General features: G+C 37.7%; 6 protein-coding genes and 2 long non-coding RNA genes across 9 annotated transcripts; 1 reads left to right on the top strand and 7 right to left on the bottom strand.

Moving 5' to 3' along the window:
* Window positions 1–3,821: 3,821 nt before the first annotated feature.
* LOC127177507 (olfactory receptor 52K2-like) lies at window positions 3,822–4,772 on the bottom strand. The gene has a single exon (XM_051129809.1). It carries the CDS (start codon window positions 4,767–4,769, stop codon window positions 3,822–3,824), a length of 948 nt encoding a protein of 315 aa, XP_050985766.1. The 5' UTR covers window positions 4,770–4,772.
* A 9,252-nt stretch (window positions 4,773–14,024) lies between these two features.
* or55d1 (odorant receptor, family 55, subfamily D, member 1) lies at window positions 14,025–15,458 on the bottom strand. Its single transcript, XM_051129864.1, has 2 exons — window positions 15,271–15,458; window positions 14,025–15,189 (listed from the first exon to the last, which is right to left on the bottom strand). The coding sequence occupies exon 2, from the start codon at window positions 15,169–15,171 to the stop codon at window positions 14,227–14,229; it is 945 nt and encodes a 314-aa protein (XP_050985821.1). The 5' UTR covers window positions 15,172–15,189; window positions 15,271–15,458; the 3' UTR covers window positions 14,025–14,226.
* A 7,113-nt stretch (window positions 15,459–22,571) lies between these two features.
* LOC127177527 (olfactory receptor 52A5-like) lies at window positions 22,572–25,812 on the bottom strand. 2 transcript variants are annotated; one of them, XM_051129839.1, is made up of 4 exons: window positions 25,671–25,812; window positions 23,924–25,586; window positions 22,884–23,775; window positions 22,572–22,744 (listed from the first exon to the last, which is right to left on the bottom strand). In XM_051129839.1, the coding sequence occupies exon 2, from the start codon at window positions 25,564–25,566 to the stop codon at window positions 24,637–24,639; it is 930 nt and encodes a 309-aa protein (XP_050985796.1). In that variant the 5' UTR covers window positions 25,567–25,586; window positions 25,671–25,812; the 3' UTR covers window positions 22,572–22,744; window positions 22,884–23,775; window positions 23,924–24,636. The 2 variants fall into 2 exon arrangements, with proteins under 2 accessions (XP_050985796.1, XP_050985794.1); XM_051129837.1 differs by lacking the exon at window positions 22,572–22,744 and having other exon boundaries at window positions 22,792–23,775.
* Window positions 25,813–40,967: 15,155 nt separating this feature from the next.
* On the bottom strand, window positions 40,968–41,906 carry LOC127177544 (olfactory receptor 52K1-like; the record flags this gene model as incomplete). The annotated part of the gene is made up of 1 exon (XM_051129871.1): window positions 40,968–41,906. A coding segment is annotated over exon 1 (933 nt), but the record flags the coding sequence as incomplete, so codon positions are not given.
* A 3,530-nt stretch (window positions 41,907–45,436) lies between these two features.
* Window positions 45,437–46,399, bottom strand: LOC127177540 (olfactory receptor 52K1-like). Its single transcript, XM_051129866.1, has one exon. The coding sequence runs from the start codon at window positions 46,379–46,381 to the stop codon at window positions 45,437–45,439; it is 945 nt and encodes a 314-aa protein (XP_050985823.1). The 5' UTR covers window positions 46,382–46,399.
* A 3,270-nt stretch (window positions 46,400–49,669) lies between these two features.
* LOC127177505 (olfactory receptor 52K1-like) lies at window positions 49,670–57,232 on the bottom strand. The gene is made up of 5 exons (XM_051129807.1): window positions 57,175–57,232; window positions 56,959–57,061; window positions 55,078–55,453; window positions 51,260–51,432; window positions 49,670–49,679 (listed from the first exon to the last, which is right to left on the bottom strand). The coding sequence occupies exons 1-5, from the start codon at window positions 57,230–57,232 to the stop codon at window positions 49,670–49,672; spliced, it is 720 nt and encodes a 239-aa protein (XP_050985764.1).
* Window positions 57,233–58,780: 1,548 nt separating this feature from the next.
* LOC127176766 (uncharacterized) lies at window positions 58,781–61,986 on the top strand. The gene is made up of 2 exons (XR_007829147.1): window positions 58,781–59,066; window positions 60,659–61,986. It is a non-coding gene; the product is annotated as an uncharacterized LOC127176766 (long non-coding RNA).
* Window positions 61,987–62,574: 588 nt separating this feature from the next.
* LOC127176767 (uncharacterized) lies at window positions 62,575–65,120 on the bottom strand. The gene is made up of 4 exons (XR_007829148.1): window positions 64,979–65,120; window positions 63,263–63,334; window positions 62,787–62,917; window positions 62,575–62,681 (listed from the first exon to the last, which is right to left on the bottom strand). It is a non-coding gene; the product is annotated as an uncharacterized LOC127176767 (long non-coding RNA).
* Window positions 65,121–72,089: the final 6,969 nt, after the last annotated feature.

Here is a 72,089-nt window from a genome sequence, read left to right as displayed (position 1 = left end):
AAAATAAATAAAATAAAAAAATAAATCATCTTTGAGAGCAAGGGGGCCCCCTGGTGTTTCGAGGACCCTACGCAGCTTGTGTATTTTGCATATACGGAGGATCAGCTCAGCATTTTAGGCCCCACAAGGAAAACAGCTCATAAACCATAGTTAATTCAATAAAGCTTATTTTTGTTAAATAAAAATGTTTAAAAATTAGACAAATTTTGTAATCACAGGATCCCCCCCACCCCACCATCCCCCTTGATATATATATATATATATATTTTTTTTTTTTTTACATATCGGCCACTGGGTATATTTATATAACAATAATGCATTTTTTAAAAGTTTTGGTACAGATGACTATATTGTCAAAATGATCCTCGTTCACAAGGATCCACAAAAATGTGGTTAGTAGTATGTGCACATATATGCACATATGCCTATAGACTGAACATAATGTGTACTGAATATGTGCATGACATTTTTTTTTTGTTGTTCACACAGAGACAATAAAGTGCTGTTACACTTTGAAACCTTTTTTTAAGTTTGCGTTTTCCAGCCCCCAAACTGCTGTTGCTGTGTAAATGAACACCCAAAGCACAAAAAAAAATATTCCATTTCGGTTAAAAACAGTCTAAAAAAAAAGCTTAATAAACTATGCTCCTGGAGCTGAATCAGGTGTTTGATTAAGGACACTTGCAAAATGTGTAGCATTGGGGGTGGGATCTTCGGGAACAGGGTTGGAAAACACTGCTTTAATTAATTCCTAATTGCTGGACTTTTATTTGGCTAGGCCCGTCTCAAGAGCCCACTTAGTTTTTGTTACTATAACAAAGGTCAAAGATACTACCTTACCAGTAAACACTCTAAGTAGCACACAACGGCCACAGGTTTAAGATTAGATTGGACCATGAGCCACAGTTGATATCATTAGGTGCTCAGTTATCTTATATATATTGGAAATAATTAGACTTTGACCAATCAAAGTAATATCATACCTGTGTTTTGGGTCAGCTGCTGATTGTGTGTTTACAAACAAGGTTTATAATGGCAAACCTTTTGGACTTATTTTAGATTCACCACAATTAAATATTTGCAACTTAATGGACCAAATTAAATAGTGCATAAAAAGACTTATGAAGTTTTGATTTCGTGAAAGGCACTTTTTAAAAATTACATAAATTAAATTAATTTAATAATATAATATAAATAATAAATATTATGAATAAAACGTATGAAGAACTCTGGTCTTGACAACAGTTCATGACATTTGTGCTATAGCATCTATATGTAAGATGAATTCAGGAACCAACTAGACTAGGACACTTAATAACCCTTCACCATCCTACTGTCCTACTGGACTGAAGCTAAAAGTATACCACCTTGGCCTCTGGATACAGATTAAAAAAAAAAAAAAAAAAAAAAAAAAAAAAAAAAAAAACCCTGAAAAATCAGTTTCTACCAAACATAAATCTTGATTCATTTTATTAATAACCAGAATAGATTACACAGATTTAAGAAGACTATAGGCATGTCCCAGTACTCATATTTGACCACTTGTCTATAACATGCTGTATTTACGGTATTTGGCCAAAGTGTTCTACTGGGTATGAAGATTACAAGTATGTATAGAACTTTTGATTACATACTTACTGTATAATGTTAATCTCATCCCGCACCAATAAAATGTGCAACATTCTATGTAATATTTAATTCATTTAAATTACACTGCCAAGTTCTCCTCAATCTCACAGCAGACCCTTTGGGTTCCCAAGTGATTCCATTTTATTAGCTGTGTGTCCTTTCACACCTTTAACATAAGATCAGGTAAAGTACTGAGAAAGGAACATCTGTGGCATGTGTAATTAAATGTAACGTACTGATAGTCTGTTATAGTATGCCGGTCTGTTATAATAGCATCATTTACCTGCTGTCAGAAAAGGCTGTGATTGTTCACTTTACATGTCAGTCAAACAAACTCGGTTCAGCCTTTGTGACCCAAAGCTGCAGTTACATTTACCATTGCTCTGTGAAATTTTGCAGCAGAAGTCACTGAGTCATTACAATAGGAAAGTAGGAAACTGTGTGATTGGGAGTTTCATGTGAGACTGAAAAATTTTCTCCACACAGATTTTTCTCACTTAAATTCACCACAATGGTCAACAGAAAGATCCTTGGTTTGAAAGTAAGCTCTGTGTGAGTGTTGCTTTGTACATCACAATACTGCTGACAAGAGACAGTGGATTTACTATCCATGTCAAATTTTGCTGAAATATCGCTAATGTGGCCACATCTTAAGTGGATGGTCCTTAGCCAATTGCAATGGCTATAGAGCCCAAAAATTATTTTGGTAGCTATGCAGTTCATTCAATTCAGGATCCAGGAACCAGTGATAGCCGCTTTGGCTTTTCAGGTTTCAGGTCTCGCAAAATGGAAGTATATTCATTGCATCAGTGGAAAATATTGCCAGCATGTAGGGTGGAGATTATAGCACTGCCCAAACTTCCAGGGGGAGAATGCTGGCTTTGTTTACTGGTTGGAAACTACTGTCAGCTCTACAGATGGACATGTCTCATCTAAACAAAGTTAGTTATACAATCTACAAAGACCGTAGCTGCTCACAGTTTCACCAGCACTCTAGAACATATGTTTAAATTGATCTTATAATGAGGAGATCTGCTATATATGAGCAGCTACTGAACCAATATTTGCTCGTTGGGAGGGTGATTGGTGGGATTAAAATATGAGAGTTTGATTCTCACAGTGCAAGATTGAAAGTGATAGATCTAAGATTTTTTTTTTATGTGCATTAGAAACATAAGGTCTACAATCTGTTGTGGAATATAGGTTAATCATCTGTAAGTATGAAAACGTCTGCGGTTACATATGTAATCTTGGTCCCCTGAAAAGGAGAATGAGACGCTGGTCAGTATGAATGGTGTCTGAAGCACATGTGCTACATGCCATATTGGATTGACTATGGCAGTCAGAGGGAAGCACAGATCTCATAGGGCAGGGGTTTTCAACTTTAGCCCACAAGATTCATTTTCACGCAGAGTTCAGCCCCAACCCTAATCAAACACACCTGAAAAAACTAATAAAGGTCTTTTGGATCACACACATATAATTTAGACACACATACGTTAAGAATCAATGTGAGAATCACAACAATGGTGACCATCAAAATTGCATTTTGCTAATATTATATTGCACATTGTTATTATCATTATCATCATTTTTTTTCATGTGTATGTATATTAAATGTTCATTAAAAGTTAATATTATTTATTGTAGAGATCTGGTAATGGGCTGATGGAGAGAATTACACTACTGAAATTTGAATTTCATGTATCATATATTTAAACCTCCAGCCAGTCTCTCTCTCTTTTTTTTTTTTTTTAACTATAAATGGGACTGAAAAGGCTTTTACTGCGGAGGTCAAATGGTTCTGTGGATTTCTTTAGTAAGATCTATCTATGCTCTGTGCTCAAATATACTGTTGATTTTAAAAGTTAAGATCCCATCTTCTAAATGTTGTTTTCCTTATAGCTATTTTGCACCTAGCCATGTAATCTGTGCCTCTTTTGGCAGTCCAGACCCCTGATGCATATATCAGCGGTTCTAAGCCATGTTGCTGGATTCCCCCAATACTGCATATTTTGCTTGGCTACTTAATCAAGCAGACCTGATTGAGGTCAGCAGCACTTTAGTAGAGACTCTTAAGACCTGAAATGGCCATATCAGACAAATAATAAGGATAAATAATACCCCTCCCCCATCTATTATATATTAATGAGGCAGAGTTAGTTTATTAAGATCCATTTTTATTTGATTCATTACAAAGCAAAGACTCTTACATTTTTTAGGAACTTTAGAAATGTTTGCCTTATTTCTTTTGTTCTCACTCCATAAATAACAGGGTTAAAACAACTCGGAAAAAGTAAGTACATTGTGCTCACAAATACACGACTACTTGGAGAAAAATTGTTTCTTATTCTGTATGACAAAAATGCAATTAAGGCAAAGGTCAAAGTAACTGACATAACAATGAAGTGAGTAATGCAGGTGTTTAAGGCCTTCATCTTAGTTTTGCCAGACTTGAACACAGAGGTGAAAATCACAATGTAAGAAATACTGATAAGAATAAAATCTGCAGTTGGGATAAAGAAAACAGTTAAAAGTCCTACAATGTTATTAATAGATATATCTCCACATGCTAACTGAACCAATACCATGTGTTCACAAAAACAATGATCAATGATATTTGTTACACAAAATGACAGTTTTCCTGCCAGAGAGACAGTGGCGACTATCAGAAGAACATTTCTGATTACTGGCACAACAACAAACTTTAAAAAGTTAGGGATTTCCATGTATTTGTGATAATAAAGAGGTTTGCAAATTGCAAAGTAGCGATCCAGTGCCATCCACAGAAGCAAAGTAGACTGAAATGTTCCAACAAAATGAAGGCTAAACATTTGTATCAAGCAACCAGTTAAAGAAATCCCACTCCAGTTAAATAAAAAGTTTAGAAGCATGTTGGGTACAAAAAATATTGGCAACATTAGGTCTACAACAGCCATAAGGCCAATTAGTACATACATAGGAGAATGTAGAGATTTTTGAGAGATGATTAAATATATAAGAATAGAATTTGCTGTGATCGCCAATAAAAACATCAAAAAGAAAGGAACAAATAATAAAGGCCTCCATTCTCCCAGACTGTAGAAACCAGTCAGTTTAAAGTCTGTGAATGAAATATTTACTGCAGTAAGATCATTCATGCTGAAAACCCCCTCTGCAAATGCAGTATTCTGTTAAAAAATTGTTGATGAAACTAGAAAAAAAAAAAAAAAAAAAAAAAAGATGATCAGGTTTCCCTATAAACAACACAACCACTATGCATACATTTTGTTTACATTGTTGAACATTCTGTGTCTGTTGTTAAGTACAATTACTGCTAATTAAATAGTTTCAGATACCATTCATTATTCTATCTTCCAGAAGAATTATGATGCACTTAATTAGAACAATAGTAATGCTCATTAGATTTTTAATTTGACCATATTCTTTGTCAGTATACAATGTTTCATTTTACTTTGATTCTGATCCTTTGTTTTACTGTGATGTAGAGAAAAAGGGTCCAAACTAGACACTTGCATAACTTTGATCATCATTTGACAGGCAAAATGAAAATGGAGAAATAAACAATATACACACACACATAAATCATAGTACCCCCTTTCTGGTTATGATAGAAATAGAAACCTTTTTCCTCAAATTAATTTTTCAGTCACAGACTTGTCTTCTTCACATCTCAGGATGGAATGAAAGGTAGACACATATCATAGTCTCTAAATACACCATGTTTTGTTCCCAAGAGTCTGTGTGCTGCTCCCATAGAGCTCACCCTCATAATCTTTCAAAGGATATGCACTGTATTTTACTCAGTCTAAGAGATTTCAAGGGATAAGAAAGTGTTTCGCTTATTTAATTGTTTATTGATCAGACTTTGATCAGAAAATGTGTGTACCTTTTTATAAATTCATACATGGGGATTATACAGAATAATAAGAATGCAAAAGCAGTGCAAGCAATACCACAATTTATTTTATAAATGCTTTTGTGTGTTCTATTTCCCTGTCTTGATCTAATTGTTTCGGATGCAAATGCATTCTTGTTTGTAATGTAGTTTTGCATTTCCTCAATGAAACACAAGTCTGACAAATATGTATTTCTTAAAACTATATGCATGGTTTCATCCAGTCTCATTAATCAAATCTATTTTTATTTGTTTTGTCGTCGATTGAAAACTATGATGGGACAGTTACATGTTTACTGTTATACATTAAAACTTAATATTATTCTACCCTGTGATTGCTGTCATAAATTAAATAAACAGGAAATGTATCCCGTTATTGACAATGTGTTTGGCAGATTTAGATTTTTGCATTTGCTAGCTTTTGACCAGCAGATGTCCTCATCATACTTTTTTTCCACTGCATTAAGTCATTTTGTAAAGCAGATAGTTTAACTGATTGTTTCTTTAGGCAAGTGTCAGGGTCAAATAAGTAGTGAGATCACTCTCTAAATGCTTGATTGTTGTTGCCTGTCTATCCCCTCAATGCCAATCAGAACATCAAAGTTCTCAGTGTGAGCAGCTGTGCTAATTTACAGTATGGAGAGAGGTTGAAATGTAACACTTTACAATATGTGTGCACAAATATGCATTAATTCATACTTAATTAATGCACAGATAATCAGGAGTTAATTTAAATTCATGAAGAACTAAACCATTTATTAATGATTACTACATCAGCAACTAATGAACATTCTATATGATTAATAGATTAAGTAATCAATAAATTGTTATTAGTTAAATGTGTCATAATGTATTAATTCCCTTATAACTTATTTTATGAACTAATGATGAAAATTCATATGTTAATTACCACAGTGGTCACAGCTATGTACTTCAACTTCCAGTTGTCTGCTTTAAATACTCATTAGTTAATGATTTGCAAATTTATCATTATGTTGTGACTTTACTTGTTGAGGCACAAAACTATTAACTATTTGTTAAGTAATATGTCATTGTAACTGTGGTAACTGATAACTGAATCCATATTTTTGAACAAATCGAATGAGCCAATGATTCAGTGACCCTTTGATAAAGACATCCCCTGTGTCCCAGTACTCATATTGTCCATCCTAAATAGTATGTGAGGTTACAATAAGTCAGAGGTGGCCCTGACCAATTCGGTGCCCTAGGCAAGATTTTAGCTTGTGCCTCTTGTATAACAGCCAGTTTCACCACCAATCATTCACATAGAAGCTGCACAGCTTATGGCCCCGATCAGACAGAGCGTGTTTTTGCAGTGAGAGGCACCTTTTTTGAATTGTTTTCTATTGGCAGTGAGCGTTATGCGCACTGTTTATGTGGCCTGGGCGCCTCACGTTTTAATAGCCTGCTGCGCCTGTGTTTTTGCAGGAGCGCTCTGAGCGCCTGAAGTTGAAAAAAAAAAAAAAAAAAAAAAAAAAGCAACTCTGAGCAAAAAAGCGCCCGGCGTCATCGCGGTTCATTAAATAAGATAATCTCATGATAATCTCTGCATTAGTTAAGCATGGATTAATGCATATTTGTGCACCTGTATTGTAAAGTGTTACCGGTTGAAATGTCCTGTATTGGAGCAAAAAAGGTTCTTACTGTAGTTCTTAGGGTTCACACAGCTGGCTTTGACTTGACATGAAAGTTACTACCAAGCATTCTTTTTCCATTGTCCAATCAAATTAATGGCGAGGCGGGCCTTCCATTGTGGTGACAAAAGTTTACCGTTGCTTAGAAAGTCCAGGGACTGCAGTGAAAGGAGGAGGAATTTTTGGTGTCTATCTCAGGTTACCCGGAGCTGTATTTTTTAAGGTTTTTGCTAATATGACAGTTTACTTAACAGCAAAACTCAAAGATTTTAGAGCGCTCGTGCTTTAATCATTTGATTAGACTAACGGGACTGCTGATTTGGTGGTTGGTTCACTTTTTCATGTTTTTTGAACATTAATGTGTGTTGGCAGTGTATGTACAAATCTACCCTATAATGATAAAAATCATTATAGGGTCGGTGTGCCATCACACCGACAGAGGCCGCTCCCACAATAGTTGATTGACATGAGCTCTTACCTTAGACCAGCTGTCACAGTCCAGTAACTTTCCATGTTTTGATGCCAGAGCAGGGATGTAAGTTAGACAAGAATATCTCCAATTGAGCGAACGAGGTGTTGTGTTGCTGGATGTAATAATGAACATAGTGGTCGTCATTTACTCCCGACATCTGAGCCCCTGAAGATGCAGTAGATTACGTTTGTTTGTGAAGGGAATGCGCCTCCCAATCTACATATATCCGGCTATGTTCGTGCGAATCATTCATGATCCAGCTTCACTTACAGCAGGAGTGAGTAAAAGCATTTTTTATGAATCTTTGCGATCACCTTTCCTTATAACATGGTAGTTAGGAAGTTTAGCGGCTAAATGCTGCTAAATGCGGCTAATGTAAACAAGACTGTCCTTCCACAGAGAGAAGTGAGGGGCGGGGTGAGCAGAGCTCATTTGCATTTAAAGGAACAGCCCCTTAGAATGAGATGATTTTTGCAGAGCTGATTTTGGCAAGGTAAAAAGGGTGTTGTTTTACAAAACCATTGAGAATTTTTAATCAAAGTATATTAGAGACTTTTCATTAAGACCCTAAAAATCATATCAACTTGTCGAAAATAGGCATCCAATGACCCCTTTAAAATAAGAGGCATTTTAAGCATGATCCAATCAACAATGCTACATTCATATAGCATGAGCTACACAGAATAGTCTGACTTTAGCTTTGTGAAATTATGTTACATAAAACATCTGCATGAAATGAGAGCGAGAGAGAGAAAAAAGAAGACTTGCTTAGTGAGAATGCAAATTCACTCTCTGACAGCAGGTGGTGCTTATGGAAGAGCAGCAATATTGTTAAGGAGTGAATGCATTATGATTATGATTTTTCAAAGATATTTAATCTATCATAATATTATTAAATAATAATATTTAATTGTGCCCACATTCATCTGTCTTTGCTGGGGTCCCTGTAATAAGAGCATTGTAGGTCACTTTGCATGAAAGCATCTGCCAAATGCATAAATGTAAGTGTTTTTTTGGTAAATTCTTGGGCACAAATGCACAATAAAGCTGCTCATTTCTTAAAGTTTATTTATTTAAGGTACTACTATAATATAAATGCTTACATACATTTCATACAATTTCTATTTGGGCTTGAAAGGGTTAGTTCATCCAAACATATAAATTCAGTCATTATTTACTCGCCTCCACACTGTCCAAAACTTTTTTTTTTTTTAAACACATAAGGTCATATTGATCAAGTTTGTCCTGCTGGTTTTTGTTCAGACAACATCAATTAATGGAGCCCGAGTTTTAGAAGCTTCTGAAATTCAGGCTTTATTGAATTCCCCCGTTTTCCTGCTGTATAGTTGTTACGAATCTGGTCGGTGAGCTGCGGACCGCTCACCACCAGATGTCGCTCTCCCTCTGTTTACACACTCTGACTGTTGCACTACACCCCGGACTCCATTCCCCATCAGCCATTGCACTACACCCCCGTCCAATCAGAGACGGTATAAAAGCCCCGATCTTTCTGTCACTCACCGCCGAGTATTGTACTGTGTTTATCTGGTCATACGAAGCGTTTCTCTGTGTTCATCCCGTGTCGTGTCTTTCTGTTATTCTGGCTCCTCGTCTGGTTTGTCTCGACCCCCCGCCTGTTTATCGACTACTCTCTGCCTAGCCCTTATACACCTGTCTGCTCCTGTCTGACCACGCCTGCCTTGACCATGTCTCTGTCCAAATCCTTCAATAAAAGCGTGCAAATGGATCCGCTTGTCTCTCGTCTCACTCCCAACGTTACAGAATACTCGGCCACAACAGGATCCAGCAGCTTTTCCCTCGGACATTCAGGTATGGACTTTGGACTATTGTGTGTGGGCGCGTCGCTTACTGTGGGGGTCGCGAAGGAGGAACGCGACAACTCGGTAATGGCGGCCGCGCACCCCGCTCATATAATGACGGCCGCGCCGGAGCGCGACGCCACAGATCCGCTGGCCGCTTGGCTCACTCGGGGAAATGCGGCCACGCTGGAGCGCGCCCGAGCCATGACGACGGCAATGGATCGCATTGCTCAAATGGCGGCGAACGTAATGGATAGCATCGCTCTAATGGCGGCGACAGCTGTGCCCGTTCACAAAATGGCGGCCGCGTCGGAGCGCGTCCACACAATGGCGGCAACGGCGGAGCCCGTTCACAAGATGGCGGCGATCACAGAGCTCCGTCACGTCACAGCTGCCATACAAGAGCCGTTTAAAGGTACAGTTACATTCCCTGAGTCAAGTCAAGTTGCAACTGTGTTTCCTGAGTCAAGCCATGTTGTTCCTGAGTCAAGCCATGTTGTTTCTGAGTCAAGCCATGTTGTTTCTGAGTCAAGCCATGTTGTTTCTGAGTCAAGCCATGTTGTTTCTGAGTCAAGCCATGTTGTTTCTGAGTCAAGCCATGTTGTTTCTGAGTCAAGCCATGTTGTTTCTGAGTCAAGCCATGTTGTTTCTGAGTCAAGCCAAGCTGGAGCTGTGTCAAACCAAGCTGGAGCTGTGTCAAACCAAGCTGGAGCTGTGTCAAACCAAGCTGGAGCTGTGTCAAACCAAGCTGGAGCTGTGTCAAACCAAGCTGGAGCTGTGTCAAACCAAGCTGGAGCTGTGTCAAACCAAGCTGGAGCTGTGTTTCCTGTCTCAAGCCAAGTTACAGAGCCACCGCACAAGATGGCCGCCACGCCAGAGCCACCGCACAAGATGGCCGCCACGCCAGAGCCACCGCACAAGATGGCCGCCACGCCAGAGCCACCGCACAAGATGGCCGCCTCGCCAGAGCCACCGCACAAGATGGCCGCCACGTCAGAGCCGGCTAAAGCCCCGTCAGCCAAGCCACAGCCTGCTCAGGCCATCTCAGTCAAGCCACAGCCTGGTCACGTCATGTTTTCTGCTCCTGAGTCGGCACCCATCATGGCCGGTCTTCCCGAAGCGGTTTCAGAGTCAAGTCACGCCCCGCCTGACGGCCCAAACTCAAGTCACGCCCCGCCTGACGGCCCAGACTCAAGTCACGCCCCGTCTGGTCCCAAGTCTGCTCCAGAGGTCCCGTCTGGTCCCAAGTCTGCTCCAGAGCTCCCGTCAGTTGGAGAAGCCGCGCCAATGCCTCCTGAGGTGTCAGCCGTGGCTGTGGATCCTCCCTTGGAGGTGGCGCCCCCCTACAAACTCTCTGCTTCTTCCCTCATTCTGTCTGCCTCCTCTGTCACTGTTCTCCTCAGGTCCCAGTCTATTATGCGGGTTCCTGCTCAGCCCTGGTGGGCCCTGGCGCCTCCTGTTCCGCCCTGGAGGGCCTCGGCGCCTCCTGTTCCGCCCTGGAGGGCCTCGGCGCCTCCTGTTCCGCCCTGGAGGGCCTCGGCGCCTCCTGTTCCGCCCTGGAGGGCCTCGGCGCCTCCTGTTCCGCCCTGGAGGGCCTCGGCGCCTCCTGTTCCGCCCTGGAGGGCCTCGGCGCCTCCTGCTCTGCCTCCGGTTCCGTCCTGGAAGGTCCCGGTGTCTCCTGCTCTGCCTCCGGCTCCGCCCTGGAGGGCTCCTGCGCCTCCTGCTCTGCCTCCGGCTCCGCCCTGGAGGGCTCCTGCGCCTCCTGCTCTGCCCTGGAGGGCTCCGGTGCCTCCTGTTCCGCCTCCGGCGGCGCCCTGGAGGGCCCCTGTGTCTCCTGCACCGCCTCCGGCTCCACCCTGGTGGGCTCCTGCTCTGTCGGTCCTGCCCCAGTCACCTGGTCCTCTGCACGGACCTGGCCCTCCAGCCCTTGCCCTGTCTCACCCCCGCCCCACCGCTCCGCTGGAATATGGTTCGTTTGTAGCGTCTGGAAGCCGCTCTTTGGGAGGGGGCTATGTTACGAATCTGGTCGGTGAGCTGCGGACCGCTCACCACCAGATGTCGCTCTCCCTCTGTTTACACACTCTGACTGTTGCACTACACCCCGGACTCCATTCCCCATCAGCCATTGCACTACACCCCCGTCCAATCAGAGACGGTATAAAAGCCCCGATCTTTCTGTCACTCACCGCCGAGTATTGTACTGTGTTTATCTGGTCATACGAAGCGTTTCTCTGTGTTCATCCCGTGTCGTGTCTTTCTGTTATTCTGGCTCCTCGTCTGGTTTGTCTCGACCCCCCGCCTGTTTATCGACTACTCTCTGCCTAGCCCTTATACACCTGTCTGCTCCTGTCTGACCACGCCTGCCTTGACCATGTCTCTGTCCAAATCCTTCAATAAAAGCGTGCAAATGGATCCGCTTGTCTCTCGTCTCACTCCCAACGTTACAATAGTAGGTAAGTAGGCTTATTAGAATGCAAATTAGGTATACATATGTCCGATTCTTGTGAGAATTAGTGCAGTTTTCACCTACTCCTTTATGAATACTGGTTTTGGCTAGAAGGGATACAGCTCAGACCGGAAACTAACAATGAAATGAATTGTTCTACCTATTAGATTTTTTTAACGTCTACACCTACCCCAACCCTAAACTTAGCCCTTACTATAATACAAAAACAGTTTTATTGTTGTACAGTGTGACATAAATAATGTTAGATTGATGTGCGCATACCCAGTAGCTAGAGCTGTATCCCTTCTAGCCTTAACCCTGAAGACTTATTCGCTCACCTACTGCTTTTTGCCCACTATATAGTAGGGAGGTATGCCATTTTGGACGCAGTCCATGGCTTATAAAGTGTACACACTTTATAAGTGTGTACCTTTTAAATAAATGAATGAATTAATTAATAAATGAATTAATTAATTAAACATTTGTACACTGATCTTTATTTAAGCTACTAAAGCTAGTCAAGATCATTGAATGATTTTCTTTTCTTCTTTTGTTGTTGATTAGCATTGTGGATGGAGACAACATCAGGAATATTACTCTGCTGCACTTTAAGAGCTGCACATATCCAATATATTAATAGACGTGCACTTTTCTTTCACAGTTGTTTGTGTTCTCTTCAGTCATAAGCCAAGGTGGGCATTTTAACATAATTGTGTATGTATTTGACTGTTTAAGCACAATACCTTATGCAAGACGCTTTTGTATGTCTTTCAGGAGATATTAATTCTCCTGCCAGACTGTTATTGAAAATAATGTTCTTAATTAACTTGCCTGGTTAAATAAAGGTTGAAAGAGATCAGGGGCTGTATTCACAATTTTTTTTAAGGCCAAAAGTAGCTTATAACTCGCAGATTTAAGTGAAACTCTTAAAAATAATAGGCTTGTCAGTCTGAATTTTAGAACTCCTAAATTCAAATGCAAGGAGTATTTCACAAAGCATTTTGGTGCTACTATCAGCTCCTAAATATGTGAAATGTTAGGGATAGTCAAGAGGACTCCTGAGTCATTAAGACCAAATCACAAACTAGCCTAATTTCCCTTGAATAGAATTATGTGCTCCTTTAGTGTACAAGCTGGGCAAGAAATAAAGCATAATGAAGCTTTATAGCCTATTACACACTTGAATGTATGCATAAAGCTTACTGCAAAGCACTGGGAAAAGTAATGACTATTAATGTGTCAGAGAAAATAGAAAGGAGATATTTTAGCATCTAGCTACGCTGCCCCTTATTTGTGAAACCTGCTTCCACAGGGCATTCACGGTAGTGACAGTCTTCCCATTTTTTAAAATCTCATCTCAAGACACACTTTTTAGGCACACTTCTTCTGGTGACTGTGTATATTTGGTTTTATTGGTTTTAATGTATTTTAACACTGTCGGTCCTGTGTTTTTAAGTCAAATTGTTTTTTTGTGATTTTGTTTTGTGTGTTTTAATTGCTTCTAAGGTCTCATTTAATTAAGATGCATTAGTAGCAGTAACAGTTGTAGTAGTAGTTGTTTATAGGGTTGTGAGGAGTCAATATCCTGAACAGGTGGATAGGTTAACAAACCCAGACATACACACATTCCGATATACAGGCAACTGTGGTGCCTCTAATTCACCAGTCCTTGAATTGTTGTGAGCACGGGATCTTCAACCCAGCTCCTGGAGAGCTACCGTCCTGCGGACTTCAGTTACAACCCCGCTCCAACACACCTACCTGTAATTACTGGGTAACCTTGAACACCTTGATAAGCTGGTTAAGGTGTATTTGATTTATACAAACTCTGTTACAGACAAATATAAGATACAAAACAGGTTCAGAGTAGGGGAAAGCTCTTCACAAAAAGACAAACAAAACATTGAAAAACACCCTGACCTTTTTAAGATTACATTTTATTTATTGAAACCCAATTTTTGTCAAGCTGTAGAAGTAAATGAATTTCATTCAACATGACACTTTACAATGAAACATGCATTTACATAGTATTTAAAATGGTTATTACAGCAAATGTTTTCATATATAGCTGCAAAAAAAAACAAAAAAAAAAAAAACTTCTGACATCTGTCATTGGAAAAGATTATTGTCATTTTCAATGTCCACATAACATTTTAAAATATTCTGCATGCCTGTTCAACAATTTAAGATTTAAAACCAACAAACACAATTCCATAGGTACATGTTTTACGCATATTAATAACAAACATTTTCCTTCATGTACAATGAATTGGAATTAAGGAAAAAGGGCAACAAAGTAAAATGAGTTAATATGAATCAACCCTTTTAGAGGATAAATATTTAACAACTTGAACTCTGATTTCCTTTGTTCGTATTCCATAGATTACTGGGTTAAAGCAGTTTGGAAGAAGAAGATATGACAAGGTACATAACACACGGAAATCTTTAGGTATGGTAGTAACCCTGTAGCCAACAAATGCTATTACAACAGAGAGAAATGCCACCGATAAGACCATTAAATGCGTGCAACATGTGTAGATGGCTTTTTGGCATGACTCACCCGCAGGAGAGCGAGCTATAATCACAAAAATGACAATGTAAGAGCAGACTATAAATACACAGTCACTTGATGATAAGCCAAAACCGATTATCCCAGCCATGTAGTTCTTACTCAGATTACCACAGGCTATATTAACAACGGATGTATGCTCACAAACACAATGATAAATCACATTTGTTTTACAAAAATAGAGTGGCCCAACCAAACCAACCATTGCAACAACGTAAAGCAAGTTACGGAAACAAAGGGACAAACAGAATATTAATGAAGATTTGAAGTTTACATAGTCATGGTACTGTAAGGGAAAAATAATGGCAAATAATCTGTCGACTGCCATCCCAACCAAAACAGTCGACTGGAAACAACCTGCCATATGCAGACAAAACATTTGAACAAGACATTCATCCTTGTAAATCATATTTTTGCCGAACAGAAAACTGATTAACATTCTCGGAAGTAGAAAAATTGGCTGTATAAACCCAAGAGCTGCGGCAAACCCGATCAGAATGAACATGGGTTCATGTAACTTGCTTTCTTTGACAATCACCAGCATTATAATTGAGTTTGCAGACAATGTGAAAGCAAAGATGACCAAAAAAGGAATGAACAGATATTGACGATACTCTTGCATATCTGTGAATCCAATCAAGTAGAGTTCTTTATAAGAAAAGTTGAATGTCCTGTCATCCATTCCTTTAATCCAAGTTCGCTATAAAGACAAAACATGTTAATGCAGAGAAAACATGTTAACAATATGATCTGGAGATTAGAAGTATAGAAATATGCTTACATTTAAACAACAATAGTGTCCTTTAATGCTCAGACCTGCATCAACTATACCTAAGAGATTTGATCAGTTAATTATTATTACTTTGGCAAATCTATGTCTCTTTTTGTTTTTCATGTCTGTAAAATGAAGCTCTATAACAGCCTGTGCAAAAGTGTTCAAATCTTTTTCTTATATCTGGCTCTATTTCGACTCTGCTCCCCTTTCTTCTGGTTTAGGACATGCTACCTCTCTTAAATATTCTTTGCTCCCCTCCCCTGATACACTGCTAGGACAATGACTTGACATCATTATTACTGGGGTTTGTTGTTGTTGTTTTCCTAAATGGGTATGGCTTGAGGCAGTGTTCACTTTTGGAAAGACAAAATGGGTCTATAAATCTTGAGGCCTTATTGTTTCAGGTAAAATGAGGTTCCATCTACATGAGGCCTGCAACTTCTTGTAAAACATTCTCATTTTTTTATACAAAAATATATATATATATATATATATATATATATATATATATATATGTCTCAACATAACTAATTTATTGGCAACTTCAGCTGATGCACACCATGTAATTGTTCTAAATATACTTTTTGTATTTTTGATTGTATTGCACAGCTAAATAAATAAATCACCTGAAACAAAATGAACCATTTGTATCATTATATATATCTATATATCTATCTGTCTATATATGTGTCTATCAGACTATCTGTCTAGTTGCAACATAAACTAATAAAACAACTAATAAAACATAAAAATAAGATTCAAAATATTAACAAAAACTTACATTTAGTGATACTAAAATAACACTGCTGACTAGTTAAACTTGAGGAATCTTTAGAATGTTTTATGAGTCTACTTTAATAATCAAAATTGAAAGAATATCAATAGTTTCTTAAATGTCCATGATTTAAATATCCCATTGAAAATTTGAAGATAACTGAAGCAGATAATTACACATTCAAGACAACCCATCAATATGTGATCTTGTACAACAAAAATTACAAACATATAAAAAAAACAGTGATGAATTAAATAGTGTTTAAATGGAGAGAAAAAAAAAAGTTTATTGGTGTTTATCATACTGATATTATAAATTTGTATTTACTTGATTATTACTTTAAATGGTCAAATGGATGGCTGTTTTTTTTTGTTGTTTGTTTTTTTTGTTGTTGCTTGGGACCAGAGCAAGGACAGTACATTCTCATCACATTAAAATGCTAATGATCAAAACAACGAGAGTACTTACTGTTCTGTGTGTCTCGTACTGTTTTGATCATTCCTATTAATTATTAAACATCAACTTCTCATTAAACAGGAAGACATGAAAACACATGGGGCTGCCCCATGCTTCCCATGTAGAAATTATTTACTGGAATCAGTCAGACCAATTAATTTCTTTTCATTATCACTTTGTGTCTCAGCAACTCTTGTCATAAGTGACTAATTATGACCAGATGTGTCTAGAAGCTGGTGATTTAATTAGCTTTAGACAGATTAAAAGTGGCCTTCTCTTTGGATACCTTTCTAACTTAAGGGATCCCTGTTATTCCCTGGACTCATTTACTGTTTTCACTGCTTGAACAGCCCCCAGGGAAACTTCTGCTTTATCACAACTGTGTTGAAGCAGAATTATGAATTCAATGACTCCGGTTCCTGTATCACCCAAATTTGGGGCTGCATCAGCAGCTTGCAAGGAAAACTGTACAAATCACAAATTACAAATGTAAAAATATTGTAGATGTTTTTATTTTATCACTTACCATGTTTTTCAGAGGGCATTAAATATATTTTCCCATTTTCTTCTGCTTTTATGAAAAAAAAAATCAAGGAGTTCAGGGTTATGTGATATATCAGGCGGCCAGATGTGTTAGAGCAAGCTTGGAACTGAAGTCTGCAGGTCGGTACTCTCTCCGGAAGCAAGGTTTGAGATCCCTGCCCTAATCATTTTAATTAATTAATTAAACATGGCAAACTTTGAAATTTTAATTTATTTATTTTTGACAGTTTGCTACTGGAGATGAGAATTGTTAAATAAACATTTTAATTTGGTTCTATTTCTCATGCAATTCAATTATATGGATGCTTTTTGAAGGAAATATGGTGCTATGTCATGGTGCTGACACTATGAGAACACTATTTTTTGTGTCTGTAAAGTTATAAATATGTAAAGGATTAATCTTTATGTTACAGAGCAAGGGAGATGGGAAGCAGGCGGATCCATACGCAAAGCTGTATTAAACAAAGACAGCCAGGGTCAAACATCAGCAAACAGGTATATTCGGGCAAGACACGAGCAATCCGTAAGGCAGGCGAGGGTCCATCAACAGCGAGCGTACTCCAAGGGACGAGGCAAACGGATAATCCAAATAGACATGCGAGACATCCAGGGCAGGCAGCGAAACCAGACAAAACAAAGGAAACTAGGAAATGGCTCCGTAATAATTGCTAACACTTGGAGAGTGCTAAATGCAACGTACAATACTCAGCACTAGGAAGAGGAAGTACAAGGCTTATATAGTGTGCTTGATTGGTTACAGCAGTGTGTGTCATCAGCGCAATAAATGATGGGAAAGGTGGTCCGGGGTGTGGTGCAGAAGTCTGTGTAATGTGAAATGGCAAGGCGACCTCTGGTGGCGAGCGGACTGAAAGCCACGGACCGGATTCGTGACACTTTAAGATGGTTTCAATATATCAGTATTGTACGTTTTGGTGTGTATACAAATGCAGATGAATGTAGGGTACATGTGGTAGAAACACACATGGAAAATGCATACGGATATTTATGAGATAGTATGGTGTTATGCTGTGCTTCATGCTATTCCAATTTTTACTCTGGAGAGTTTGACATTTCAAGGTAATGCTGCCATTTTCAAGTGCCCACATGAGTGCAAGACACTCTTTCTCAGTAGCAGAGTAATTGGTTTCAGCTTTGTTTAGGATTTGACTTACATAGGCAATAACTTTCTCCCTCATCTTTCCTATAGACCATTTCGCTAGATGTAAACATACTGGTCCCGATACACTTCCTGTTTCTTTTTTTTTTTTTACTTTACACAAACATCACAAAAAAATACAACCAACATAACATTTGACTGGATGAAAATGTTACATTAGCACCTTTAAGATGTATTTGTATATGTGAAATAAAAAAAAAAAAAAAAAAAAAAAAAAACAGGAAGCGCTTCTGGACCAGTGTTGTTTACATCTAGCGAAATGGTCTATATGTTATTAAAGGAAAACTCCACTTCCAGAACAACAATTTACAAATAATTTACTCACCCCCTTGTCATCCACGATGTTCATGTCTTTCTTTCGTAAAGAAATTATGTTTTTTGAGGAAAACATTTCAGCATTTTTCCCCATATAATGGACTGATATTGTGCCCCGATTTTGAACTTCCAAAATGCAGTTTAAATGCGGCTTCAAACAATCACAAATGCGGTTGTAAACGATTCCAGCCAAGAAAGAAGATCTGTTATTTTAATAAAAATAATACAATTTATATACTTTTTTATGCCAAACGCTCGTCTTGTCTTACTCTGCCTGGACTGTTTTTGTTCCTGTTCATGACAGTTAGGGTATGTCGAAAAACTCCCATCTCATGTTCTCCCTCAACTTCAAAATCGTCCTATATCACTGTTTCACCTTTTTTGTTAAGGGTGTTTGATCTTCTTTGCATGTTCACTTTGCAAATACTTGCTCGGAACTTCTGCAATGATGTAGGATGATTTTGAAATGATTTTTGAAGTTGAAGGAGAAAATACGGTCAGAGTTTTTCAACATACCTTAACTGTCTTGAGCCAGAATACATAGAGTTCAAGGACTGCAAGGCAAGACGAGCGTTTGAGAATAAAAATTATTTAAATTGTATTTTTTTTTTTTTACATAAATAACCGACACATTTGGGATCATTTGAAGCCGCATTTAAACTGCCTTTAGAAGTTCAAAATCGGGGCACCATACCAGTCCATTATATGAAGAAAAATGGAGAAATGTTTTTCTCAAACACATAATTTCTTTACGACTGAAGAAAGAAAGAAGTGAACACCTTGGATGACAAGGGGGTGAGTACATTATATGTGAATCTTTGTTTTGGAAGTGGACTTCTCCTTTAATGCAGCAATGTGTTGCTGGAACCTGTATACATGGTGAACAGTTTAAGATTTGGGTGTTCAAGAATGGGAGGTGTGCCTTCAACTGCTCAAAACCTTCTTGGCATTGAGGTCTCCATCGAAAAAAGAGGCCCTTTCTTTTTTAGTGCATTAATGGATTCAGTGATCTTTGGGACAAAATAAGGACAAATCAGTGGTACCACATGGCTAATCCAAGAAAGCGCTGGACCACGTTGATGTTTTGTGGTACAGGGTAAGATCTAATAGCCTCAACTTCACTTAAGTCTGCAGTGATGCCAGTGATGCTAACATGTCTCACTAATGTATTTTTATTTATGTCAGAATTTCCCACCCATCTTCCTGTAGTCTGTGGAGAACTGTTTGAAGGTCTTTGAAGTGCTGAGCTACAGATCGTGAATAGATGATAATGTCATCAATACAGATAAAGCAAATGCTTCCTCATAACTTTCCCAGCACCATTAGCCTTTGGAATATTGAAGGAACATTTTTTTAACCCAAAAGGCATGACATTGAAGTGGTAGAGCCCAAATGGACTGATGAATGCTGCATGTTTTTGTTTTGTTCTGAGGGTCCATAGCAACCGACCTGTAACTACTGTTGAGTTCAATAGTAGGAAAAAATGGCTGCTCCAGAGAGTGAATCTAAGGATCTCTGATGGTTCTAACCTTACAATAGTCTACACAATTTTCTCATCTGTGAAAGGCCCTGTTGGCAAGGCAAGTTTCCGACCCTGTGTATGTTACAAGAAGAGAAAGCAAGTCTTCAATTTCAGCACGGCTCTTCGAACGGGTTTGGGAATTCTTTAAATTCTTTTTAAAACCAGCGGCTTTCAGGTTATCCTAAAAATTCTCCTGTTATTGCTTTTGTTTGATAGTTTATTTACTTTGAGTGTCAAGTGATATTGCATACATTTGGGTTTGTTTGCTTTGCTGAAAATGTGAAATTTTCCTGTCTTCTTTGAGGATACTGTGTGCTTGTAAAGACGTATTTTGTTGATTGCAAGCTTAAACTTACTTGAAATAATAACTTCTCATTTCACTTTGTGAGCACTTTGTGAGTTTCTTTGATTATTTCGCTGAGTGAGTCATGCTACAGAATTGCGACTTAAGTAACTGTCTGGTGTACCAACTAAAACTTTGATTTTAATTTTTAAATTGTAATGTTCTGAAATTCTACTAATAACTGTAAAAGGTACAGCTGTCATATGATCAAAGAGAAAGGCTACATGGCTAGAAACTGCTGATTGACTGAATGCTCAAATAGCAACCAAGTTAAAATGTTTTCATATATCTTAAAACAATGTAATTCAATCTTGAGTATAATCCATTAAAAACAGTCAGTTGTATCCTATATATTTGATGATGATTTATTATTTAAGTAGAATTTTCTGAATTACTTTTTATTTTGGACTGATAGCGGTTAATAAATATAGATAATGGTCTGTGAGTCACTAGTAATATCATTGAGTTCTTATTGCTCAGTGTTAGAGGAACTCAGTTTAGCTTGACAGTTAACCTGCCTCGGACCAAGTATAGCCCTGTTCACACAGGATTCGTATTAACTGGAGTAGGGCTGTCACAATATTAGATTTTTCACACCACAGTTATTGTGGCCAAAAAAGTTCACAATATCGATATATCGCAATATCTACAGAAACCCTGGGGGGAAAAGTTATCAGCCAAATTAATTTTTACTTTGTTTATTTAGTTTTTCTTTTTTACCCAATGAACATTGGGATATACTGATAAACATAGTGTCCTGTTTATGACTTGGTCTTCTTTGAAACTCCCCAAGAAATAACAAGAAAGAAAATACTGTAAAGTTCAACAGTATGATGCATAAATACTAACATCAAAACCTGTCACGTTGTCAGAGGGATGAGACCAGAGGCAGGGGTTATAGTATATGTAATAGTAAAGTGCACGGATGATTAGAGCAATGATAATGCTTACCTGAATGTCCGTTGATGAATTGAGATGGAATAATTGTCCAAGTACAAAACACAGTTCTTCCGGTCCATACCCCTCCCAGTCAACCAGGTATTCAGGGGGTTCAGCTCCAGCTCTGGCGGTGTCTGTGGCAGAGGGAGAAAAAGGTTTAATTGATATGTTTATGATAATAAAGCGTGAATCTGAATCTGCCGCTACAAATCTCAAACGCTGTTTTTCTCCTGCAATTGACAAGTTTCGCGCACTCGACTTTTGCACCACATATCTGTTTGAAATATGGAGTAAAAGTGATTTGTGCATCTGTAGAGGCAATGGCGGGCGCTTTTCAGAGATCAGGGAAGTTTGGCCAATCAGAAAAGCTAGTTTGGATGCCTATCAGCAGGGAGGAATAAAGCAGACAGCGGCAACCAATAAAGGTACATTTCCTTTATTTTTCTAAAATCACCGTTATACTGTACATTTGTTTATAGTTTAAATATTAAACAAGTTTAGCTCCAAACCTGATAAAACTCATCTACCTGTAGCCTTCTAGTAATCCTAATTAAAGTTTAAACTAGCTGGTTGAGGTGTGTTTGATTATGGTTAAAGCTAAACACTGCAGGTCAGTGGCCCGCCAGTTCCAAGTTTGCCCATGCTTTAACTCTCAAAGAGGCTTTATAAAAGATTGATTAATACGTTAATAATAATAAATTACTATAAGAGTGTCATATACAAGATGATTAAATATATCTGTTAATATATCTAAATAATTAACAGATGTACAGTATAACAGTGAGTGGTTTCAGAAAAAGAAAGAAAATGTACTTTTATTGGTATTTGCTGCTGTTAGCTCCAGAAGATGCTTGCAGCTCGCAAACATTAGTGTTATTGCTTTATTTCTCCCCTGATTCATTTGGGTGCCAACTGACAGGCACCTAAACTACACTCTTAAGAGACTGCTGTAAGTTTTACTTGATGTATTTGCTGTATTTTAATTTAAAGTATTATTACTGCATTGTCAGAATTAGGACTGTTTAGTTTATTTTCATTTTTTATAAAACAATCCAACAATTTTTTTTTTTTTTTTTTACAACCCCAACCCCATAAAAATCACAATAACTCATTAGCATTTGTCTTTATAATATTCTTTTTAATTGTTGAACATTTTCTTTTTAAAAATACAAATCTTCATCTCTAGCGTGCAATAGCTAAATCTGTAGCATAGCAAAACAGGCTTTACAGAAATAAAATACAGTAAAAATTAGTTTGTGTTGTGTGGCAAAGTTGACAAGCTCTCTGATGAGAAACACCATGAGGGGATTCAGGCTGATGTTTTTTTTCTTTGCACCCTCTTGCTGTAATTCCATCTGATCTGTGAATTTCAATGGCATTTGGTGCCACCAGTTGATTCTTGGAATGAACCTGCAAAGCACAAGAAAAAAATATATTGTTCACAATGTCTGTTTAAATAGTGTTTACAGAATTTGCCCCAACTGCCAGACTTTGTGCTGTATGCGCTTTGAGATTAATAAAACACTATAGACTATCTGAATGCACCTACAAGGAAGGTGCATAATTAGTTGATAATCCATCACAAATCATTTAAGCTCCATTCCTTATAATGCATTCTTGCATTCATCTGGTTTCTGTGGTCTTATGCTGATGGCTGTCTGTGTGAGGAGGTCTTCACAGGGGATCTGTCTCTGGGGCTCAGTTGAAGTGGTCTCCGCTGACATTCAGGGCTGTAGAGGTCATCTCTAGGTGCTGATCCATCATCTGTTCTGGATACAGACTGGATCTGGGTGGCTACGGTGATCTCGGAATAAGAAAGAAACAGACTAATATTAGCATAGATGCCATTCTTCTTACGATGCAACAAGTACATCAGGTGTTATGGAAAGTGTTTTTGGTTCCGATTGATCTAATTAGTGCAGCCTAACAATTCTTTAAGAGATTTGAAATATAGAAATGTGTTAATTTACAGTTGCAAACTGTAGCTGTTTTACAGCCAAATACTATAAAAAAAGTCAGTATACTACTGTAATTCATTCATTTTAATGATTTCAGTAGGTTTTTTATATTGAATTCATTTAAATGTATTTTATTTTTACTCTACATAGGTACTACTGGCATTCAATTTAAACCGACACAATAATCACAAAATATCAAATACTTTATTTAAAACAATCCATGTATAACATTTAAAAATACAGTCTTCCACTGCTGGAACAGTGCATCTTCACCATTTCTCCTGTCTTAGGACGTTTTGCAGTGCATTATGTTGTACCCTCTGGATTTATCCTCACAAAGAATCTAGAGGCAACAGAAACATAATGGAGAAAAAAACATTCAGCTAAAGAATACACAGCCATCTGCACAACCCAGGTGCTGCTCCAAAATGTGGCCACCACCTTTGCTCACCATCCACTTTGTTGGTGACAGAAATGTCTTCTCTGAAAAACAAGAAGTAGAAATGGCACACTTTTAAAAGGAAAACCCCACATAGAATACACAAACATCTCAAAACCATAGTTGTTCTTTGCATCTGACCTCTTCATATATATATATATATATATATATATATTTTTTTTTTTTTTTTACCTTACTTGCTGGTCTTACTCTCTCGTAAGTTGCATTGACACACAGTGTAGATGTTCCCCTGGAACTCTTCCATTCTCGCGGGTTCATCCCCGGGCAAACGCCGCGGTGCTGCCTGCTGCAGCGTCTTCCTTGGACACGAGTGGTGCGGTGCAGCGTGACTCGACAAAACACAATAGAGAACCCATTATATATACTATATACAGTGGATGCTTACAGTAAAGTAATGCCCCGGTATATTTCTGACTTACAGATGTACTTCAAGCACTCGCGCTGTGTCTGACATGAAGGACAAACGGATTTTCCAGTCATTACAAGCGATGCAACACATTCAATGTAGTCCGTCCATGTTGTTGACATTGTAGACACGGTGTAGGGCAAATCGTTTCAATCCAAATATGATAAATGAGGAAAATAAAACGGCCTGAATAGAATGCCGCCAATGAGGCCGTTAAAGCAAATACAGTAGTATACAGCAATTTTTAAAAATACAGTAACTCTCTGTATATGGGGTCTGATGTCACAAATAATTCCCATAATGCAATGATTATTACAGTTATTTACTGCAAAGGGAATTTGCAGTATTATACTGGGTGATATACAGTTAATAACTGTAGAAATTACAGAAATGTCTAACAGTGCATGTACATTGAATTGGAATTAAAGATAAAGGGCAACAAAGTAAAATGAAAGAGACAGTTTTAATATGAATCAACCTAATTAAAGGATAAATATTTAAGAACTTGAACTCTGATTTCCTTCGTTCGTATTCCATAGATTACTGGGTTAAAACAGTTTGGAAGAAGAAGATATGACAAGGTACCTAACACACGGAAATCTTTAGGTATGGTAGTAACCCTGTAGCCAACAAATGCTACCACAGCACAGAGAAATGCCACCGTTAAGACCATTAAATGCGTGCAACATGTGTAGATGGCTTTTTGGCGCGACTCACCAGAAGGAGAGCGAGCTATAATCACAAAAATGACAATGTAAGAGCAGACTATAAATATACAGTCACTTGATAATAAGCCAAAACCGATTGTCCCAGCAATGTAGTTCTTACTCAGATCACCACAGGCTATATTAACAACGGATGTATGCTCACAAACACAATGATAAATCACATTTGTTTTACAGAAATAGAGCGGCCCGATCAAGCCAACCATTGCAACAACGTAAAGCAAGTTACGGAAACAAAGGGACAAACAGAATATTAATGAAGATTTGAAGTTTACATAGTCATGGTACTGTAAGGGAAAAATAATGGCAAATAATCTGTCGACTGCCATGCCAACCAAAATAGTCGACTGGAAACAACCTGCCATATGCAGACAAAACATTTGAACAAGACATTCATCTTTGTAAATCATATTTTTGCCAAACAGAAAACTGATTAACATTCTTGGAAGTAGAAAAATTGGCTGTATAAACCCAATAGCTGCGGTAAACCCGATCAGAATGTACATGGGTGCATGTAACTTGCGTTCTTTGACAATCACCAGCATTATACTTGAGTTTGCAGACAATGTGAAAGCAAAGATGACCAAAAAAGGAATGAACAGATATTGACGATACTCTTGCAGATCCGTGAATCCAATCAAGTAGAGTTCTTTATGAGAAAAGTTAAATGTCCTGTCATCCATTCCTTTAATCCAAGTTTGCTCTAAAGACAAAACATGTTAAGTTAATGCAGAGAAAACGTGTTAACAATATGATCTGGAGATTAGAAGTATAGAAATATGCTTACTTTTAAACAACAATAGTGTCCTTTAATGCTCAGACCTGCATCAACTATACCTAAGAGATTCGATCAGTTAATTATTATTACTTTGGCAAATCTATGTCTCTTTTTGTTTTTCATGTCTGTAAAATGAAGCTCTATAACAGCCTGTGCAAAAATGTTCACATCTTTTTCTTCTGGTTTAGGACATGCTACCTCTCTTAAATATTCTTTGCTCCCCTCCCCTGATACAGTGCTAGGACAATGACTTGACATCATTATTACTGGGGTTTGTTGTTGTAATTTTCCTAAATGGGTATGGCTTGAGGCAGTGTTCACTTTTGGAAAAACAAAATTGGATCTATAAATCTTGAGGCCTTATTGTTTCAGGTAAAATGAGGTTGTTAATACGTAAGTTCAAATTAAAAAGTTCCATCTACATGAGGCCTGTAACGTCTTGTAAAACTTTCTCATTTTATATATATATGTCTCAAAATAGCTAATTTATAATTTATTGGCAACTTCAGCTGATGCACACCATTTAATTGTTCTAAATATACTTTTTGTATTTTTGATTGCACAGCTAAATAAATAAATCACCTGAAACAAAATGAACCGTTTGTATCATTACATATATATATATTTCAGCTAGTTGCAAATAAACATAGTATATAGTTGCAACATAAACTATGGAACAACTAATAAAATATAAAAATAAGATTCAAAATATTAACAAAAACTTTATAAAACACTGTATAAAAAATTAACACAATAACACTGCTGACTAGTTAAACTTGAGGAATCTTTAGAATGTTTAAAGTCTACTTTAATAATCAAAATTGAAAGAATATCAGTAGTTTCTTAAATGTCCATGGTTTAAATATCCCATTGGAAATTTGAAGATAGCTAAAGCAGATAATTACACATTCAAGACAACCCATCAATATGTGATCTTGTACAACAAAAACAAACATATAAAAAAACATAGTGATGAATTAAATAGTGTTTAAATGAAAAAAAAAAAAAAAGTTTATTGGTGTTTATCATACTGATATTATAAATTTGTATATTGTTTTTCATAAAATTTACTTGATTATTATTTTAAATAGTCAAATGGATGGCTGCTTTTTTTGTTGTTTGTTTTTTTTTTTTGTCGCTTGGGACCAGAGCAAGGACAGTACATTCTCATCACATTAAAATGCTAATGATCAAAACAACGAGAGTACTTACTGTTCTGTGTGTCTTGTACTGTTTTGATCATTCCTTTTAATTATTAAACATAAACTTCTCATTAAACAGGAAGACATGAACACACATGGGGCTGCCCCATGCTTCCCATGTAGAAATTATTTACTGGAATCAGTTAGACCAATTAATTTCTTTTCATTATCACTTTGTGTCTCAGCAACTCTTGTCATAAGTGACTAATTATGACCAGATGTGTCTAAAAGCTGGTGATTTAATTAGCTTTAGACAGATTAAAAGTGGCCTTCTCTTTGGATACCTTTCTAACTTAAGGGATCCCTGATATTCCCTGGACTCATTTACTGTTTTCACTGCTTGAACAGCCCTCTGGGAAACTTCTGATCGGTTCCTGGATCACCCAAATTTGGGGCTGCATCAGCAACTTGCAAGGAATACTGTATAAATGACAAATTACAAATGTAAAAATACTGTTGTTTATAGATGTTTTTATTTTATCACTTACCATGTTTTTCAGAAGGCATTAAATATATTTTTTCCATTTTATTTTGCTTTTATTAAAAAAAAAAAAAAAAAAATCAAGGAGCTCAGGATTATTTGATATTACAGGCAGCCAGATGTGTTAGAGCAAGGTTGGAACTGAAGTCTGCAGGTCTGTACTGTCTCCAGAAGCAAGGTTTGAGATCCCTGCCCTAATCATTTTAATTAATTAATTAAACATGGCAAACTTTGGCAAATTATGGCAATTTTTTTATTTATTTTTTTTACTGACACTTTTTGACAGATGCTTTATGAAGGAAATACGGTGCTATGTCATGGTGCTGACACTATGAGAACACTATTTTTTGTGTCTGTAAAGTTCTAAATATGTAAAGGATTAATCTTTATGTTAAGGTGCGAGGGAGATGGGAAGCAGGCAGATCCATACGCAAAGCTTTATTGAACAAAGACAGGCAGGGTCGAACACTGGCAAACAGGTATATTCGGGCAAGACACAAGAGCAATCCGTAAGACAGGCGAGGGTCGATCAGCGGCGAATGTAATCCAAGGGAAGAGGCAAACGGATAATCCAAACAGACATGTGAGAGATCCAGGGCAGGCAGCGAAACAGACTAGACGAGATAACTAGGCGAGAATACAAAACTCAGAAAACCAGACAAAACAATGGAAACTAGGAAATGGCTCAGTAATAATTGCTAACACTTGAAGAGTGCTAAATGCAACGTACAATACTCGGCACTAGGAAGAGGAAGTACAAGGCTTATATAGTGTGCTTGATTGGTTACAGCAGTGTGTGTCATCAGCGCAATGAATGATGGGAAAGGTAGTCCGGGGTGTGGTGCAAAAGTCTGTGTAATGTGAAATGGCAAAGCGACCTCTGGTGGCGAGCGGACTGAAAGCCACGGACCGGATTCGTGACACTTTAAGATGGTTTCAATATATCAGTATTGTACATTTTGGTGTGTATGCAAATGTAGATGAACGTAGGGTACATGTGGTAGAAACACACTTTATGCAAAATGCATACGGATATTTATGAGATAGTATGGTGTTATGCTGTGCTTCATCCAATTCCAGTTTTTACTCTGGAGAATTTGACATTTCAAGGTAAACATAATGCTGCCAATTTCAAGTGCCCACATGAGTGCAAGACACTCTTTCTCAGTAGCAGAGTAATTGGTTTCAGCTTTGTTTAGGATTTGGCTTATATAGGCAAAAACTTTCTCCCTCATCTTTCCTATATGTTATTAAAGGAGAACTCCACCGCCAGAACAACAATTTAAAAATAATTTACTCACCCCCTTTTCATCCACGATGATCATGTCTTTCTTTTTTCAGTCGTAAAGAAATTATATTTTTTGAGGAAAACTTTTCAGCATTTTTCCCCATATAATGGACTGGTATGGTGCCCCAATTTTGAACTTTCAAATTGCAGTTTAGATGCGGCTTCAAATAATCCCAAATGCGGTTGTAAACGATCCCAGCCGAGAAAGAAGGGTCTTATCTAGCATAACGATCTGTTATTTTAATAAAAATAATACAATATATATACTTTTTAATGCCAAACGCTCGTCATGTCTTACTCTGCCTGGACTGTTTTTGTTCCTGTTCATGACAGTTAGGGTATGTCGAAAAACTCCCATCTCATGTTCTCCCTCAACTTCAAAATCGTCCTATATCGCTGTTTTACCTTTTTTGTTAAGGGTGTTTGATTTTCTTTGCATGTTCACTTTGCAAAGACTGGGTCGGAACTTCTGCAATAATGTAGGATGATGTATAAACATAGTGCCCTGTGTTTGGCTCTGGCTTTCTTGGTCTTCTTTGAAGCTCCCCAAGAAATAACAAGAAAGAAAATACTGTCAAGTTCAACAGTATGATGCATAAATATTAACATCAAAACTGATACCTTAACCTGTTAACTTGAGTACCCCTTTTTTAAGCTCTGTAACTTATGGTTGTGCCGGCGCCAATGAAGTCATTCAGTAAAGGCGTTGCTAATTCAGTTTTAATGTGCACCTAGAACGGCCCCAGATAAGGCATTAAGTGCATGGCACTGCAACCAACTTAACATTTTACAAAGTTTAATGTAGCAATGTAGTCGCTTGGTTTTCTAGATCATTTTAATCGTGTAATTTGAAGAAATCAAGTGCTATGCACAGGCTGTATTGGCCATGACTTGATTGCAAATACAAATACAAAAATAAGATGAGTAAAGAAAACATGGCACTTAATTAAAAGAATCACCCTTTATTTAAATCAGTGGCGGCATTTCACAAAACCATAGGATATGGCAGTGGCATAAATCGCGGAGTACAGTTTTGGTACATAAAAATACCACGGCACACCAAGCACTGAAATATAGGAAAAAAAGATTGAAAAGGAAAAGGCGTTTATATATAATTAAACACAGATAATCAAATGCTATGCACAGGCTGTATTGGCCATGAGTTGGTATTGTGGCTTTATCAGACTACACTTAACATTTAATGAAAATGAAAATCAAATGGAGATGTAATTTTGCCAGCAAATGAGGGACATCTGTGTTTTGTCTGTCATAAGAACGGCTGTAAGATGCAAGTGCATCGCATTATGCGTTTTCATCAACGTACAGGTTATAACTTTTATTGCAGCTATAAGGGTGCTTAGTTTTTCTTGTTGTTTAATAGAGTATGGGAATGTTACGTCAGCAACGCACTGCATTCTGGGACTTTCGGACACAGACACTACACTATTTATTATTAATTACAGATTCATAATTTCCGATCCACATGAATTTATAAGTGCTCACGCTATGAATAACACATTTGGAAATATAATTTAATCTGTGATGTGACTCGTTGCGATCACTGTCATTGTTCATAAAGCAACTCATCTGATTTACTGTTCAGCAGCTCTTTGTAAGAAATCGTGTATTTGTTCAATTTAGGTCCAGTAAAACTTATTGCACTTCATCCCTTAATGAAATTAGGGTGATATGATATATGATTAAATACATCAGTGCTTACTTTACTTAGGAATATTCATCCACAGATTTGCGCTACTCAACCACCTGCATCGTCTTTACACACAGACTAAACTTACTAGAGAAGCGCGACATAATATACCTCTGTAAATAAATGTAGTTTAAATTCCTGTCTTCATGTCGCACACTTTCATGCTCATTGAATGGAAACTATATGCTATCTTCAAACTGGAATCAGGGCGGAATATTTCAAGTTCGCAGGACACTTACTTTTTATTAATAGAACAGACATCTGAGATACACACAAAATGTGCAGGGCGGTGGTTCACTTACATGATCAACTGGCTGAGATAAAGCTATGGTGTGTTATTTTATCTGGCAGATATATCAGTGCCACCTAGTTATTAAAAACTGCAAAAGAGAAATTAATTCGGTCCTGTGTGTGGTACAGTAGAAGGCGGCCGTATGATTTCTGTGAGTGTGTATGTGTCATGTTCTGGCCGACTCAGTGCTCGAATAAACGCAGTGGATTCCAATATTAGTACAATTATTCTAAGCAAGTGCAAGCAGCTCTTAAAAAACATTAATGCAAATACAGTCGTTTTTCCTCTAGTGATTTGTGTAGCTTGTCCTAAAACATGGCGGCGACTACCCAGAATGCAATGCGCAGTGACGTAGATTCCCAAGCTCTATACACACTGAGTCACGAAATGATGATGCACTCCCATGCTTCCCATGTAGAAATTATTTACTGGAATCAGTTAGACCAATTAATTTCTTTTCATTATCACTTTGTGTCTCAGCAACTCTTGTCATAAGTGACTAATTATGACCAGATGTGTCTAAAAGCTGGTGATTTAATTAGCTTTAGACAGATTAAAAGTGGCCTTCTCTTTGGATACCTTTCTAACTTAAGGGATCCCTGATATTCCCTGGACTCATTTACTGTTTTCACTGCTTGAACAGCCCTCTGGGAAACTTCTGATCGGTTCCTGGATCACCCAAATTTGGGGCTGCATCAGCAACTTGCAAGGAATACTGTATAAATGACAAATTACAAATGTAAAAATACTGTTGTTTATAGATGTTTTTATTTTATCACTTACCATGTTTTTCAGAAGGCATTAAATATATTTTTTCCATTTTATTTTGCTTTTATTAAAAAAAAAAAAAAATCAAGGAGCTCAGGATTATTTGATATTACAGGCAGCCAGATGTGTTAGAGCAAGGTTGGAACTGAAGTCTGCAGGTCTGTACTGTCTCCAGAAGCAAGGTTTGAGATCCCTGCCCTAATCATTTTAATTAATTAATTAAACATGGCAAACTTTGGCAAATTATGGCAATTTTTTTATTTATTTTTTTTACTGACACTTTTTGACAGATGCTTTATGAAGGAAATACGGTGCTATGTCATGGTGCTGACACTATGAGAACACTATTTTTTGTGTCTGTAAAGTTCTAAATATGTAAAGGATTAATCTTTATGTTAAGGTGCGAGGGAGATGGGAAGCAGGCAGATCCATACGCAAAGCTTTATTGAACAAAGACAGGCAGGGTCGAACACTGGCAAACAGGTATATTCGGGCAAGACACAAGAGCAATCCGTAAGACAGGCGAGGGTCGATCAGCGGCGAATGTAATCCAAGGGACGAGGCAAACGGATAATCCAAACAGACATGTGAGAGATCCAGGGCAGGCAGCGAAACAGACTAGACGAGATAACTAGGCGAGAATACAAAACTCAGAAAACCAGACAAAACAATGGAAACTAGGAAATGGCTCAGTAATAATTGCTAACACTTGAAGAGTGCTAAATGCAACGTACAATACTCGGCACTAGGAAGAGGAAGTACAAGGCTTATATAGTGTGCTTGATTGGTTACAGCAGTGTGTGTCATCAGCGCAATGAATGATGGGAAAGGTAGTCCGGGGTGTGGTGCAAAAGTCTGTGTAATGTGAAATGGCAAAGCGACCTCTGGTGGCGAGCGGACTGAAAGCCACGGACCGGATTCGTGACACTTTAAGATGGTTTCAATATATCAGTATTGTACATTTTGGTGTGTATGCAAATGTAGATGAACGTAGGGTACATGTGGTAGAAACACACTTTATGCAAAATGCATACGGATATTTATGAGATAGTATGGTGTTATGCTGTGCTTCATCCAATTCCAGTTTTTACTCTGGAGAATTTGACATTTCAAGGTAAACATAATGCTGCCAATTTCAAGTGCCCACATGAGTGCAAGACACTCTTTCTCAGTAGCAGAGTAATTGGTTTCAGCTTTGTTTAGGATTTGGCTTATATAGGCAAAAACTTTCTCCCTCATCTTTCCTATATGTTATTAAAGGAGAACTCCACCGCCAGAACAACAATTTAAAAATAATTTACTCACCCCCCTTTTCATCCACGATGATCATGTCTTTCTTTTTTCAGTCGTAAAGAAATTATATTTTTTGAGGAAAACTTTTCAGCATTTTTCCCCATATAATGGACTGGTATGGTGCCCCAATTTTGAACTTTCAAATTGCAGTTTAGATGCGGCTTCAAATAATCCCAAATGCGGTTGTAAACGATCCCAGCCGAGAAAGAAGGGTCTTATCTAGCATAACGATCTGTTATTTTAATAAAAATAATACAATATATATACTTTTAATGCCAAACGCTCGTCATGTCTTACTCTGCCTGGACTGTTTTTGTTCCTGTTCATGACAGTTAGGGTATGTCGAAAAACTCCCATCTCATGTTCTCCCTCAACTTCAAAATCGTCCTATATCGCTGTTTTACCTTTTTTGTTAAGGGTGTTTGATTTTCTTTGCATGTTCACTTTGCAAAGACTGGGTCGGAACTTCTGCAATAATGTAGGATGATGTATAAACATAGTGCCCTGTGTTTGGCTCTGGCTTTCTTGGTCTTCTTTGAAGCTCCCCAAGAAATAACAAGAAAGAAAATACTGTCAAGTTCAACAGTATGATGCATAAATATTAACATCAAAACTGATACCTTAACCTGTTAACTTGAGTACCCCTTTTTTAAGCTCTGTAACTTATGGTTGTGCCGGCGCCAATGAAGTCATTCAGTAAAGGCGTTGCTAATTCAGTTTTAATGTGCACCTAGAACGGCCCCAGATAAGGCATTAAGTGCATGGCACTGCAACCAACTTAACATTTTACAAAGTTTAATGTAGCAATGTAGTCGCTTGGTTTTCTAGATCATTTTAATCGTGTAATTTGAAGAAATCAAGTGCTATGCACAGGCTGTATTGGCCATGACTTGATTGCAAATACAAATACAAAAATAAGATGAGTAAAGAAAACATGGCACTTAATTAAAAGAATCACCCTTTATTTAAATCAGTGGCGGCATTTCACAAAACCATAGGATATGGCAGTGGCATAAATCGCGGAGTACAGTTTTGGTACATAAAAATACCACGGCACACCAAGCACTGAAATATAGGAAAAAAAGATTGAAAAGGAAAAGGCGTTTATATATAATTAAACACAGATAATCAAATGCTATGCACAGGCTGTATTGGCCATGAGTTGGTATTGTGGCTTTATCAGACTACACTTAACATTTAATGAAAATGAAAATCAAATGGAGATGTAATTTTGCCAGCAAATGAGGGACATCTGTGTTTTGTCTGTCATAAGAACGGCTGTAAGATGCAAGTGCATCGCATTATGCGTTTTCATCAACGTACAGGTTATAACTTTTATTGCAGCTATAAGGGTGCTTAGTTTTTCTTGTTGTTTAATAGAGTATGGGAATGTTACGTCAGCAACGCACTGCATTCTGGGACTTTCGGACACAGACACTACACTATTTATTATTAATTACAGATTCATAATTTCCGATCCACATGAATTTATAAGTGCTCACGCTATGAATAACACATTTGGAAATATAATTTAATCTGTGATGTGACTCGTTGCGATCACTGTCATTGTTCATAAAGCAACTCATCTGATTTACTGTTCAGCAGCTCTTTGTAAGAAATCGTGTATTTGTTCAATTTAGGTCCAGTAAAACTTATTGCACTTCATCCCTTAATGAAATTAGGGTGATATGATATATGATTAAATACATCAGTGCTTACTTTACTTAGGAATATTCATCCACAGATTTGCGCTACTCAACCACCTGCATCGTCTTTACACACAGACTAAACTTACTAGAGAAGCGCGACATAATATACCTCTGTAAATAAATGTAGTTTAAATTCCTGTCTTCATGTCGCACACTTTCATGCTCATTGAATGGAAACTATATGCTATCTTCAAACTGGAATCAGGGCGGAATATTTCAAGTTCGCAGGACACTTACTTTTTATTAATAGAACAGACATCTGAGATACACACAAAATGTGCAGGGCGGTGGTTCACTTACATGATCAACTGGCTGAGATAAAGCTATGGTGTGTTATTTTATCTGGCAGATATATCAGTGCCACCTAGTTATTAAAAACTACAAAAGAGAAATTAATTCGGTCCTGTGTGTGGTACAGTAGAAGGCGGCCGTATGATTTCTGTGAGTGTGTATGTGTCATGTTCTGGCCGACTCAGTGCTCGAATAAACGCAGTGGATTCCAATATTAGTACAATTATTCTAAGCAAGTGCAAGCAGCTCTTAAAAACATTAATGCAAATACAGTCGTTTTTTCCTCTAGTGATTTGTGTAGCTTGTCCTAAAACATGGCGGCGACTACCCAGAATGCAATGCGCAGTGACGTAGATTCCCAAGCTCTATACACACTGAGTCACGAAATGATGATGCACTATATTCACAGCATATTTCAAACGTAGCATACAAAATTATATTGGCTACAACTAGACGGCAAAAGCTAAGACTCTTCTCCGCTCTTCAGGCGTGTTTGAGTAAACAAAACACTGTACTCATTTAAACATTGATTATTTATTTACCCTTGCACAGCTGTGCTCCAGGCTGTGCAGCGCTTCATTCTGAATAGAGGCGGGGTGAAGTCAGGAGGTTTTGCTTACAGTTTGTGGATCCAATAACGTTACTAGGTTCAGTCACAAGCTCTTTTAAATGCTTTTCATTGATTATACATGTATGAAACCCTCAAACAGACATAATGAAGACCAGTAGCACTGATTTAAATAATAACGAAACACCTGACTGTGCTAGGGTATGGCGACTGCCATACTCTGCCATACGGAAACGCCACCCCTGATTTAAATATATGAACTCTCCCGCTCGGACAACATGACTCTTCTCCGAGTAGCTGCAGGCACTGCGTCGTCTTCTTGTTTGACAGGTGTCAGAATTAAGGCGCAATCACTGATCTATAATGGATAACTGGATAGCTCATGACGTTATAGAAGTGAAGCCACCACGCCGCCATATTGCTATTCATAGCATATTGCTAAACATTCTATTGAATGAATAGGAAATTATACGATTTTAATGAGAAAACATCACCTAACAAGTCAGCGTTCTCATATCTGATGTCTCACTGTACATTCTCACAACGCAAACGTCCTACGCATGTAAACGGTTATTTGTTTAATGTCCGGAATTCCCTCTGCTTATTAAAAAGTTTCGTTCATACACATTACAGGAGAAAACATCAGATTAACATGATAAACATCGGACGTTCACCGTGTTTACAAATGACAAAATGCTCGTTCTGAAATCTGAATAAACATTTATGCTGTGTATACATATAATTTGCCTTACACTAAATCACTGTTTATGCTGTTTTGTTATAGTGTTTTTATTCGTACGAGCTAAATGCATGTTTCAACAATTACTTTGTTAACATCATTTTGAAGCAGGTAATGATTTAAACATTTGTTAATTCAGCATACATACTATTCATGTTGAGATAAATGTTAATAAACGTTAATAATACAAAAATGTCAAATATAGCATTCTGAATATAGAAATATCAAATGATTTAAATAAAATAAAAGATAAAATGAAAATTAAACTTTAAAAATGAAACTAACTGTCAGCAGATGGCGGTAAGTCACTGATTTTATCACTGAATCACTTATTCAGGAATGAAGCAAGCGATCGACTCTCTTTATGAATGTGTAATTAAATCAATGACTCAGATTCGTTTAAAACGCACCTTCATTCATAAACAAAACACAGTTGTGTTTGAATAGAGATACGGCTCAGCTTTGTTTCAGACTATTTTCATTGACGAAATTGGGCAAAATCAGGTTAGTTCGTGTTTAATATGTCCTACATAATTCCTTACATAAAGAAATATATTTTGTGTTGGATCAAGTACCTGTGTAGGCAAGTGCGCAGCTGACACACCCACCTGAACGATTTCAAAACATCGCTTATCCTGCCCGAAAAGACGATAAACATCGCAGATAACATTTTAAGTAAAAATTAATTTACATACACATATTATAAAAACTAGTCCTGTGTGACTGATACGCTTAAAATCGGGTGATTTTAGGTCAGAGGTTTAGCTGTGAGTCAATGGTGCTCTCTGCCGGTAGGGAATAGTAAGATGGCGGATCGAACACTTCCGGTGGCTTCACTGCCTAACGGCAGTTTAGAACGCAATGCGCGATCCAGTCATTATATATAGATCAGTGGGCGCAATACTGCCACCTGGGATGTCAGCCAGGTACTGGGTATATTGCGACACCCCTAATCTGGGGACCTCATGTGATTTAGAAATTACCCTCCTACATCTGAATTTTGTGTGGTGCATTTGCACGGGATAAACAAAGCATGTGATTTTACTCAAATTTACAGACTTATCTCCTGGATATGATGTCAAGGCTTTGCGTAACATTATACATCATAAACAGAAGAATGCTCCTTACAGCATGCTGCTAAACATGTCATCAATCTCAGTCTAATCATTCTTGTTTTTAGCTCTTCTGATAGTTTTCAGAATTTTTTAATGCACAAATGCAAATTAGTAGTATGTTGTATAGCGATATGACACAGCACCCAAAATACCTTTAAAACACTTCGCAGCCTCCATTCTTCATGAAAGATGGATAAAAAGGTGCACAGGAAACAAAAACCTTGTAAAATGACAATCCTGCCAAATGCTGGCTAAATGGCAGAGATGCCGATTCGTAATTTTTAGGGGTTAAGATGACAGACAACCTCAGCAATTATTATACATCACTAGAGGTCACCAGGTAATACCAATCCCGTGCAAATAGGGCTTTAGTTTCCCAGCATGAGTTGTCGGAGTGACTGGCTCATTTGGTAAATCTGTTTTATAAAACAGGCCTTGGGTCAAATGCATTTTTGACTGCATGTGGAAGTGGTCAAAAGTGGACAAGCTCAAAACCTTTCAGACCCTGTTTGCACTTGTATTTAGAGTTTTCCATTTGTGATTGGACTGACAAAAATGCATCTTGATACTTGCTGTTAACCAGGGGACCGTTCTTCATACGTCGCTAACACAGTTAGCTGGTTTTGACTGTTGACGATTTGGCATGATCTTGGATTGTTTGGTTCTTCGATGCTCATCCCGGACTTGCTGTCATAGCAACAGGTCCTTAAAGGAGAACTCCACTTTCAGAACAGCAATTTACAAATAATTTACTCACCCCCTTGTCATCCAAGATGTTCATGTCTTTCTATCTTCAGTCGTGAAGAAATTATGGTTTTTGAGTAAAGCATTTCAGGATTTTTCTCCATATGATGGACTTCATTGGTGCCCCGATTTTGAACTTCCAAAATGTTTAAATGCAGCTTCAAAGGGCTCTAAACGATCCCAGCTTAGGAAGAAGGGTCTTATTTAGCGAAATGATCTGTCATTTAAAAAAAGAACAAAAAAAAAAAAAAGTATACTTTTTAAGCACAAAAGCTCATGTAGCACAGGCTCTGGCTTTCCTCAAAAACCATAATTTCTTCACAACTGAAGACAGAAAAACATGAACATCTTGGATGACAAGGGAATGAGTAAAATATTTGTGCATTGTTGTTCTGGAAGTTCTCCTTTAGGCTTAAACCTGCTCAGGAGCAGGGTTATTTCATGTAAATAGGATTAGATTGCATCTAAGCAGACTGCATTGAAGCAGAACTGATACTTAAAATCTGTCCCAACCACTACTACTTTATTACAAGAGTACTACTGATCCAGGGACAATCAATTAAAATAAGAATTTTTAAAGTAAAAAAAAAAAAAAAAGAAAATAATATAATAATGTTGTGTAGTCTATAATACACACAGCCAGGTTTACTCATTAAAAAGTTTTATTCGTTATAAAATAATTACTTTATAAATGTATTAGAATCACACATGCTATACAGATGATGTAGAGTTGTGCATTAATTTGAGTGATTACAGCTATTATGGCAGTGGCTTTATGGAGCACATGAGATGCAGATAACGTGAGATCTTGGCCCTTAAGAAACTTTAATTAATGATGTCACGTAACAAATTTGTTTCAAAGATAAAATTAAATGATTTGCTAATTATTACACTGAAATAAAAATGTAAAGCCTGTACAAATACTAGACATGGTGAATATAAAAAATTGGGAATCATCAAAAAAAAAAAACAAAAAAAAAAAACAGTAAAAACAGTTTCATTAATCTGTTATAACATTTATGTTGTTTTGTTCGTTTGCCTGTTTCCTTATAAAAGTCCAGAAATTTGTCAAGTTTTTTGTCAAGTGTCTTTTTTAATCATATGATGTCATTACGTTGCTGTCTTGTCACCAGCTGCACTGCTGATCATGGTTTAGAGTATCGATACATAGCCCCTTTTAAACCAACAGATAACTCAATCCAGCCATCATCAACAACAGGTGTGTTCGAAGAACCGAATTAGCCAGGTAATGATTAGCACGATTATATCATCTTAAGCCAGATTTTGCCTCGATTTTCCCCTCCCAAGAATCGGAGCAAAAATCTTGTTGAGCACCTCGATCGGTCCTGATGTTCGGCATGGATTATCTGGTAATGTGCACCTCCCAATCTGCTCTCACACAAATCGGGGCCGCCCCAATCATATCAAACATGTATCACGGCTAAGATTACGTCAGTACTTTCACAACAGCCAATGTGCGACTGCAAAACAGCTGCTGTACGGTCCATTGGATAGTGGAGATGAAGGAAACTGCTTCGAATGTTTTTATAGTAACACTGTATAATATGCCGAAAACATACCACAACTGCATGGAGCAAGGAAAGATCACGTGAGGCGCTCCCTTCATCATGATAATCTTAATAATATCTTGTAGTGTGTGATGGGCCCAAGGCCTAAGATTTTCCTCAGTCTGTTTTTCATCATGAGTTAAGTGTATTTCACTGTGCTGACAGGAGGTAAATATGTGTGTGTAGGTTGGGGTGAAGGAATAGAACATTACAGCAAAATACTTTGTTTAAGAATCTTTGCACTTGAGTACAAGTGTATTTTCTGTTGTTTGTTTATTTATTTGTCAACCACTGAAGATTAAATACAATCCCTAAACTGCAGCATAGGTGAGCACCATGGGGGAAGGGACAGCAACAGGTAATGTAAAAGTTTTTTTGGGAACGTGAAATTGTGTCTATAACTAGTGGACCAAGAGACCAAGGATGAAAATTGCCTTGTGGGGAGAGCTTTTCTCACAAACTCTCATGAATCATGTCGTAGCTTGCCTCTGTATCCATAATGACTTTTCCAAACCAACCAACAATGTACACTTGTCAGTACTCAGGTGATGGAGACCTCTGGTGGTGAGCAGGAGGAAACACAGAGGTTAAATTTGTGACAATTATTTTATTTTATTTTAGAGCCCCGCCACTTTTTGGAAAATGTTGTCTGACCTTATTTTACCTCACAATTACAGACAAACACAATACTTACTTTTCTAGTAAGGCAATAATTCTTGTCTTGTCTTTTATTATTATTACTATTATTTATTTATTTTATTTTTTTATTGAATACAGAGAGTAATCATTCACATTTTAGGGTGAACATTTGAATTTAGGACTAACAACTTTAGATTTAAATCTAAACTAACAACATATGAGTACCATCAGTAACACTTATTCTGTGTGTGCAGCTCTGCAACAGTTGAGCTGAAGAATAAAATGGCGTCTGAAAGTTAAACATGGCAGTCATTTTTTTTGTATTTGTTATGTATGATTTTGACCATTTTTTCAAATTTAAGTTTCATTTCTAGTGATAAGTATTGTAGTGATTTTTTTTTTTTTTTTAGTTATCATCAAAGCACCCGATTAAGTCATTAACTTGATAGCAGAGGCTCCAAGGCCTAAAATTTGTATTTCAGACAAAGGAGAGATGAAACTGTGCAGTGTTGTGAGGGCTTCAGGAAAAGGATTGAATACCACTGCATAATAAGACTGTGTGACCTTAGAAGCCTGACCTTAGAAGCCTGTCTATTTCATGAGGTACCTTGGTACACAAACGCTGCCTGTAAATTCGACTGTGAAACGACTCCGAACGACTGTGAAAACCGATACAAGTAAATTAAATACAAACTAAGAGTTCTCAGAATACAGCCGAACAGAATACACATAATATATAGTTATTGAAGGCCAGCCAAAAGCAATTCACACAATACAATTTTTCCACTTTTAGCTATTCAATCTAAAATAGATTGTGCTTTACATATATTAATATCACATTTAAGGTATTTTCTAACATCAGTTAATTTATAATAAACGTTCACTTATTTTAAAAAGGCAAAATTTGTCCATTTTTTATAAATATATGAAAAGTTTGTCTTATTTCTTTTGTTCTCCATCCATAGATTATTGGGTTAAAACAACTTGGAAACAGAACATATATTATGCTCATAAATATACGGTTGCTAGATGAAACATTACTCCTTATTCTGTAGGACATAAATGCAATCAAGGCAGAAGTCAAACTAAGTGTCATAACAATGAGGTGAGTAATGCAGGTATTTATGGCCTTTAAATGAGCCTTACCAGATCTAAACACAGAGGAAAAAATCACAACATAAGAAATAGTAACGAGAATAAAATCAGTAGTTGGGATAATGAAAGCAGTCAGAAGTCCAACAATGTTATTAATTGATGTATCACCACATGCTAACTGAACCAATGCCATGTGCTCACATAAGCAGTGATCAATAATATTGCTACAAAATGAAAGCTTTCCTGCTAAAGAGACCATGGTGACCATCAGAAATCCATTTCTGAATAATGGCAGAAAAACAAATTTGGAAAAGTTAGCAATTTCCATGTATTTATGATAATGAAGAGGTTTGCATATCGCAAAGTAGCGATCCAGTGCCATCCACAAAAGTAAAGTAGATTGAAGTGCTCCAACAAAATGAATGCCAAACATTTGTATCAAACATGCAGTCAGAGATATCCCACTCCAATTAAATAAAAAGCTTAGAAGCATGCTAGGTGCAAAAAATACTGGCAAGATCAAGTCTAAAACTGCCATAACACCTATTAGTACATACATAGGAGAATGCAGAGACTTTTGAGATTTGATTAGATATATGAGAATAGAATTTGCTGTTAATGCCAGTAAAAACATCAGAAAGAAAGGGATAAATAAAAGAGGCCTCCATTCTCCCAGGCTGTAGAAACCATTCAGTCTGAAGTCTGTGAATGAAATATTTTTTACAGCAAGATCATTCATGCTGAATAAACCCCTTTTTACACACACCGTGTTGTGTTTCAAGTTATGTTGCTTAAACTGAGAAATTATAGTTGATCATGTTTTCCTTTTAACAACATAAGGATACCCTGAAATCAAATACATATTTACACCATAGTGACAAATATACAGTAACCATGTGGTGTGATGCAAAATAATTGTTTCTGTAGAAATCGAAGGATAAAACAAATGAACTATTAGTCAGATAAGATGTGTTGACTTATGTTTGAAGCTTTCATTACACTCTTACATATATCATGAGCTCTAATTATACTGTCTTGTGTTCCCATGTGTCTGTGAGCTATTCCCATAGAGCAATAGAACTCATTTCCTTTTTGTGGTGTTTGGCTTTGTTTTAGTGGTCATTAGTTTTACTGTTTTCTTTGATTTTTATGACCACCAATCAAGTCACTGCAATGAATTATAAAACATGGAGATGTTTTGCTGTATTATAATTATTTTCATTTATTTGACATTATGACAATATGTATCTATCAACTACCTCCAATAATACATCTCCCTAGCTTGTCTTATGGTAGGCAGAGTATTTGCAGGCCTAATCATGAGTAGGCCTTAGAAACTCTGTGGAGAACAGCAGAAAGATGGGCAATCGGTTTCCATGTGGGGGGATAGCTGTAAATCATTCCTTATTACTGGACTGTTTACTTGGCTAGATTAATCTCAAGGGCTCTATTGGGCTCTATGTTTCAAATAGCACTCAAGGGACACAGGCCTAAGGTCTGAGTTGACCAAGAGAGACATGTGACATCACCAAGGGCCCAATTATCTTACACAAGTTAATTAGTCTGTTTCTTTGGATGGTGTTACCTTAAACGTTTTTGTCTTTGTTTACTAGGGATGTCACTATACTCAATATAATATTGAACCGTTCAATACGTGCTTATGAGTTGCAGTTTTTCAGTTTTGCATTTAAATAATTTTCTTGTTTTATTTCTCTTGAAATTTGCTGTGTGTGTGTGTGTGTGTGTGTGTGTGTGTGTGTGTGTGCCTGTGATTTCATGTGCTGAGATGAGGAAACGCCTCCCCGTTTATATTTAAAAAAGCAACACTTGCAGAGCATCTTCCCTTCTAATGAAATGCAGTGATAAGCCTTTCTAAACTTGTTGTCCAACAAAAGAGAACATTATAGCTTATTTTTACTTCACAGCATCAGTTGAGTGTTTGAAATAACTTCCTTTTGTGGCTTTTTATCATAGAATGAGGCAGACAATATATTCTATACTGCATGTCAATTAGCAATGGCTTACAAATATACGGAATCATTATGAAAATACCCAAGATGGCTTGAAGAACACAGATAAACCATATATTATTGCAGACGAGTGTTTATTGTCCTTACATTTCATCATTCATAACGTTTAACGTTATATCTTGATTTTATTCAGTTACAGCAATAGCAATGCCTTTATCCATATTAGAGATTTTCCTAGAGATTTCATCAGTGTTTCATTAATCTCTTTGATGCATATTTTGAATTTCTCTGCACAAGGGCGCCCTCTGGCATCCAGTATGAATGAAACCCATCCTATTTTGTGTAAAAATCTGAAAAATAATACTTCTCTCAAAAGAAATATTTAGCAGACATAATAATCCTTTTTTCCAGTGTACAGCTTTTTCCAGTGTACAGAGACAATTAGATGCAAAAAAATAAATAAATAATAAAAACACACTGATGTGGCAAGCTATCAGAACCAAACGGAACCAAAAACCGTGGTTAAAAAACGAGGTACGTATTGAACTGTGGACTAACTGTGTTGTTGCATCCCTATTGTTTATTGCCATAATGTTCATGGAGGAATTAATTAGCAACAATGGTCAGGTTCTGGAAAATCTAAGGGCACAGCAGGACCTTGTTAATGACATTGTGACTAACCTTGCATCATGACCCAGTTTATGGATATTTGTCTAATTTACCGAAAATGTGTTAGTACCACACTGATTGTATTAAATATTAAAAAGGTTGCAAGAGTTCTGATACTATGCCTATAATTGCTGATCATTCTTAATTCAGTGTGAGGTTTTGTCCTCTCTTCAGCCAGTGATATATACCTCTGGCATAGTCAGAAATTCAATTTCTTTTCTTTTTTTACATTTTTTTTTTACTTTTATTAAAGGGGGAATATTTGCCCTGTCAAACTGACTTAAATGTCATATTTTTTCATGCTATAAATATGTTTTTTGTTTTTTTTTCACAGCAATGTTTTGTGTGTTTTTTGGAACGTACTTACCATTTTCAACCTGGTATGTCCCACTCTGTCATTAAAAAAGTCTTTCTTTCTTTTTCTCCACCAAAGGCCTATGAAATTTAATAGAATAATTTGTACAAGGGATGCACTCTCATTCAACTTTACGTACTGCTAGTGGTAGTTGGACAAGTTTCTAGAATGAATGGAAGATTGTCTGGAGTTTTTCACACAAATCTCTCAAACAGGCCTCTTCCTCGTACAGCCAGATATAGCCTTATTGATAAGTGAAGGAAGTAAGGGAATGTAAGAGAGAGAGAGAGAAAAACACACATCTGGAGCACCTAGAGCCTCCAAAGTTTAGGGCCTTTTTACAATGGCTGCCAGAATCCTAAATTTCAAGATCCTGTGATCCTTTGACCCCTGGTTTATAGATGTCACCTAGGTAGTTTGTGGATGAGTTTCTCTAATTGGGACAGTTAGATTACTATTTAAATAGGTAACAGGGACATGGAACATGGGCATATTATTATTGAAATAATTATTTATGTAAGTCACCACAAAAACCTGTTTGTGTCCGTGTAAAGACAATAATTGTACACTACACGTTTTAATATACATATTGTCTTTAATGTGCATTTATTCATTTAAAATATATATATTATAGGTAGCTTTCCTCCCTGAACAACATCTATCACATTAAGGTCACAATTTATATCCCTGTTGAAAAAAAAAAAAACAGCATAAACTGGTTACACTGTAAAAAACAATTTGTTGAGTCAACTTAAAATAATTTGTAACCTGGCTGCCTTTTTTTTAATTTTAAGTTCAGTCAACTCAAAAAAAGTTTATTCAAATTGAAATGTTAAATTATACTAAGCAACAACTTAGATATTTGAGTTAAATCAACTTAAAATTTTAAGGCAGCTGGGTTACGTACCCATCTGTTAAATTTAGCAAACACAAGTATCTAAGCTGTTACTTAGTACAACTTAACATTTCAAGCTGACTAAACTTATTTTAAAATTTTAAGGCAGCGGGGTAACAAATTATTTTAAGCTGACTCAACAAATTGTGTTTTTTATTTTTTACAGTGTAGGTACATTTTGAAGCATGGCAGCTGGTTTGAACTGGTTTAAGTTGGTCCTAAGCAACTAGCTCCTGGTCAGGACCAGCTCATGGCCAGCACATGAGCAGCTTAAACCAGCTCATGACCAGCTAAGGACTGGCTTAACCAGCAGCCATGCATCAAAACATACCTAACCAGCACATGCTAGATTTTTCAACAGGGGTGTGTCGTTACTTTATACTGATTTATTTATGAAAGACCTTTTGGTTTATACATTTTAGAAACACATGTCTTATTTCTTTTGTTCTCCATCCATAGATTATTGGGTTAAAACAACTTGGAAAACATAAGTACATGACACTTATAACTACACGGTTGTTGGAAGAAATGTTGTTTCTTATTCTGTATGATAGAAATGCAATCAAGGCAGAAATCAAAGCAACTGACAGGACAATTAAGTGGGTGATGCAGGTGTTTAAAGCTTTCATGTGAGCTTTGCCAGATTTGAAAACAGAGGTAAAAATCACAACATAGGAAACAGTAATAAGAATAAAATCTGCAGTTGGCACAAGGAAAACAGCCAAAAGTCCTACAATGTTATTAATAGATATATCTCCACAGGCTAACTGAACCAGTGCCATGTGCTCACAAAAACAGTGATCAATGACATTTGTTGCACAAAATGACAGTCTTCCAGCCAGAGAGACAATGGCAACAATCAGGAGTCCATTTCTGATTAGTGGTGCATAAACAAACTTTAGAAAGTTACAGATCTCCTTGTATTTATGATAGTACAGAGGTTTGCATATTGCAAAATAACGATCCAGTGCCATCCAAAAAAGCAAAGTAGTTTGAAATGTTCCAACAAAATGGAGGCAAAACATTTGTATCAAACAACCAGTTAGAGAAATCCCACTCCAGTTAAACAAAAAGCTAAGAAGCATGTTAGGTACAAAAAATATAGGCAAGAGCAAGTCTACAACACCCATTAAACCTATTAGTATATACATAGGAGAATGCAGAGACCTTTGACTTATGATTAAATATATAAGAATGGAATTTGCTGTAATAGCTAATAAAAACATTAGAAAGAAAGGAATAAATAAAAAAGGTCTCCATTCTCCTAGGCTATAAAAACCATTGAATTTGAAGTCTGTGAAAGAATTATTTTGTGCAGAAAAATTCTTCATGCTGAAAACTCCTTTCACACACACAGTCTTCTGTTCAAAGAAATGTCATCATAGAAAATGAGAAAAGAAATAATAGTTAAGTCTCTTTCAACAACACAAAGGTACACCTGTCTATCAGCTATGACACTGTGAATAAATATAAATATAAATATAAATAATAAAACTGCTCAGTATTTAAGGTCCTTTCCATGTAATATTTTTCTTCATCTGAAAATGTATTTAAAAAACAAAAAACAAAAACAAACCAAACCAAAACACATCAAAAACATGTCTCACTTAGTATACATATAGTTAAAACAGTACTATAGAATTACTTTACCTTATTTCTTAAGTTCCTTTGCCTAATTATACTGTTATGCAAATCTGAACAACAAAATAAATCTACCTCTGACAATGGATTGACTCTTTGTATGACAAGCATAAAATGCATACATAATTGGATAACAGATATAATGTTATATTAAATCTACCCACATCACTCATTAGTCTGTGCTCTCCCCATTACATTGCTGAATAGGAACCTTTAAAGGTCTCATATTATTAGAGTGTAATGAAGTTTGACACATATCATGGTATCTAAATACACTGTTGTGTTCCCATGAGTCTGTGCGCTACTCAAATTAACCCTTAAATGCATACCTCAGGTCTTTAGCGACCCGGGACGTCATTTACTAACCTCTCCCTCCTTGATTTTTTTAAGTTTGACATCAGCTTTCTTAGTATTCCTCAATCTTTGTAAACACTGGGTTGGTACTTCTGCAGCGATGTAGGACAATTTTGAAGTTAGGGAAGAAAATGAAATGGGAGTTTTTCGACATACCCTAACTGTGTTGACCTTATTGAATCGGAAAAAAAACTGAGTTTTTTAGACAAGACTTAGACAAGACGAGCGTTTGAGGTTGAAAAGTATATAAATTGTCAATTTGTTTCGAAAATGACTGATTGTTTTGCTAGATAAGACCCTTCCTCCTCGGCTGGAATCATTTAGAGCCATTTGAAGCTGCATTTAAACTACATTTTGGAAGTTCAAACTTGGGGGCACAATTGAAGTCCACTATATTGAGAAAAATTTGGGAATGTTTTCCTCAAGAAACGTAATTTCTTATCGACTGAAGAAAGAAAGACATGAACATCTTGGATGACAAAGGGGGTGAGTGAATTATCTGTAAATTTTTGCTCTGGAAGTGGACTTCTCCTTTAAGGGTTAAACAACAGATTTAATCTCCTTTTTGCTGTATCATAGGACTTTTTCCTGTAACAGTTTCTGTGGCAGTGGTGACAAGTGGTGGTTTTACAAGCTTAGGATTTTAATGACCAGCAATTAAAGTCATCACAATTTTTTTTTTTTTTTTACTTTATTTCACTGCTTTTATTTTAACCCAATATCTGTTACTGAGGCTGGTGCCTCAAGGTTACCTAGCAGTCAGCTGGCCCAAACTCTAGACACGATTTATCGACCATTGACAAAACTTTGGTAACACTTCATTTTGATAGTCCACTTTAGACATTCTACTAACAGTAAGTAACTTTGCTCATCTTTGCTTATCTCAACAAATATGTCTGTGATTGATTACAGTGATCAGTGCTTCATGCTCTTCACCAAGGGAAGCATTTGAAAAGTCATGTCTATCAGTGGATCCCCTAATATATCTGCTCATAGACGGATCTGCTGATAGATGCAGCTTTCAAATGCTCCCATGTGCTTCTGTGTGAGTGCTCGGTGAAGAGTGTGAAGCACTGATCATTGTAGCCAATTACAGTCATATCGGTTGAGCGTGTGAATACTATGGCCAATCACAATGTTTAAGAAACCACTCAACTCCTGCTGCCTATTTATGCTTGTGCCTTGGATGCAATTGGGATGCAGTTATCACGTCAATGTGCACTGGCTCGTCAAGTTTACACTCTAAGTAGATTGATCTCTCTAGCAATTCCCAATTTGTCTGTATCGACATGACATTGAAAGTGACAGACTGAAAAGGAACAACCGCTTTTTAGAAACATGCTTCAAACAAATAGCTTCATAAAGACAAGCCAGTTGTGTTTGTATTACATCACTAGCTGTCATCAGCCAGTCCCTGCTGAAAAATCCAGCATTGCTGGTCACCAGCATAAGGTATGTTTTGCATGCTGGTTCCTGGTTTTCTGATCCCTAGCATGGAATGCTAGTTGCTGGTTTGCTGGGTCCCTTCATGGGATGCTGGTAAGCACACATTTTTATTGCTAGCACTGTCACAAAACAATGTATATAGTGGAGTGCATAGGTCTTCAACCATGCTCCTGGGGACCCACTGTCCTGCAAAGTTTCATTCTAACCTGCTTCAGGACACACAAAAATCAGCAGAAAAGTGGGTACCCAGGAAAATGACTTAAGAACTATGGTGTAGCCTTAACAGAGATTTTCTTACTAGAGGGTCTGTATTACTTACTATTGGAGAAAGCATAATGGCTAACTTGGATCATGTGTCCCTTTATAACCAATCACATTACTGCCTTGACATCATTGAATTTCAGTTGTGCTCACACAGAAGCACACGAGAGTTGTGCGACACTCAATCAGTGTTTACAGATTTCATACGAATGAATGAAAAGTGCCGTAAGCTGAATCCCACCTGTCGCAAAAAGTCAGTGACTTCTTTTATAAAACTGCATATTTTTCATGGTAAACTTTAAAAATATTTAAATCCAAAAGTATTGTTTAGTGTAAAACATGCTGAAGATTAGCAGATAGGCTGTCGATTCATTAAATGATAAGCTGTTTCTTTTAAAAAGCTGTTCAGCGTAGTGAAGCCTCTCTTCCATTGACATCCATTCAAAGAAAACGGCCTCTGGTCTCCTTTCCCACATACTGCCGGACCAGAAGTGTTAGCTTTAGCCGTTACGTTTTTTTTTTGGCTAATGGCTGCAGGCTTGCCATCTAGTGGCTTTGGCCCTAGTAATTCTGAAGGCCTTGATTAGCTTGTTCAGGTGTGTTTGACAGCGACACTCCAGGACCTATCCCTGGTGTAGTGTATTGCATATAAAGAATACTGAACTAAATTTGGAGTTTGTAATATACTATTGGGTATCATAGTTTGTGATAAGCCTGCCCTCTGGTGGTGACCCATGTAGTGACATATCAGAAAAATCAAGCAGTTAACAGTTCAGTAAAATAATGTTATACAGTTAGAGTTATACAGCAGACAATTGTGTCACGTAATTATTCATCAGCCAGCATACACAACAGAGCTACACTTCTGGCACTAGAACCAACATTAAACTGACTTCAGCTGAATAATAATAATCTTTTTAGAGCTGCCTATAACAGAATTTGAATTGTTACAATAACTGAGTCTCCATAATTAATACTGCTGTTTTCCTGTTTACCACAGTGAAGCTGTTTTGAAATAGATTTGAAAAAATCTGTACTGTAAAAAGAAATAAAGGTGACTTGACTTGTGTTGACTAGATACCTTAACAATGGCAATGCAATGTTATATACTGTACAATGCTACAAAAAACATGACAGTGTCATAAAGTGTATGATGCCATATTTACAGTATATTCACCAAGTATTCAGAATCCTTTGTTTTAATGTTGCAACTTTATGCTGAAATGTTTAAAATAATTCTGTTCACATCACATTTACGCTCCATACCCCATAATGACAAGGTTTAAAAAAACAAACAAAAAAAAAAAAAACAGATTTGTGATAACTTTGCAAATTTTATAAAAATAATAACTGAATGATCACATTACCATTTGCTATGACACACAAAGCTCAGCTCAAGTGAACACATTTTCTCTGGATCAGGGAGTGTCTTGACCAGAGCAACTGACACAATCTCCTTTTTCCCCCCATTGTCATCATTTTGGGACATCACCACCTAAAGCCAGCCCTGCTGCCATCTGTGTGTACCACCAAACATGGTCCTTAACTGGGTATGCTATCGTTGAGGTCTGGACCAGGGCCTCCTGAAGCTTAAGGAAAATTTAGCGGCAAACTTACTCTGGAGTGGAGATGTCTTTGATTAGCAGGTAAATGGTGTTGGGCACCCCTGGCGTACAGTATTGACAACATAATATTTTGCTCATAACAATTTATGAGCAAACAGCTATTTATTATTATTATTATTTTTTTGCTTTGTTTACAGAGTATTAATATTTCAATATACATACCATTCCATTAAAAAAACAAACAAACAAACAACAACAACAACAAAAATCCTCATATATTAGTATGCATGCACATACACAAGTGCAGTGTCACATTTTAATCTTCAGAGCAAGTGATTTTAATAGAAAAGTACTCAAAATTGCCCCATTGTTTGACAGATATGACTAAATTAGGTGATAATGTAGTGTACTTTACTAATGTCAAAGTACAAATCTGTGTAACTGTATTTGACTTTAAATGTGTCTGTAAAGGCAACAATTTGTACTATTTTTATCTTTAAATTTATTATGGGTTTATTTACAAGATATCACATAGCTTTCATCCCTAAAAGCAATAGCTTCTTTTATTAAGGACATTTTTTCAGTGTGCTGTATTATCATGTTGTAGTAGCAAAGACCTTTGGATTGTTTATAAACTTCAGAAATGTTTGCCTTATTTCTTTTGTTCTCCAACCATAGATTATTGGGTTAAAACAACTTGGAAAAAATAAGTATATGATACTGATGAACATTCGGTTGTTGGAAGAAATGTTATTTCTTATTCTATATGACAAAAATGCAATCAAAGCAGAAAACAAACTAATTGACAGGATAATTAAGTGAGTAATGCAGGTGTTTAAGGCCTTCATGTTAGCTTTTCCAGATTTTAACACAGAGGTAAAAATCACAACATAAGAAACAGTAATAAGAATAAAATCTGCTGCTGGTATAAGGAAAGCAGACAAAAGTCCTACAATATTATTAATAGATATATCTCCACATGCTAACTGAACCAATGCCATATGCTCACAAAAACAGTGATCAATCACATTTGTTAAACAAAATGACAGTCTTCCAGCTAGAGAAACCATAGTGACCATCAGGAGTCCATTTCTTATTGCTGGTGCAAAAACAAACTTTAGAAAGTTCGGGATTTCCATGTATTTATGATAGTAAAGAGGTCTGCATATTGCAAAGTAACGATCCAGTGCCATCCAAAAAAGCAGTGTAATTTGAAAGGTTCCAACAAAATGAATCCCGAACATTTGTATCAAACAACCAGTTAGAGAAATCCCACTCCAGTTGAATAAAAAACTAAGAAGCATGCTTGGTACAAAAAAATATAGGCATGATCAAGTCTAACACGGCCATAACAGCTATTAGTATATACATAGGAGAATGCAGAGACTTTTGACATATAATTAAATATATGACAATACAATTTGATATGATAGCTAATAAAAACATCAGAAAGAAAGGGATAAATAAAAAAGGTCTCCATTCTCCTAGGCTGTAGAAACCATTTAATCTGAACTCAGTGAATGAAACATTTTGTGCAGGAAAATCCTTCATGTTGAAAACCACTTTTGCACACACAGTGTTCTGTTCAAACTAATGAAGTTGATGCAACTAAGAAGAAAATAACAGAGTTGATCAAGCTTCCCTTTTAAAAACTCTATAATCAAAAAAGTTTTATATCATAGCAACAAATATATATATCTGCAGTGTGAGGCAAAATCATACTGCTAATGCCATTCAAATGAAAAGTAAATACGTTTATGAGCCAGGGAAATTAAGGAAATTAGGAAAATGTAATGATTATCTGCTTATTCTCTTATCCTGTCTACTAAAATCATTCATTAATCAGTGCTCTCCCCATTACAATGATAAGCAGAGATCTTTCATATATTTTCCCGGAGAAAATGAAAGCTTGACACATATCAGGGTCTCTAAATACACAGTGTCGCATTCCCAAGAGACTGTGTGTGACTGCCATAGAGGGATGGAGCTCATCTCCTTTTGCTGTATCCTAGGACTGCAGTTAAAAGTGTTAGTTGCACTTGCTTTTCTTTAAGTTTTCCCAGTATTTTATGCCTAACAATGAAAATTCATCACAGATGCAATGCGTATCACCTAATATCCCATTGCAGAGCATATCTCTTAATGCAATCAATATGTCCCTCTCTCTTTTTTTTTTTTTGGTTGGGGCTGTTATGGGCAATATATATATATTAAAAATTACTGGCACCCATACAAATTCCAATGAGTAAAAACCTGACTAAAGTACATTCCCATTTATACTGTGTTTATGTTTTATGTCTATGTTTTAAGTTTGGTCTAAATGCGTGGTGACAAACAGGCCACATTCCTAAAGTCATCCGTCACTATGTGAAATACTTAAGAATACATGTCAAAAGGCTGATGAGTTGCACAAATAAAGAAATGGCCTGCAGAAAGTTCAGTGGTTAAAATTTGTCAGTGACACAGAATCAGAGAATATGGTGAATACACACATGGTGTCCTGGCTTTTAATGAGACATGGCTGAATGAGCAGGACCTAGATTCAGACCTGTGCATTGATGGATTTCAAACACCATTTTTTTGTTGACTGAAATGCTGAGGTGACGGAAAAAAACAAAACAAAAACAAGATGGTTTGCATGTCAGTGAATGATATAGCAGAGCTGTGACTGTTCGAGAATAGATTTGCATGTCGGATGTTAAACTTTTAAAAGTATCATTACATCCGTTTTATTTGCCTTAAGAGTTTTCACAAATTTTTAATTTATTTTGGGTGACTTTAATCATGTGTCAATGGCTCGGTTGATCACAATTGTGTGTTTCTTTTGCTCACATATGAGGCTGTTTTGAGGAGAGAAAGAACAAACAAAAGATGTAAAAGTTTGTTCTGAAGATTCTGTTTACAGGAGTGTTATGGTTGCACAGACTGGGATATGTTTAAAGAAACATTATGAACTGTAGAGGCATGGACTCCACTAGACCTCTGAAGGTGTGCTGTGGCATCTGGCATCAAGATGTTAACAGCAGATCCTTTAAGTCCTGTAAGTTGCCAGGTGGGGACTTGTTTGTTCAGCACATCCCACAGATGCTCGAATGGATTAAGATCTGGGGAATTTGGAGGCCAAGTCAACACCTCAAACCCGTTGCTGTGCTCCTCAAACTATTCCTGAACTATTTTTTCTTTGTGGCAGGGCATATTATTCTGCTGAAAGAGGCCGCAGCTACCAGGGAATACCGTTTTCATGAAAGGGTGTACATGGTCTGCAACAATGCTTAGGTAGGTGGTACATGTCAAAGTAACATCCACATGGATGGCAGGACCCAAGGTTTACCAGTAGAACATTGTCCAAAGCATCACACTGGCTCCGCTGGCTTGCCTTCTTCCCATAGCGCATCCTGGTGCCATGTGTTTCACAGGTAACCAATGCATACGTACCCGGCCAAGAAAACATGATTCATCAGACCAGGCCACTTTGTTCTATTGTTCTGTGGTCCAGTTCTGATTCTCATATGCCCACTGTTGGCGCTTTCAGTGGTGGACAGGGGTCAGCATGGGTCTAGCATGGGTCTGACTGGTCTATGGCTATGCAGTTCCATACGCAAAGGAAAAACTGCAATGCACTCTGTATTCTGACACCTTTAGAACCAGCATTAACTTCTTGAGCAATTGAGCTACAGTAGCTCATCTGTTGAATCAGACCACACGGGTGGTGCAATCTCAAAAGTCTGGCTATTTAATAGCACATAGAATATCAAACTCAACTGCAGGCAGAAAATAATTTCCTATTTAGCGTCTAACCTTTGGAGCAGTCTTCCTAATATTGTTCAGGTGGCAGACACACAGTTTAAATCTAGATTAAAGATCAGATGGTGCCTAGAGATGACCACAGCAGTAAACTCACCAGAGCTGGACGATAACATCACTGAATCAATGGTGAACTGGGAAATGTGCTGTTTACTATTGTCCTCTTTTTAGAGCAGCAGAATTTAATAGTAGTACTAAACTGCACATGCACATATACCGTGACTGCATATGAAAATGCAATGTACATCAATGTACAAATTACACTTTTGTGTATAGGTTACAATTTCTATTAGATGTTGTAGATGCATACACATTTTTCTTTATATTTATTATGAATTTATGTACATAAGTATCATACAGCTTCAGTAAAAATACCTCCTTGTATTAAGCTTATGTGTTCAAAAATATTATCACATTATAATATCCATTTATAAGCCATTAGTTTTTTCAATAGGGAAGACCTTTGCACTGTTTATAAACTTCATAAATGTTTGTCTTATTTCTTTTGTTCTCCATCCATAGATTAATGGGTGGAGACAACTTGGAAAAAGTAAGTATAAGATGCTTATAAATATGCGGTTACTAGAAGAAATATTATTCCTTATTCTGTATGACAAAAATGCGATCAAAGCAGAAATCAAAGTAAATGTCATAATAATGATATGAGTAATACAGGTATTGATGGCCATTAAATGAGCTTTACCAGACCTAAACACAGAGGAAAAAATCACAACATAAGAAATAGTAATGAGAATAAAATCTGTCGTTGTTATAAGGAAAGCAGCCAAAAGTCCTACGATGTTATTAACTGAAATATCACCACATGCTAACTGAACCAATGCCATGTGTTCACAAAAAGAGTGATCAATAACATTTGTTACACAAAATGACAGTCTTCCAGCCAGAGAGACCATGGTGATGATCAGGAGTCCATTTCTGATTACTGGCACAACAACAAACTTCAGAAAGTTTGGGATTTCCATGCATTTATGATAATGAAGGGGTCTGCATATTGCAAAATAACGATCCAGTGCCATCCAAAAAAGCAAAGTAGATTGAAATGTTCCAATAAAATGAAGACCAAACATTTGTATCAAGCAACCTGTCAGAGATATCTCACTCAAACTGAATAAAAGGCTAAGAAGCATGTTAGGTACAAAAAACATAGGCATTATCAAGTCTAACACAGCCATAACACCTATTAGTACATACATAGGAGAATGCAGAGACTTTTGAGATTTGATAAGATATAGAAGAATAGAATTTGCTGTGATAGCCAATAAAAACATCAGAAAGAAAGGGAGAAACAAAAATGGCCTCCATTCTCCTAGACTGTAGAAACCAATTAATTTAAAGTCTTTGAATGAGATGTTTTGTACAGGAAATACATTCATGCTGAAAAACACATGAAGCTGATGAAACTGATAAACTGAAATTATATAGCAGCTGATCAAATTTCACCTACAGGAATATAAATTAAAATGTAATCTCTGTAGTGTGAAGCTAAATAAATATTGTTGTAGTGTACAACTAAAACATTGTTTCTGTTCTTCTAATGCAAATGTAATGGCTTTAACAAGTAAGAAGTATAATGAATAAAGGACTCATCATATGACAGCATAATATTATTATATTAAATCTACCCATACTCATTAATCTATGCTCTCCCCATTACATTCCTGAATAGATACCTTTTATAGTTTTACACATAAGATGTGTTATATTTTTTCTTGTTTGAGTATTATGAACGTTTGACAAATATGAGGTCTATATACACTGTGTTATGTTCCCATGAGTCTTTATGCTACTCCCATCTGCCTGTGTCATAGCAGTGCAGTTTCTATGTCAGTGGAAATGTCTCAGTTACGTATGTAATCCTCGTTCCCTGCAGGATGGAACAGATATGTCATGTCGGTATGACTGACTGATTGGGATCTTGCTTAGAGAGACCAATCCACTTCGAGTGTAAACTAAATGAGCCAATGCACATTGCCATGCGATGACTGCATCCAGCTGCCACTAATCGCAGCGCGAGTATAATTAGGCAGCAGGTGCAACGTATACTCAGGTTTTTGCTGAGGAGAAACGTTGGCGACGGGACATGACATCTCTGTTTCCTCCATCAGGGAACGAGGGTTACATTTGTAACCAAGACGTTTCCTTTCAGTCGGTCACTCTCGACATCACATCAGTATGACTGACTAATTGGGATCTCTACCAAAGCACCACAGATGCTGCCCTTTCCAATGTCCTGTGCGAGCCTTCTGCGCCCCCTTTTCACATAGGCCGGGGCTCGCCACAAGAAGACCAGTCACTGATTGTCATTGAACTACCTGCTCAGTGAGACTGGATAACACTGGGTAAAAGCAATCGTTCCACTTGGAACCAGAACGTTGAGGAAGCCCCATCCTTCCTGCAGGAAGTTTTGGAAGCACTTACACACATGATGACCGTTTAGGTGCATATGAAAGATTAGAGGTGATTGTAACCCTCTTTGAAATGGCAGAAGGTCTGCCTGGGAAACACAAGTGAGGGTCTGGTGCTGGATGCTCCACCATGTCTGGCTGCCGAGGGGATGGAGGAGCTCAACAGGGTGTACAGTACAGACACTCAGGAGCGGTTTTAACAAACCGATCCTAAGCTGGGGCCTCTTAGTGCTTCTACCCGTTTGAGGTGAGAACACAGGAGGATACCGGTTCCACACAAAGGCTATTCTAGCGAATCTAGCGAATGTGTTAGGGGTCGCCCAGCCCACAGCTCTACAAATATCTGTCAGCGAGGCGCCACGAGTCAGCACCCAAGAGGATGCAACACTTCTAGCAGAGTGAGCTCGCAACCTGAGTGGGCAGGGCACACCCTGTGCCTGATAAGCCAGGGTGATGACATTCACTATCCAGTGGGTCATCCTCTGCTTGGAGATGGCATTCCCTATCTGCTGGCCTTCGTAACAGATAAAGAGCTGATCTGAGGTTCTGAAGCTTTGTGTCCGCTACATACCATCTTAAGCCTGCAGCTCTACAAATATCTGTCAGCGAGGCACCACGAGCCAGTACCGTGAGGGTGCAACACATCTAGAAGAGGTCCTGAAGCTTTGTGTCCGCTACGTACCATCTTAAGGCTCAGACGGGACAAAGCAAATCTGCCAGGGAGTGGGTGTCACGAGAAGCGTTAGTTCCAGGAACCAGGTCCAAGTGGCCAGTAGGGCGCCACAAGCAGGACCTGCTCCTCGTCCTCCCTGATCTTGCACAGCGTCTGTGTGAGAAAGCTCACTGAGGTAAACATCTACTTGCACAGGCCCTGCAGCCAGCTGTGTGCCAGTGTGCCTGTGCTGAGTGCTTCCCCGGACAGGGAGTAAAACAACTGGCAGTGAGAGGTCTCTGGAGAGGCAAACAGGTTTACCTGAGCCTCTCTGAAACAGCTCCAGATCAGCTGGACCATCTGGGGGTGGAGTTTCCATTCTCCAGGGAGCACAGCTCGTGACAGCTCGTCGGCTGCATGGTTGTGCAAGCCCGGAATGTGAATGGCATGAAGGCGACCTCAGATGCTTGTGACTCCGGATGAGGAGGTGGGGGGCGAGTTAGGACATATGACGGGAGTGGAGACCAACTTGTCGGTCGCTGTACACAACGCAGTGGACCAGATAATAAGTAATATATAATTATAAGTACATACTATAAAACGATTATGTTGCCATTTTCATTTGAAAATTTAACTTTCCATATAATACATTTTCCAGTGCATATGGCAAGAGGTTTGCATACTTGAACTAAAGAAAGAGGGTTGTACTAGAATGCAAACAGTAAAACGTTGTATTTGTACAGTAAACAGGTGTGTATGTGTGTATGTGTGTGAGAGAGATCATGAAGACTTGTATTTGGCTAATTCAGGACTTAAATGTTATACCTATCTATGCAATATAGTGGAATACTGCAATAAGTTTAGTATACCACCCCTCTAAGTCAAACATTTTATTAATTTATTTATTTATTTGTTTGTACCCTCATTGGGGGCTGAGCCCCCCTAAAATGAAAATCCTAGAATTGCCCCTGGGACAAAATCTGTGTTTTTCTTTTATGCCAAAATTCATTACGGTTTTTAAGTAAAGATCATGTTCCATGAAGATATTTATGAACTAAAATGGCTATAACTTTTGAACGGAATGAGATATCTTCTCCAAACTCACAACGCATATAAGATGCTATAAGCATAAAACCCCATAAAAATGGCCATAACTACGCAACCGTTTGTCCTATTGATGTGAAAATCTGTGCGCACACTCTTGGTCCAAACTGCTGCAAGTGGCTGTAAGACATTTGTGTAAAACATGGCCGACATAGGCCGATGAAATTTGAGCACCTATAGACTAATTATCTGTTTGTAAACATTCAGGATGCGCGCACAGCATGGTTGCAGAAAACCCGGTGAAGAAAACTTCTGGCTGATTTCCCCTCAGAATTAACAGTCTCACTAGTTTTGTTAAATTGAGTTATAAAGTCCGAATTAGGATTGCATTTGTGAGGAAAAAAATGTCAGAATAGTGAGATAAAATTTTTAAAAAAAAAAGTAAAAAAAAAAAAAAGTACAAATGTTCATTGTAATAGGTTTAAATAATATTTCATGCTGTAACTGTAGGGCTAATACAATACATCCCCTATGAACAGCATATGTGAATATTAAGTAGACCTATTGTTTAAATCAAATTTATGGTTTAAAAGTAGAGTAATCATAGCAGTTTTCATCCATAATATGTCCGTTTAAACAGCAGATTAGAGTTTCACTTATCCAAAGATGTTCTGAGGGCAGAAAGGAAAATGATTGGTTCACAGATTGACCCAATGAAAATACGGCAGAGGCGGGGCCTAGGCTTTTTGAAATGTGGAGGAAAAAGTTCGCAGACTTAGCACAGATACTTTGGAGACTTCGTGGGATTGATTGCTGTTGTAAGGTAGGTGAATTTAGGGTATATTCTGTTACTGTTCAGAGATAAACTCCACTAAAAACATTTACTAAGATTTTCCAATGCTGTCCCGCTGTTTGTGGAGTTGATGTATATGTCAACAGAGCTCGTCGAAATCGTCACAACATTTAATCGATAAAAACTGTACATCTCCTGCCCTTGAGCTGATCTTAGAGCAGGATCACTCTGTAGACTTCAATCGCTGTTTTAATTTTGGTGCTTTACACGCTACTTTCACAGCAGGAGTGCTCAGGTTCCTGTCGCTGTGTTGTTTTTAGTAAACTACATGTGCTCTCAGGCCAGGAGTACTCAACTTAATTTAGTTAACTGTTTTTTTTTAGTGAACTACGCGCTGCTCCCAGGGCAGGAGTACTTAAGCTAATTTCATTGTTATTTTTAGTAAAGTACTCTGCTCTTAGGGCAGGAGTACTCAATGTAATTAATTTTGTTGTTATTTTAGTGAACTACGCGCTGCTCCCAGGGCAGGAGTACTCAACCTAATTTCATTGTTATTTTTAGTAAACTACGCTGCTCCCAGGGCAGGAGTACTCAACGTAATTAATTTCGTTGTTATTTTAGTGAACTACGCGCTGCTCTCAGGGCAGGAGTACTCAACGTAATTAATTTCCTTGTTATTTTAGTGAACTACACGCTGCTCTCAGGGCAGGAGTACTCAATGTAATTAATTTCGCTGTTATTTTAGTAAACTACGCTGCTCTCAGGGCAGGAGTACTCAACCTAATTTCATTGTTATTTTTAGTAAACTATGCTGCTCTCAGGGCAGGAGTACTCAATGTAATTAATTTCGTTGTTATTTTAGTGAACTACACGCTGCTCTCAGGGCAGGAGTACTCAACCTAATTTCATTGTTATTTTTAGTAAACTACGCTGCTCCCAGGGCAGGAGTACTCAATGTAATTAATTTCGTTGTTATTTTAGTGAAGTACACTGCTCTCAGGGCAGGAGTACTCAACCTAATTTCATTGTTATTTTTAGTAAACTACGCTGCTCTCAGGGCAGGAGTACTCAATGTAATTAATTTCGTTGTTATTTTAGTGAACTACGCGCTGCTCTCAGGGCAGGAGTACTCAACCTAATTTCATTGTTATTTTTAGTAAACTACGCTGCTCTCAGGGCAGGAGTACTCAACCTAATTTCATTGTTATTTTTAGTAAACTACGCTGCTCTCAGGGCAGGAGTACTCAACCTAATTTCATTGTTATTTTTAGTAAACTACGCTGCTCTCAGGGCAGGAGTACTCAACCTAATTTCATTGTTATTTTTAGTAAACTACGCTGCTCTCAGGGCAGGAGTACTCAACCTAATTTCATTGTTATTTTTAGTAAACTACGCTGCTCTCAGGGCAGGAGTACTCAATGTAATTAATTTCGTTGTTATTTTAGTGAACTACACGCTGCTCTCAGGGCAGGAGTACTCAATGTAATTAATTTCGTTGTTATTTTAGTGAACTACGCGCTGTTCTCAGGGCAGGAGTACTCAGTTGGTCTGTATTACATTACCATTATATTTATAAAACAGTAGACAATTTCTGTATGATTGATTGATCTTTTATTCTTCAGTTACCTGGAGGAGTTGCAAAATCTGGACAAATCAAAGGAGCTAACACTGAAGATCTGATACTGCCGAGTCCAAAATGGTGCAAAAATGGAGATGTATGAAAAACGGTGTAAGTTTGGATCCACCTGATAAAAGCACATAATAGCCAGATTCAGTCGGTAACTGTTAATTATGGGGATGCAAGCGATTTTCAACATTTACAGGGCCATCCGAATCCAGAATGTTGGTGTTTTTCTCCCACCACCCTCGAAATTCCCAGCGAAATTACATGCTGTTTTTTAGGCACCAAAGTTGTGTGGTCGAAGAAATCGATTCAAAATGAACAACAAAAATATTTCATAACTTCTCCAGCACAGCGGATAGGAGCTGTTAAGAACAAAAAGACAAGAAAAGTACTTAAACATTTTAAATTAGTCATTATAATGGCAGTAATATGTATGCAATAAAATTTTAAAATATAGGCCTACAATTACATACATAAAAATATAAACCAAGCAGCCTTGTCATTATAGTCCCTCATGTCCGCTGCGTTCTCAAAACTTTGAAAATACCCAAAATATCAAAATCAACTGTGGCGGCAGATAATTTTCTTATTTAGCGCCCACACTCTGGAACAATCTACCCAACACTGTTCAGGAGGCAGACACACTCTGTCAGTTTAAATCTAGATTAAAGACCCATCTCTTTAACCCGGCCAACACAACACATTAACACATTTCTATAATTCAAGTCCATTAAAGGATGGTTAGGCTGCATTAATTAGGTCAACCGGAACCGGGAATAATTTTCCATAACACCTGATGTACTCATTGCATCGTAAGAAGAATGGCATCTACACTAATATTAGTCTGTTTCTTTCTTATTCCAAGGTCACCAGATGATGGATCAGCACCTAGAGATGACCTCTACCTCCCTAAATGTCCTAAATGAGTCCTCTGCAATCTGACTTTGCTGCAACATGGAACTTTTGCATTATTGACACACTATTGTCCTATTTAAAAACTGTGAAGTTGCTTTGACACAACCTGTTTTGTTAAAAAGCGCTGTATAAATAAACGTGATTGATTTACCTCATGTAAATAAGAGGTTGCATGCAACTTATTTCTGCTAATCTTCACATTTCTCATGACACCTATCATTTGGAGAGATAAAATTTAAGAAAACCATTTCAGCTATAGTGGGTCTATTTTTGAACTTGAGATTTAAATAAACAACATATTATTAAATTTAAATTTATTCTTAATCCAAACATGTGACATTTAATTTATAGCAGACAACTATGCAACAGGCCATATGAGCAGTGCATTCCTGGGTTCATATGATCACACTGTGAATAAATCAAATCCATGAGTTTTATCACTGAGGTGCCACATACATAAATTTTTACATAGGTTCCTACTGTCCAAATAGGGCTTCTCTAACAGAGTTCACTTGGTGATACATAAATGTGATTACAAAAGGTACCAGTCAATTTTTGTGCAACCACTTAATGTTCCTCCCATGGACTATTGCAGAGAAATTAAGACTTGTAATTTTAATTATAACTTGTGAGTTATTCATTTATTATTATTATTTTAACAATTGTGTTGTTAATGTTGTATCATTCAATATCTGTTGTACAGATTGTTTAAGAACAAAATAAAATAAATGTTGATTGAAAATAATCAGTTTATGGGTCCAATATTACAATAAAATAAGTTTATTTATGACTTCTTTGTTTTTATACAATTACAAATTACAAACAAATCCAGTGAATTAAATGCATGTATAAAACACAGGAACGTTTCACAACAAAAAAGTTCAGCAAGATGTATCATTAAACTGCTGTAGTCTTAACTAGTGGATATCATCATTCCTAGAGGTTTTTAAGTTTTTTATTTTTTTATTTTTTATTTTTATTTCAGACATGAGTCAACAAATTTGAACAGGCCCCCTTTAAACCAAGCCCAAGGTCATAGGTTGCTTTGCCAAATATCTTCTCAAAACCGGTCTCTCAAAGTCTCCAGAAATGTTTGTAAGGTCTTCCTGCAATTGAAATTTTGAAAAATTGAAAATTTTGTTTCAATTTACACTGACAGTCATGATAAAAGAAAGAAAGGGAAAAAAAAAAAAAAAAAAAAAGAATTTTACTTAAAGGCTTTAGTTTGGGATATTGAATCATGAACATCCTCATTTTCATATATTTTCTGGACCACTTTCTTTTGTGCAGGAAACTTCCATGCCAGGAACACTACATCACTGACCATCTCACTGCACAGCATCTGAAATATAGCAATGTAAACAAACAGAATTACTAGCAAAATCATAAGATTAAAGATAAAAATCACTCCCTCAAAATTGACAATTTCTTAAAGACATGTAATACATCTTTAAACCCTGCCACTCCTAGAGCCTACTATACTCTGGCCTCAGCTACAACCACAATGATTGAGGGCAGATCAGAGTAGATGTTTAAGGGAGAGCTAATGAAGTCCATAGGCTGGAATTATGCAAACAAACCTAACAGGTAATTGATAACAGGAAGTGAGACTGGAGTTTGTGACACTTAATATGGGCACTTAAAAAAAAAAAAAACAAGATTCTCAACTAAAACTAGATGAACTTACAAAGAAAGTCCAGAGATTCCCTTTCTCCAAGTATGGACCAGTGACGACTTCTGCTTTTTCCAAGAAGTTTTTCTGCAAAGAGAAGAAAAGCTACATGAAAGAGTCAATGACAGGCCTGTAGTCATACAGAAATACTTTGACGTGAGTAGCACATAGTACATGACAAATAACAGTAACATGAACCTATCCAGTACTCCTGCCCTGAGAGCAGTGCATAGTTTAGTAAAAAATAACAATAATACGAACCTATTGAGTACTCCTGCCCTGAGAGCAGCGCATAGTTTAGCAAAAATAACAGTAATACGAACCTATTGAGAACTCCTGCCCTGAGAGCAGCGCATTATTCACTTTAGTACTGTTATTTTACTCCTGCCCCGAGAGCAGCGCATAATTCAGTTTAGTACTGTTATTTTTACTCCTGCCCGGAGAGCAGTGCATAGTTTAGCAAAAATAACAATAATACGAACTTATTGAGTACTCCTGCCCTGAGAGCAGTGCATAATTCACTTTAGTACTGTTATTTTACTCCTGCCCCGAGAGCAGCGCATAGTTTAGCAAAAATAACAGTAATACGAACCTATTGAATACTCCTGCCCCGAGAGCAGCGCATAATTCACTTTAGTACTGTTATTTTTACTCCTGCCCTGAAAGCAGCGCATTATTCACTTTAGTACTGTTATTTTACTCCTGCCCTGAGAGCAGTGCATAGTTTAGTAAAAATAATAGTAATACGAACCTATTGAATACTCCTGCCCTAAGAGCAGCGCATTATTCACTTTAGTACTGTTATTTTACTCCTGCCCCGAGAGCAGCGCATAATTCACTTTAGTACTGTTATTTTTACTCCTGCCCTGAGAGCAGCGCATTATTCACTTTAGTACTGTTATTTTTCTCCTGCCCTGAGAGCAGCGCATAGTTTAGTAAAAATAATAGTAATACGAACCTATTGAATACTCCTGCCCTAAGAGCAGTGCATAATTCACTTTAGTACTGTTATTTTACTCCTGGCCCGAGAGCAGCGCATAGTTTAGTAAAAATATACGAACCTATTGAATACTCCTGCCCCGAGAGCAGCGCATAATTCACTTTTAGTACTGTTATTTTACTCCTGGCCCGAGAGCAGCGCATAGTTTAGTAAAAATAATAGTAATACGAACCTATTGAATATTCCTGCCCCGAGAGCAGCGCATAGGTTAGTAAAAATAACAGTAATACTAACCTATTGAGTACTCCTGCCCTGAGAGCAGCGCATTATTCACTTTAGTACTGTTATTTTACTCCTGGCCCGAGAGCAGCGCATAGTTTAGTAAAAATAACAGTAATACTAACCTGTTGAGTATTCCTGCCCTGAGAGCAGTGCTTAATTCAGTTTAGTACTGTTATTTTTACTCCTGCCCTGAGAGCAGCACTAATGTTAATGCTAGCGCTAACTGACTAATGAAATGTCACGGAGATTTGAACGAGTTCTGTTGGCGCTCATATCGGTATCACAGACAGCGCGGTAGCATTGGAAAAGCATGTTTTACTCAATCTACCCCATAAGCAGCTTTTGTGCGATCGACTGATAAAGCAGTTGAATGAAAATGCATATGATATGATATGTAGTCCATGATTACTTGTTCTGTGCATCTTTGCCGGCTAATTATCTCACTAAACGTTAGAGTTATGTTGATTTATTATTATTTTTTAAATAAAATACATGGCAAATTCACTTACCTTGCAGCAAATGCCTCCCACGAAGCATTAATAACGTTTCTGTCTGAAGTATTCCCTCCACACGTCCAAATTTCCTGACCCCGCCTCTGCTTCAATTTCATTGGTTGAATCTGTAAACCAATCATTTTCCTTTCTGCCCTCAGAACATCTTTGGATAAGTGAAACTCTAATCTGCGTTTAAACATGTGCTTCTAGCTTCAAATGGCGTCACTGACTACAGTGTTCTATAAAAATTATTTGCATTCCAATAGGCACAAAAAAAATTCTCTTATTCCTTGGATTTTACCTGTTTACCTCTACTTGTTCCCAGAATTCTTCTGCAACCACTATGCGCTCGCATCTGCAAGTAACGCTACTGTGATGTCTACTCGATTGGAACGAAACTTGACAGGTTTGACTCACGACCCTAAAGGTCTGTGAGAAATTTGAAGGAATTCAGCCACTGAGCATTTTTCACACCATAAACGATTGTACATTGTGTGGTTTTTTACACATATGCACCATGATATTTGTATCATACGATAAACCTCCTCATTGTCACGTTTCAGGCAGGAACAGATGAACAACGACGTAGTGAAACAAACAGTCTTTAATAATCCACAAGGAAACACAGGAAACACTGGAACACAGGGTGGTAACATCAAGGTCTGACAAGGCAATAGGGAAAACACACAATATATATACACACAGACTGATTACAAACACAGGTGCAGACAATGAGGGAGAAACCAAAACACACAGAGCTGCAGGGGGAAATGATGGGAGAAACCAACTAAAAAGTCCAGGGGTGTGACATTACCTCCCCCTCCCGGAAGGCGCGTCCTTGCGCCGACAAACAGGGAAAACAAAATTCTTAGGAGGGGGCTTCGGCGGAGGACGGACTCCTGGGAGGAGGGCAAAAGATGGAGTCCATGGAGGTGATGACGGAGGGAGGAGCCAAGGAGGTGACAGGAGGGGGCTGGAGCAGGAGGAGCCAGGTGAGACCCAGATCGCAGCCATGATGGAACCCCACGGTGGAGCCGATGGAGGGAGGAGCCATGGTGCAGGAAAGGCTAATGAGAGGGAGCTGAGAGCCGGGGTGGAGCCGCAGGGTCGGAGGGCCGAGGCGGAGTCCAGGACTCTGAGGTTGGAGGCGACGATGAGGGATCCTCCAACCATGACACCGATGGAGACTGGCAGACCCGCGGCGAACCCACCACACAGATGGTGAGCTGAGGATGAGCAGAGGTGCTGACAGGAAGCAGAGGTGACTAAGGGAGGGTGGGAAATCCAAACAGGCTGACAGTTCCATATTCAAGTCCATAACATTATGACCCATATCCATATTAAGCTCACCCTCAGCGGCGGTGAAGTGGGTGGTGCTGTCCTCAGCATTCTCATGCCCCACTGATACTCCCACCGTCGCAGGCATTTTGGCTGGCTCTCGCACCTGGTCAGACGTACATTCCTCCTGTTCAGCGGCGATCTCTTGCTCTGTCACTCCAGTTGGTGATGGCTCCTTGGTCACGCTGATATCGTGAGATCCGTCTGCGGTGGGCTCAGACTCGTGCTCCGCGTGTCGGGGTGGTGGCTGGCTGGGTTCTGGGTCCGGAGTGGCACTAGCGAGATTCTCCATGGGGCAGGCGGGGAATGAGGGTTTGTTTCTCGCCAGTGTCCACTCCACAAATGCGGCGAAATCCGCTCGAGGGCCGTCCTCGGACGACGGCGCTCTGCATGACGCGTTGAGGCTGGCGTCATAGAACGCACAGAGCGTCGTCCGGGTAGCTGGTGGTGTGAGCTACTAGCTGGAACATGACGGTATATCCCTCGAGCAGTAGATCGCCCTGCTTCAGCCGGAGGACGATGAATTCCAGATGGAGTAGGGGATTCATGGGGAAAACACAACGGAACCAAAAGACTGGAAAAAACGAACAAGAAACAAAACGGGGGAAACACGCAAAAAAAAAAAAACTGTTTCGGTCAGACCTTCTGTCACGTTTCAGGCAGGAACAGACGAACAACGACGTAGTGAAACAAACAGTCTTTAATAATCCACAAGGAAACACAGGAAACACAGGAAACACGGGAAACACTGGAACACAGGGTGGTAACATCAAGGTCTGACAAGGCAATAGGGAAAACACACGCTATACACACAGACTGATTAAAACACAGGTGCAGACAATGAGGGAGAAACCAAAACACACAGAGCTGCAGGGGGAAATGATGGGAGAAACCAACTAAAAAGTCCAGGGGTGTGACACTCATTCTGTATAACTTTGCCTCTAGAAACACTGCTGTCAATCAAACTGTTTGTTAAATGTTTTTCTTCCTAGATATCTGGAAGAAAAAAGAAGAAAAAAAAAAGACACTGCAGTACAGTTCTCTGGACTCTTTAGGTCAATAATTATCACCAAAAAAAAGAACATATATAAATCTATCTTTTTTTATATGTGCTTAAATGTCTTAAAGCACTCCAATCAGGGGTGTGTTCCAGAATGCAAGGTTAACTTACCATCTGCTAAACCCTGAACTCTCGGTAGATTAACCCAAACCTTGCTTATTCGACCAAAAACATGTCCGGAAGTAAGTTCATTCAACTCAGAGTATGTTCCTGGTTAACACACAAGACATTCTCAACAGAGCAACTAATCAACAAGTCACTATGAAAACAGACACTAAAATAAAGTGTGCCATACTGGTTCTTTCTTCTTCTATCGTTCAAAAGGTCATTTACATACTTAGTGAATATCACCACCTAATTAGTGGATGTGCAATCTTTTTTTCCATTTAATCTTTAATCCTTGAGAATAAGATTTATTTTGTTTGTTTAATGCTAATTATATAAGTCATATCAGATATGTATTTTATTATAAAATACATTATAGAAAATGCAGATTCATGATGTGACTCTATTACACATATATAATGAAATATATACAGATACAGAATACAAAAAAAGAATTTATACAGACAACTATTATATATGCTAATAGAATAAATATAATAGCCATATTACAATAATATAATATTACATTATATTTTACTTATATTAGTACATTATAATTTACATATCATACAACTATATATATATGAGGAGTTCAGATTCTTTTGCATCTGAACTCTTCATATACATATATATTCACACACACACACTGACCAAAATTATAAACGCAACACTTTTGTTATTGCCCCTATTTTTCATGAGCTGAACTCAAAGATCTAAGACTTTTTCTATGTACACAAAAGGCCTATTTCTTTCAAATATTGTTCACAAATCTGTCTTAATCTGTGTTAGTGAGCACTTCTCCTTTGCTGAGACAATCCATCCACCTTACAGGTGTGGCATATCAAGACGCTGATTAGACAGCATGATGAATGTACAGGTGTGCCTTACGGTGTGTTTCCGCTACAGCATCAGATTTGCGCTCAGTGCCGCTGGCAACGCTATAACGGCACTGCTTTGGGGCGTGTGAAAATATGGGCAGAGCACGCCTCTGTTTACACCCTGTTTGTGTTTCATCTTCTTCTTTTAAAGGCAGTTCGCAAACTAAGCACCAGCATATGATATAGGCATGCAAAGTGCATTTACTTTTGCATGACTTTTTCAATTATATGTGATTTCATCTTAGTAATCCACCAGTTCCGCAAACACTCAAAATCTACTTTTCACAGTGATTGGTTGACGGCCGGCGTTTTTTGTGCTTGAGATTTGCATAATGTTGGGGAATACCCATCCTTTTTGACGCTCTCAGCCGCTCTCAACACTTTCTCTGTGTCTCTTTCAATCCCATAATGCACCTCAAGAGCTTTTACACTCAACTTACATAGGAATGAATGGAAAACGCTCCGCTCCACTCCACTCGCTACACTGTAGTGGAAACACACCGTAAGGCTGGTGACAATCAAAGGCCACTCTAACGTGCAGTTTTATCACACAGCACAATGCCACAGATGTCGCAAGTTTTGAGGGAGCGTGCAGTTGGCATGCTGACTGCAGGAAGGTCCACCAGAGCTGTTGTCCATGAATTGAATGTTAATTTCTCTACCATAAGCCATCTCCAAAGGCGTTTCAGAGAATTTGGCAGTACATCCTACCAGCCTCACAACCGCAGACCACGTGTAACCACACAAGCCCAGGACCTCCACATCCGGCATCTTCACCTCCAAGATCGTCTGAGACCAGCCACCTGGACAGCTGCTGCAACAATCAGTTTGCATAACCAAAGAATTTCTGTACAAACTGTCAGAAACCGTCTCAGGGTAGCTCATCTGCATGCTCATCGTTCTCATCGAGGTCTCGACCTGAATGCAGTTCATTGTCGTAACCGACCTGAGTGGGCAAATGCTCACATTCGATGGCGTCTGGCACTTTGGAGAGGTGTTCTCTTCGGTGGCGGTGGGGTTATGGTATGGACAGGCGTATGCTATGGACAACGAATACAGGTGCATTTTATTGATGGCATTTTGAATGCACAGAGATCCTGAGGCCCACTGTTGTGCCATTCATCCACGACCATCGCCTCATGTTGCAGCATGATAATGCATGGCCCCATGTTGCAAGGATCTGTACACAATTCCTGGAAGCTGAAAACATCCCAGTTATTGCATGGCCAGCATACTCACTGGACATGTCACCCATTGAGCATGTTTGGGATGCTGTGGATCAGCGTATACGACAGCATGTTCCAGTTCCTACCAATATCCAGCAGCTTCTCACAGCCATTGAGGAGGAGTGGACCAACATTCCAAAGGCCACAATCAACAACCCGATCAACTCTATGTGAAGGAGATGTGTTGCACTGCATGAGGCAAATGGTGGTCACACCAGATACTGACTGGTTTACTGCACTGTATATCAACATTTTGAGAAAATTATTTTAAGAGAAAATGTGGTGAATAAGTTAAACAGACCTAAAAAAGTATACACTCTTATTCAGGGTAACTCTGGACCTAGGATTAATTCTGGCCCTACGGAGTTTAGCTCCAACCCCGATCAAACTCACTTTTCTGTAGCTTTCCAATAATCCTGAAGACCTTGAGTAGCTTGTTGAGTTGTGTTTGACCACGGTTTGAGCTAAATTCTACAGAAAAATGGATCACAATGGCCACTCCAATTGATATCAGAAAGCATTGTTTAATTGGCTAACATCTAATAAACAAAAATACAAAGGGTGGGGGTGTGTTGAACATTGTGAATGGTCAGTAAATTCTGTTGAACACACAAAAGAACAATGCAAAAGGTATCCATATTGGAAAAAAAAAAGCGGTAACACTTTATTTTAAGGGTCCAAAATAATGCATAGTTAAGCATTAATTAATGGTTAATTTGTTCACAGTTAAGCATTAGTTCAGCACAAACACACTAGTAATTAATGATTAATTTAACATTTTAAGGTTCCAAATGATGTATTAGTTAAGTATTAATAAACTAGTAATTCACGATTAACTTGTTTACAATTATGCATCAGATAAGCATGAACACATATATAAATAATGATTAACTGAACATATAGTAAGGGCATAATAGCCATTATTTACAAAGTATTAAACATTTAAAGACACATAAATAAGCAAAAATAAATAACAAAAATAAGATTTTTCTGTGATATTTCTGTGATTTACCATCTATTAAGTTAACCAAATAATAAACAAGTAATTATGTTTAATTACTGCTGGTTTGCAATTATAAATGGCTAAAATAGTGTAATAAAGACTATTTGATGCATCAGGTTCTACAGTTCTAATGTTAAAGTTATATCCACAATAATTATGGCACTTATTAAGTGATATTCAAGTTCATTTACCAGAATAAGCCAATAATTAAGGCTAAACTGCCATTAATACGGTACTAATAAAGCCAATTTGACCCCCTATTCTAAAGTGAAAGTTATATCCACATTAATTATGGCACTTATTAAGTGATTTTCAAGCTTATTTACCAGAATAAGCCAATAATTAAGGCTAAACTGCCATTAATACAGTACTAATAAAGCCAATTTGACCCCCTATTCTAAAGTGAAAGTTATATCCACATTAATTATGGCACTTATTAAGTGATTTTCAAGTTTATTTACCAGAATAATCCATTAATTCAGCCTGGTCTCACTGTACGTAGGTATTTATACGTAACGTTAACGTTTAGGGACATAACGTACATTTTTGAACTTTGTATTGATGCTAAAACATACAATTTAGACGTATTTCAACGTTTAAAACGTACAGATAGCTACGTATTTTTTTGTTAAAAAACGTAAAATATTTACGTATCTTTTATTTCATTAACATAAAACGTAACTGACCAAAACATGCAGGGAAATTGCCATTTATTAAGAATTTTGAATAAAAATATTTTTTATAGTCGCTAATCCCACTACTACCCCTAAACCTAATGTTAACCATAACTCTCTCTGTACAGTTATAAAGAAAACAAAACATGACAGTGCAATCACAATCATTGATTTATTACAAAAATATCAACAGCCGTACCAAAAAGTAATCCAAATGACGATGCATTTGGAGTCGCAGTCCTCTCTGGCAGAATGCAGTAGGTTTGTTTGAGGTGCTGGGCAGATTTTAAAATGATAATCGCTGAAAATAATATCCAGATTATTGTCTTGATCCACTCCGTGAATGCGCCCGCGCATCATTCAAACACCAGAAACACGTCATGTCGTAATCTGTGACGAAGGCAGGCGGGAGCCAATGAGCGTTGTTTTTTCCTGTCGTAAAACCTGTAGTCTCTAATGCGGCAATATTTGAATTTAGAAAATGCACTTCAGCGCGGGTTATAGCTGTTGCTGCTGGATTCGCTGTTCGGGATGGAGATGAAGATCGCCGGATAAAAGCTTGCATTTGGGTCTGTTCCTCGCAATCGTATGGATTCTGAAGATCTGGATTACAGCGCAGAAATAAAATCTTTTCATTTTGTAATTATGATGCGTGTTCAGTATATTTTATGGTTCTATTTTTAGTCGCAGGATGGTGTTGTCAAAACGTACGTATTGTACGTTAAAATTCTAACAATACGTATGTATTTGTACGTATTGATGCTGTAAATACTGCATTAAAAAAAAAAAAAAACGTATTGTACGTTTTAGTGCCTGGAAAAACGTAAGTTGATGTACGTTTT

The sequence above is a fragment of the Labeo rohita genome, chromosome 15 (genome assembly GCF_022985175.1).
Source record: "Labeo rohita strain BAU-BD-2019 chromosome 15, IGBB_LRoh.1.0, whole genome shotgun sequence".
Classification (NCBI taxonomy): domain Eukaryota; kingdom Metazoa; phylum Chordata; class Actinopteri; order Cypriniformes; family Cyprinidae; genus Labeo; species Labeo rohita.
The sequence above is the reverse complement of the archived record's forward strand: the minus strand, read 5'-3'. Positions and strand labels throughout refer to the sequence as shown.

Coding starts and splice junctions, on each gene's coding strand:
- LOC127177507 (XM_051129809.1), bottom strand. CDS start 4,769: ATGAATGATCTTACTGCAGTAAATATTTCATTCACAGACTTTAAACTG.
- or55d1 (XM_051129864.1), bottom strand. CDS start 15,171: ATGGATGACAGGACATTCAACTTTTCTTATAAAGAACTCTACTTGATT.
- LOC127177527 (XM_051129839.1), bottom strand. CDS start 25,566: ATGGATGACAGGACATTTAACTTTTCTCATAAAGAACTCTACTTGATT.
- LOC127177540 (XM_051129866.1), bottom strand. CDS start 46,381: ATGAAGAATTTTTCTGCACAAAATAATTCTTTCACAGACTTCAAATTC.
- LOC127177505 (XM_051129807.1), bottom strand. CDS start 57,232: ATGGTACGTAGCGGACACAAAGCTTCAGGACCTCTTCTAGATGTGTTG. Junction 57,062..57,174: donor AGATGTGTTGCACCCTCACG/GTACTGGCTCGT, acceptor TCTGTTACGAAG/GCCAGCAGATAGGGAATGCC. Junction 55,454..56,958: donor GGTGTGCCCTGCCCACTCAG/GTTGCGAGCTCA, acceptor TGGTTTCTACAG/TCTAGGAGAATGGAGGCCAT.